This window comes from Lepisma saccharinum, chromosome 15, assembly GCF_977018435.1.
Source record: "Lepisma saccharinum chromosome 15, izLepSacc3.1, whole genome shotgun sequence".
NCBI classification, from domain to species: Eukaryota; Metazoa; Arthropoda; class Insecta; order Zygentoma; family Lepismatidae; genus Lepisma; species Lepisma saccharinum.
This window is the reverse complement of record NC_139243.1, coordinates 9,098,774-9,170,862: the sequence shown is the minus strand read 5'-3', so window position 1 is coordinate 9,170,862 and position 72,089 is coordinate 9,098,774.

The following is a 72,089-nucleotide window of genomic DNA, read 5'->3' as shown; positions in this document are numbered from 1 at the left end:
GATAAATTACAAATTCATTCCTTTCACTGGCAAACCATTCTGTAGTCCCTGATGGTATGGTATTTCTCAAAACACGGGATGACACAGAGTGGTGGAGCGGCGTGGAAATTCGTAAGTAGTATCAAGATACTGGGTGGTGAAAACTTCAGTTTGTTCTGCTGTGTGTTCAAATACTGAGCGGGGAAATATTTGATAAAACAAGAAAATGGTGTGCTAAATACTGTACTGTCACCAAGTAACTTAGCACTTGCCTGTGACGAACTTCCCACACCTAGATCAATGCTGCTTTGCACTCTGCTCCATGATGTTACGGACAGCGGTACAAATTCTTCATCAGACACTACACAATCACTGTCACCAATTGAAGTCTCATAAAAACTGTCGCTATTATCGTCACAATTTAAGTCACCTTCTGATTCAACAGTTGAGTAACATCATTATCAGACAAGTGTTGACGACTTGACGAAGCCATGTTGTTTACATTCGAACATGCATTTGAAACTGACATGTCAGAGCACTCAACGCTCCTATTCTAAACGGAGGCGTAATTAGAGACATCATACTGATATAAACAAAACTACAAGTTCAAATAGTTCCAAATAGTATCTACAGATGTCTGAAGGCTACTAAAAGCGACGTACTGCGGAAATGCGACACCCGCAGCGAGTGGAAGTATGAACTCGCAATAATGCGACTTCCGCAGAGCAAGGCACCTGGCGTGCTGTGCATAAATGCGACGACCGCAGCGAAAGAGTTAATATCGATTTTTGTTCAACAATGTACAAGATTGAAGTAATTTGTCTTCGTTATAAACTAAATCTTTATTTAATCATTTTTTATGTACAAGGGCAAGTATGAATTATTTGATAAAATCAGTTTAGTTATTTCTATATAGTTTAACATTGTAATATTATAGCAAAGTATTTCTCCCTTGTTTTCAATAAAACATCGTTTTCCTATTGGCTGTTTATGTTAGGAGTGGGGGAACCACGCTACGTGTTTTTGGCGATGTAGAAACTTCCACGTTGGCATTTTTAATTGTTGCCAACCTAAACTTTAGCTTACTATCGCTAATTAACATTGATCTGTTATACAAATTACACTGGGGAACAGTGAAATTGCGGCACATTGTTTGAGAGCTAATTTAGGGCGATTTCATGCTGCTGAATAATGATATAATAATATATTTCCTGAATTGGCTCTAATTTATGAAATAAATGCAACTAAACCAAAATGGCGGAAACATAAGACATACATATAAATGAACTTCCAACAACAATTTAATATTTCATTTTGTGATTACAATCATTATTATAAAAATAAATTTATATAGGCCTATGATCATAATAATTACGAAAATATGTACACAATGAAGTAACAAACTATGTGAAACGTTTTCTATACGATTTCCTGCTGTATTGCTTTTTAGGACAATCCCTCTGTAAGCTCCAACAGTAGTCGGCCACCGTCCATGGTACCTTTCTTCCATTATCCTTATACTTTGATGGAACCTTTCTCCCTGTTCTTCACTAAAATCACCAAGGTTCTCAGGGAATCTGTCAATGTGGCTATGTAGAAAATGTATCATCACACTCATATTACCTCCCAATTTCTCAAAAATTTTCAACATATTTCCAACTATATCGCGGTAGTTTTCTGCTCTGTGATTCCCCCAAAAGTTTTTGACGACGGACACAAAGCTCAGCCAGGCCTCAGATTCGATGTAAGACATGTAAGTTGTAAAATTGGCATCATTTATAAGTGTACGAATTTGTGGTGGTCCGTCAAAGATTCCTGCCTTCAATTTTTCTATACTTAGTCCTGGAAAAGTGTGGCATATATATTTTAAACAATCGCTACTTGTATCTAAGGCCTTAACAAACTGTTTTATCAACACAAGTTTAATATGCAGTGGCGGAAGGATGATTTTGTCCCTATCCATCAGCGGTTCATGAATGATATTAGCTTTTCCCACTGTAATATTTTCCCTTGGGAGCCAAACTTTTGTCGTCCACTTTTATCACTTTCGTTTTTATTGTCACTAGCACTTTCATCTGATATCTCAACGTCATCGTCGATATTTTGCAAAAAGGTACATACTGGTAAAGGTAAATTTTCACTGTGCTGTATTGGCGGCTTTGCTGACTCTACATTAGCGTACACCCAATTACGCTTTTTGAATCTATTCATGCCTTTAACATTCACAGCACAAAAATAGCAGTCATTAACATGATTTTTTGTTTCACTCCATGTCATGGGCACCCTAAATTTGAGTCCCTTTCGCCCGCCTTGGCCCCAATAACGAAGTGATTCCAAACAAGTTTTGCAAACTATGTGTGGGACCCATTTTATATTTTGTTGTCCCAGATTTTTGACAAAATAAGCCTGATACAAATATCTCACTATATCCGTGATATTTCTTCTCTGTGATGGTAGACAATATATTCCACATATATAGCAAAAAACATTTGGGTTATTGAAACACTTACTACGTGAGGAACTCATATTTCCAATGTATTCACATTAAACGCATTTCGCTTAGTTATACTGCAAAATTCAACATCAAGAGATATATTGCCTAGTAATGATTCATAAGTTGCCTAGCAACAATTTACAAATAAATAAATGAGTTTCTTAATGGGAATTTCATCCCATTATCAAATTTTGATATTACCGAGAAAAGCGTGGAGTAATTTTACCTCCTACATTTTCCATGGTGTGTTTATTTTTATAACTGGAGTCAATTCAACTGAAGTAATCATACAATTGGCAATCACAGCTGTTTCGTGTGCTGAAACTGTTATTAAACTTTATGCCACAAAATATATTTTTTTGTTCCCCAGTGTTATCAGTTTTTCTTGTGTTATTTTACTTGTATGTTATGAGTTTGTATTATTGTAAGATAGAACAATCTGTTATGCTGCGCCTCGCGCTTGAGGTAGGCAGTTGAGGTCTTGCTATTAACTGTGAAGGCGGTGCGCGGACTCTCGTGGTAAATAATTTGCTTATCACTGCCTACGAACGTGCATGACCCAACAAAATATAATTTTAATTTGTGCGAATCAGTATGTACGCGCGCGATTCGTGATTAAAGATTTTGGACATTTTAATTATAAAGCATTTGAATTTTATTTACTGTCACGTGTCGCAATTCGGTGGTTTCCTTCCTGGAGGAAGGGTGGATCGTCTTAATCCCGATCCCTGGGTGAGAACTGGTGCTTTCAACTGACCAGCCGGAGCAAGGAGCGGTGTGTTGCCAATTCGGATCTTCATACCCTGGAGTTACGAGTGGTGGCACGTTGCAGCCTATAGCCAATGAAATACTAAGGAAAGCTATTCTGATTTTCCCTCACCCCCGCCTCATTCCACATACTGCAGAATGGGGCCAATGGTAAAAGGTAAAGGTAAGGTGCTCCCCTGTGCTTTGCACCACGCCATGAAGGCGTGTAGGGGGTGTGGAGTTAGGGCCCCACAGTTTCTTGATCACGGCCGAAGGTGGGGGTGATGTGATCAACACCCGCCCCTGGCCGCCTTTACCCCCCATAGTTTCCTCCAGGTACCCACTTTATACGACGCTGAGTGGGCGCCGGAGCTGCTTGAACAGGTGTGAAAAATCCCGGTTTTCCCCTGCCGGGAATGGGTAACCGTTTCTTAAGATATATATAACGAACTCTCTAGCCTTCTTAAACCCGAAGGTTTATGGCTGCAGCAACACAAGCTTTCCATCTGCCCTACCCTGACGAAGATCAATCCAATATTTTCCATCCTTACTGATTTCCTTTAGGTTCATCTCAATCTCATCCCTCCATCTTCGTCTTGTCCTCCCTACAGGTCTCTTACCATTAGGTTTCCCAACAAGAATCCTGTAAACTTTTCTTTCCTCTCCCACTCGTGCCGCATGACCTGTCCACCTAACTTCTTTTTTATATATACATTTAAGAAAAATATATACACATGCTGAATTCTACAGGGTGGTCACAAAGTGGGCGTAACCCCTTCATTTTCGACACTACGATGGTAATAGTCGGATTACTTGATATGAACACATATTTGAGTCATTGATTAACCACCTCTGGGACTTCTTGGAGGCCCTTCAGAACGTCACCGCCCTGAAAAGGTCTTATCACACTTGCATCGCGAAGTGTGTCAAAATATGGCGCAGAGTTCGGCCGTGTCACGAAAAATACGGTCCCCATACCGATGTTCCGGACACTTAAACCATCAGATATGTGTTCATATTAAGCATTCAACCAGGCACGTATCCAGAGGGGGGCTCAGGGGGTTCTAGCCCCATCCGAAATTTTTTGATTCACACTAGATAAAATGAGGTTTTTGGCTTGTGTGTGTGAAATAAAATATTGTGATTATAATTTAAGGAGATATATAATTATCGAGGAAAGGCGGAGAATGTTCTAGAACTCTGAGGGATATCCCCGTTATTGATAATATTGTATATAAATTTCTCTTGCTCTTTCGGTGTTGTCGCAACGAACTTGAGCATTATTTAAATATTTGTCAGCATTTGGAAGTTGTACAACAAAGCACTGTTGAAGGTAGCGCCATGAGTCAGGCGATTAGTTGCATTAGTTGCTCGAAAGGGAACGTTCTTGAAAAGGATGTGGAGTCGAACTACTGGCAGTATTAACAAAACATTTTATGTGCGGAACATTCCAGAATATAATATGGATATAAATACGAGGATTCCATTTTAAAGTTGGTCTGTACAACATAATAATTCAATAAGACTTCAGGAGTACTAAGTGTGACAGTCGATTAGTGATCAGTCAGTGTCCATTGACAGTATTATAAGATGTAGAGATTCTTGGGGGGGGGGGAGGAGGGGGGGAAGAGGACTAGTAACACATTTTCCTGGAAAGTGCTGAATGTACAAGTTCGGGTCCAAAGCTTAAGACATTGCCGACAGTGTAGTGCTAGTTTCGGGTAATGAGCCGAAGAAATCGAAGGTCTCTAAAGTAAATATTTCAGCAGTAATGTGCATTGGAGCATCATTTTTTTTAAAAAAGGAAAAATACCATGCACAGATCGACTGAAAATCTAAGTTTTGAGTGACGATTTATTAGTGACCGGGCCAAGTTTGGTGTATTCAGTCCAAGAGTTTTGTGGGTTAAAAAGGACTTTTAAGTCAACTGTTTTAGAAAAACACTCGAACACTAACTTCCAACAAAAAGGTGGGCAGCCATGATGGCCGAAAATTTTATGAATGTCGAGAAGAGAAAGCAAGATGTTGCATATGTGGAAATTTTAGCGGAAAAAGCAAGCTCAACCATGACTCCAAAACCAGGGTCTCTGGCATATACCGTGCCATTCTTTGTTCTACCAAGTGAGCTACCGAGTCACCCTTGGCTTCGCTTGATCTTTTGCTGGCTCTGTAGAGCAATGGCATGCTATACCTGGTGGAGCCTGAATTTTCCGCCAAAATTTCTGCATAGCACATCTCTTGTGTATGCCCAACCGTAAGATGCTGCCTGTTTAATTAACAAGCACAGAAAAAGGAGATAGAATAAAACTAAGGGACATTCCCACCGGTTGATAAGATATTTTTCTTCTGTGGTCGACACGAGCTTGCCGTTTCAAGGTGACAATGAGATTGACCCACCAGGTTTCACACCGAAGCTACAAGCTATACGTTTCGCTTGAGGATTTCACAAATCGAACACAGGCTTGTGCAGCCTGTCGTGCCGCGACGGTGTGAAAAGTTTCTGTTGATTGGGTCATTCATTGCAAACGACGTTTGTGTGCCTTCGGTCTGAATTCTTCCTAAATCTTGAAGATTCAAGTCACAAGGATGGAAAATTAGGATTTTTGTTAAGGTTGCGTTTCGAAGGCAGGCGACAACACCATAAAGGATCATATCAAAACCTGGGAGAACACATTCGAATGGATTGTCCATTGCATAACAGCTTCGTGAAACGTACACACACATACACATACTGAGATCGTTTCGGCACAAACACAACGTTCGTACATTGCAACAGATGAGTCGAGTGATAAAAAATGTCCCGATATTACGTTCTGGAGAGAAAAAAGACCAGCAGCTTAAACAGTGGCAGATTTAGGAGACAGTTGCTCTCCATTTTTGACCCTGCACTATGGCTTTTTAATGCTAATCATTGTCTACCAAGAGAAAGTAAACTTTTCTTGCCCCCTCCCCCCACCTTTTTGGAACTGAATAGCCACCATCGACCTTAAACTTTGAGAGGTTATATCTATACCCCTGTAAAAAAAATGATGTTTAGCCCCCCCCGAAAATAATTTCTGGTTACGTGCCTGCATTCAACCATTGTAGTGTCGAAAATACAGCGAGGTACGCCCACTTTGTGACCACCCTGTATATTATTTTAAGGAAACCCCCCTCAAATTTTGATGGCGCGGATCACCCCCTTCTCTGAGTAGTGGTAACGTCGTTGCCTTGTAATTAAAGGGTCTTGGGATCGATACCCGGTAGAGCAACATAATGGTTCGGAACCCACTTTAATCTGTAGATCCAGTCCCGATTGGTCTATCTGTGCATAAAGTGGACTGTAATAAATCCCAAAACTCAGGCCAAGATCAACTTCATACGGTTTCATTACCGTTCTCCTCCAAAGCTAAGCACGACCAGAGACGGAAACAAACGACCAAGATCTTACTTTCAGAAGTCTCTACTGGGAAGCTTTTTCGAGGAAAGTCCTTCGTGTTTGTTTAGGTCCTAGCTTTATTGGGGAGTCCCTTGTACTCCTGTTTATCTTGTATTTGAGACTGCCTCTGTTTCTCCAGCACTTGCCCGGCATCTTCTGGCCTCCAATGAGATAATGACGGGGTAAGACAAACAGAAGCAGTAACAATTCTGTTAAGCGGGGGAGAGTTTGTGTAACGTTTCTTCCCTCTTTGACCTTTCACACGACACAGTGGAGCTGGAATTAGGAGGTGCTAAATAGGGCTAAGGATGAAGGAAAGTATGTTTAATAAAGGCACGTAATTGTTCTGTCTCTACGAGAGTTGCTTCAGGAGTTTCCTTGTTTTTTTGTTGTGCGCTTGTGCTCCGTCATGCTGAAGGATGCCTAATTAAGCGAAATTCAGTACAGTGGAGTTCCCTTGTAGATATCAGAGAAAGTGGGAAAAGGGAAGGACATTAGAGGGAAGGAGAGAGAAAGAGAGAAGGGAGAGAGGTATGGAGAAGGAGTGTTATAGGTATGGAAGGTAGAAGAGAGCGAGAAGAGGACAAAGAGATGGAAGGGGAGAGAATTAAACAGCAAGTGAAAGGGAGAGAGGGTAGAGAAAAATGGAAGCAGAGAAGAGCGAGAGATCAAAATTTTCTTAAAGAGAGAGAGAGAGAGAGGGGGAGGAGAGAGAGAGAAAGAGAAAATATATGAACTATATATTCTGTGGCAGTAGTCTGTGGAGCAAGCGAACGAAAGCAAGTGCTCTGCGCAAATGAAGACTCGAAAGGCCTATACTAATGAACGTGAGGGAAAAGGATTTCATGGATGGGGCTACCAGACGTTTGCAGCAACGCGCACTGCTTTGCTCCGCCTACTCACTTTCCCTATCGATATGTGAGACATTGCTCCACACACTCCCGGGACGGAGTTTAGAAGGAAGAATCACAGAAAAGAAAGGGAGATTTGAATGGAAGGAAAAGTGAAAAATAGAGGGAAGGAGGTGAAGGTGAGATAGAAAATGAGAGAACAAGAAATGGAGACAAGAGGAAAGGAAAAATGAACAATAGGATAGAGAAGACCGAGAGACAAGATTGAGAGAGATAGAGAGAGAGAGATATAAAGGGAGAGATGGAAGGAGAAGAGAAAGGAATACGAAGAAAGAAGTACATATCCAGGTGGAGAGGAGAGGAAGGAGGCAGACAATGTGGGATCATGAGTTGATGAAGAAGTGAGATTAAGAGATGGGAAGAGGAAAATGGTGAAACTTACAGGAATAGATATAGTGGAAGAGATAAAGAGAGTGAAAAAAATAGACAGAAATGGAAAGAGAAAAGAAGAAATGGGGATATGAAATAATATGAGTAAGTGAAGAGGACAAGGAGACTTAGAGCATGGTGAGGAGAGAGGGGAGAAGGATGGACATCGATATAAAGGGAGGAGAAGAAATTAGGGATATATAGGAATGTGAGACAAGGAATCAGACAAAGAGATTTGAGAAAGTTAGAGATAGAGATATGGAGAAGGATGAACAGAGATGGAAAGTGGGGAAAAGTGAGGTATTTGAAGGAAAATGAGGCAGGAAAGAAGACAAACAGGTGTACTATAACAGTGTGACAGAAATTAAGAGAGCAAGAGATTGAGGAGAGGGAGAGAGCGGAAGAAAGAAAGAAAGAAAGAGAGAGAGAACGCTGGAGGAGGGCAGTTGGTGAAAGGGTATTGTGCAGATAGAAAGATGTGAGAAGAAGTGAGGGATATGGTGGAAGATGAGGTACAGGAGAAGACAGAGAGATGTACTAGATCAAGGTGACAGAAAGTTAGAGAAGAGAGAGAGAGATATGGAGAAGGATGGACAGAGATAGAAGGAGGAGGAGAAATGAGGGATTGAAGGAAGATGACGCAGAAAACAAGACAAAGAGATATACTAGAAAAGGTGTCAAAGTGAAAGTGAAAAAGACTGAGAAGAGAGAGAAAGCGGAATGGAAATAAAGGATAGGAAGGAGAACGAGACAGTGATGAGAGAAAGAGTTGTAGAATAGGATGACAGAAAGTGAGCGAACGATAGATTGATAAGAGAGAGAGAGTGTGTTGGATAGAGATAGAGATGGATGAACAGAGAAATAAAGGATACGAAGGAAGGTGAGGTTGAGAAGAAAGTGAGAGAGCAATATATTAAAGAGAAGAAAAAAGAGAGAGAGGGAGAGATGAAGAAGGATGGACAGAGATACAAATAGGGATATGAAAGAAGATGAACAGAGATGGAAAGTGGGGAAAAATGAATGGATTTGAAGGAAAATGAGGCAGGAAAGAAGACAAACAGGTGTACTAGAACAGTGTGACAGAAAGTGAGAGAGCAAGAGATTGAGGAGAGTGAGAGAGCGGAAGAAAGAAAGAGAGAGAGAGAGAGAGAGAGAGAGAGAGAGATAATTGTAATGAACAGAAGAGATGGAGGAGTGCAGTTGGTGAAAGGGTATTGTTCTGTACTCTGAAACATCGCACATGACGAGCGAACCGCAGCAGGTCTTAAAAATAAATCAACAGCAAAGCTTTTTTATAGGTGGCAGCACCTGCTGGCCGTGTTTGTTTCGCTCGGCGTGGAACATGCAGCGTGCTGTGCGTTACGGAAGGGTTCGAGGGGGGGTGGCGGAGGCTGTAAAAATGAAAACGCAGCAGGGTAATTTCGCGTTTGGATTAATTGCTGTTTTTTCCCCCTTCTTTTCTTTTCGCAAAATGGTTTCTGGGAAACCTAGTTCCGGATAGGAAGCCTGGTGACGCTGTTTTGTCACAATACAAGGATTCTCTTTCTCTCTAAAGGCCAGTGACGGCGCTAGCCTGAAATAAGTGGGGGGCTACAGATTTCGGATCAAATTCTCGTTGGGGGCTAACTAAAATTGACTAAAATGTACTTACTTCATACTTTTAGAGTATAATTTTACCGCTACAATCAGAACTCAAGATAAATCAATGAGATGTTGCATTTTGTTCCATCATATACAAAAGTACTTTTAGGCACGAATCTTTTATGTCAAATAAAATGCAATAATTATATTGTTTCCTTTCCTAAGGCATTATTGAGTGAAATAATATCAGAGTCTTACTATTCTTGTAAAGAGTACAAAATACACCATATAAATTACACTCATTACATTATCAACTCGCTGGATATTCGTATGAATACTACACGTAACACTATTTCTATGTAAACAGTGTGACTAACTTGTTGCTATAATGAGAAAATGAGCCACAGCAAGAAATTACGATAAGATACGTCTGTTATGAGCAGGCACAACCTTTTTTAAATCCAAAGATTTTGCAAGCTCTCAAAGGACAGAACAGATAAGAGCACTTAACCTCTCGTCACCAATTAGATTTCAAAGGTTTGTCGCAAGCAGCCGTTGATGGGGATATGAACATTTCAATAACACAAAGCTTATAAGGTTCGTAAAAGGAAATTTTGAATGTTTCAATCATTGCAAGCAGCTGCTAAAGGTCTTTATTTTGGCTTCCATTCTGCCTCATAGTGTGCCATGACTCTAAACTTTCCAAATCACAACAGTAGGGAGCGTATAAAGATTGTAGCTTTTCATGCTTCAGAAAAGTGGCACGAACTTAATAAAGTAGGCATCAAATAAGCGAAAACACCCTTGAATAGAAACTGTATTAATGATACCATTTTCTCTTCCATGATGAAATATCTTACTTTTCTTGTTCAACGACTGGCATTCAGAACTTAGGACTAAAAATGGGGAGGACGTGCCACTCTCAAGGAACAAAAATATTTCACTACAAATCCACCTCCATTACGAGACAAATATATTGACATAAAATCAATGAATATATGTAGTTGCAACTCTTGCACTGGGTATTTTGGTTAGAGAAGTGACTGCTGAAGATTATAATTTTATTTCCGAATATATTATTATGCTCTGAATATTGATCAGAATTGGATCAATAGTTTTATGAGAGGTGCTTCAAAGATTGATTCTTCTGCACGGAATCAAATTTGGCCACTTTGACGGTACTGCAGAAATTATTTTCGAACATCACAAATAATAATTAATTAGCATGTAGGCCTAGGCCTGCGAAGAATGAAATTTGCCCAAACGTGCTGATTTTTGCATTGTGTGCAAAAATATTTACCTCATTGGATTTGTATTAAGATCCACTATATACACAGATTGGGACGAGATCTACAGCTTATAGTGGAATCCGAGCCCCTTAATGATATGTGCCTTTACCGGGGACACCTTAATTTCAAGGCAGCAACATTGCTGATAGATAACCAGGGCGGGGAGGTCCAATTTTAATATTTCCAATTCTTAACATTTAAGAATTACTTACTTTGTGCACTCTTTGATTTCTTAACGTCCTATTTCTCCCTCTTGAATATTTGAAACGATAAGGATAGATATAACGATGAAAACAATGAGAGAACATCGATAACGCTCATACCCATTGTCGGTACTCGAATGAGGAACTAACAAACAGAAAAGAACATTGACGGCTCGTTAGATGTTGAACATTGTCCTACTTAAAAAAAAAATCATTTTACACATCTGTTAGATTTGTTCAGAAATATAGCAATTCGATTTATGGAGCCTAATAATGTACACGTTTAACTGCATATGAGAACAATTAAAGAACAATCTCACAGCCACTGAATACGTTGGCACTCATGATTGGCCCATTAGGTAGTATCAAATGCGTATCTGCATATACCTCCCTCCCCTTGATTTTGGAACACAACGTATTAAAAGTAAGTTTGTGATCTAACTGAACTAGAAAATGTACTTGAACATTGTACTTGCCTCAATGGAATTTTAAAAATGTAAAATGTAAACTTAAACTTTATGAGGAGGGCTACAGGGGCTGAGGCCGGTTTTGGGGGCTTCAGCCCCCCTGTAGCGCCGTCCCTGTTCAAGGCCCTTTTTATGCTTGGAAATGATTTACGATTTACGCACAACTATACTTGGAATCTAACTAAAGCTCCTACTATGTGACCTAGTTGCGTTCTAATGAACAGTAATGATTTATTTATTTATTTATTTGCTTTATTTTACTTCGCCTTTTGTGCCACTTTTGGCTGATTTGCGAAAATGGGGATGATATGACGAAATTGGTGAATGGAAACTCACAAAGATTCATGCCCAGGTCGGGATTCGAACCCCCTGGCGTGGTAGCGCAATGTGCTAAATGACGGTACACTCTATCCTGAGGAGTGTAAGTGTTGCCCTTTATGAAGACATCCAAATGTGAACATCACTTCCACGTTGGACACCTTGGACCAGGTGCGATTCCTCCATGTAGGAAGTGAGGAACTTCCTACAGTTCATTTTTACTTATTTCCAGTTCTCTACTTTTTAGGAGTTTAATGCATGTTATAAAATGACGAGCGTAATGTACGTACAATTGCCTAGGTTAGCTACTGTCAAGAGTTGACTACTCTCGGTCGCTCCAGTAGCAGTCCAAAGATGACTGAGAGGCCAGCATAGTCTGCCTTTTACCTACCCGCTGCCCACTTGCACGCGAGGACAGGTATACCTGCTCGCCTGCCCACGGCAACGAGTCGACTTGCGTCTTTACCCGGGTTCTTGGTCTTCAAGGCGCTCTGCGCTTACAAGGTAACTGGGCATTCAACAAGACCCGGGCGCCTGCAAAACCTGCTGGAAGGAAACAGCCTTCCGGCAGCGTGTCGCTCCAGGTGTTTCATCACCACGTGGACGGCTGCAGCCAGTGTTGCCTACTTACGTAGCTACTAAATCCTACGAAGTCCTAGGAGGAGCTTCTCCTCCAAGGAGAATTTATATACTTAGCGATTTCAGTTCAGCGTAAGCAGTTTTTATCTTATTGCCAGGAAATGCACGCAATATTACAGCTTCATTTATCTAAATGAATGATCGAGCAAACAAAAATCTCCTCACTGAAAACGAATTGTTTCTCATTGCATGGTGCCTTAACCAGGCACGCAGTGGCGCAACCAGAGGGGGGCAGGGGGCATTGCTCACAACCTTAGACGGAAATTTAGTCTAGCCGAGGGGCCAGGGTGTGGGTCCAACATTAAAGTACAAGAAAGGGTACTCAAGATGGAATTAATTTTCATATTTTTCTTGCATTTTCCTTCCAGACGGCCAAGCGCACCTGCAGAGGGGGAATGGAGGGGTAATTGCAACCCCTTGATTTCAAATTTTATGAAAGTAGAAATATATTATAAAATATTATATAGTCTCGTCAAGTTCAATGCCGTAGCAAGGGGGTAGCGGGAGTCGGCCCTGGGCGCCGAACGATCTAAGTGAGAAAAGTTTTAAAACAGAGAATGCCATGGCGGCCCGTGATATTATTTGCTATTAATGTTGGTTTGTTACGAGTTATATGAATTGATTATGTAATGTATTTATATAATATATATGCTTTAATGAAATTTTGAATATGTACACAATTTAGTGTTAGCATATGTATTTCTTATTTTACGTCGCTCCATGTGAAAAGAAAATATTGTAGATGGAAATTTTACATGCTATATGTATGTACATTTGGAATGCACTTTCTTTCTTTCAAAAACAGTTTGTGTGCTTGTTTTCCATTATTAGCTAATGTGAAATTGACGTGCTGAAAAAAATATTTCTAATCCTCTGTTTCAACGCAAATGCGTGAGTACCGATTTCCACCCCCTTTTTGCATGATTTATGAGGATAATAATGCCTTTCATGCTACTTTTATTACTATTATTGTGATTGTTGTTGTTGGCACGTTTATCCAAGTACTTGCCCCCCCCCCCACCACCAAACGAGGGCAACGGCAATGCACCTGGCCCCTGGCTGGCTACGGCCCTGGTGTGGTGTTCGCAGTAGAACAGTGTGTTGTTCGACTCGCGACCTCAACGTCGAACGTGACATGTTTCAGTCCTGCCCTATATCACTATATATCTATACGTATATTGATTGTTTACGACATGTACTTATGGATCCTGTGCCACGGAAAACCTATTTCAATCTGTGTGTGTAAGGGGGGGGGGGAGTAGCAACATTCGTAAATCTCATTTCATTGGCGATGTGGCTTACGAAGCTTTGAGTTCCCTTTTGTAAGTAGTGAAATTATATTGCAGTTGGCAACACTGCAGACAGGTGTGCGCCCGGTGCAGTTTCTAGTCGAAGCAACTACGTCATGCAGAGGGAGGGGCTTGCAGTTGATTGAATGAACGCACTGAGACCTACTAGGTATCTTACGACTGCGGGTACCCGGCGGATTTTCGATACCTGCCAAGAACGATCGGGGCAGATGGTCAGTCAAGGTGCTCAAGCGAGTGTGTTGCGCAGGTTGCATGGCATTTCAGGAGCGATGTCTCGCGAACGGGTCTGCTCCAGGTCTTGTGCAGGCCTCTATGACTGACACGAAGTCTTCTGCCGCTCGCTGAGGAACCTCAGCGGTCATCCTACAGACAGATGGGCGAGGGTTGGAAGGGGCAGTGCAAGGGAGTGGGGGAAGGTTACGAAGATCGGTGAGGATTGAGGAACCAGCAAGACTTTCCTCAATCAGCGATGCCAACTCCGAGAAAATGTTACTAAACCAAGCACAATTTGATCTTTGTTGGCACTTACCACCATTTGTAGCGTAATCTGCAAACGCCAATCCCTGGTAGAGGGAAATCGAATTCAGAGGAATATGTTTTCAGAAAATAAAAATAAAATTATGTCCAAATCTTATTTCTACTTCACCAGCGGACATGTTTCAAACGAAAGGGAGTATGCCGATCCAGCGGAAAGTTTTTTTTTAACAACCATGCCACGATGGTTCTTCATCCTGCCCGATTTAGTTCGTCAGGAGATTTTATGGTAGGAAATCGGTAGAAAGTTTGGGGCAAACAATTTTCTCAAACCTTTTTAAGTTCGATGTTGAACCCATGTCGTTTGTTGCACCATTTTAAACAATTTTTTTGTGGGGGGAATTTACACTATTACCTAACTGTTGAAAATAAATAACGCAGGTTTAAAACTCTAGAAAAGCAGATGCAGAATTACAATTATCCGAAAAAAAGTAAATAATTAGTAATACAGCGTGTTTCAAAAAGAATATACGTATTTCGCATGCATATATTTATTAAACTTTAAGACATACGAAGATGAAACTTGACACACATACTTACGAACCTCTCAAGTTCAGATTACAGATGTTCAATATGTCCTCCAGCAGTGACACGAACAATATCACATCGATACTCAAATTCCTCCCATACTCGGGCAAGCATGTCCTTCGTCACTGATGTTACGGCAGTACGGATCCGGTTCTTCAACTCTTCCAGGTTCTGTGGGAGTGGTGGTACATAAACATTGTCTTTAATGAAACCCCACAGGAAGAAGTCACAGGGTGTCAAATCCGGTGACCGTGGAGCCCAGCTGATACATGCTAAGTCGCCAGCTCCTTGACGACCAATCCAACGGTTCGGTAGAGTTTCATTCAGATAATCACGCACTTGGCGACTCCAGTGAGGGGGTGCCCCGTCTTGTTGAAAAATGAAGTTGTCTTCGTGCAGCCTCGGAAACAACCAGTTTTGTAACATAGAGAGATACTGCTGACCGTTAACCGTGTTTCCATAAAAGAAGAATGGGCCGTAAACAGATGATCGGGATATCGCGCAATACACATTCACTTTGGGCGAATCTCGTACATGTTCAATGAATGCATGTGGGTTCTGTAGGCCCCAAATGCGAACACTATGTTTGTTTACCTGACCACTGACATGAAACGCAGCTTCATCACTAAACACGATGCGTTGTGCGAAAGTGTTGTCATTGTCAATAGCATCAAGAATCTCGTTACAAAATGCCACACGTTTGCGTTTGTCATCAGGACGCAGAGCTTGTAACAGCTGTACCTTGTACGGCTTCATAACCAGCCGACGTCTCTAAACACGCCAAATTGTTGTTGTAGGAAGTTGTAACTCCCGACTGGCACGACGAGTTGATTTTGAAGGGCTACGTTGGAAAGCAGTTTGAATTCGTGCAACATTTTCTTCAGGAACACGAGGGCGGCCAGGACTCTTTCCTTTACATACACATCCTGTATCTACAAACTGTCGATACCATCTGCGAATGTTCCACCCATTCGGAGGATCAATTTGGTACCTCAACCTGAAACGTCTTTGCACTGTAATCACGGAATTGCACTTTGCAAACTCGAGAACACAAAATGATTTCTGCTGCGGAGTAGCCTTTTCAAACAACTGACGGTTACCAAGCAAAACAGAACACAACTGACATCTAGCGGCTATTATATAAACTAGACTATGTATTCGTTTCTCTAATAGCCGAGCCGGGGCGCAGCGATCGATAGTTTGGACAAAATAATACTTTGTAATACGTATATTCTTTTTGAAACACGCTGTATATCCTACCACAATTTAGAAGTATTTAGCATAATTTCGAAGTTTTAGCAACACTTTTTATTATCGTCAATCCACACAACAGGGAGAGAGGGGAAGACAATATAAATTCTTGCAAAATCTGAAATGTCATCAATGTTATTTTCGTCAATATTTATAGGTTCGCATTTAAATATTTCGTAATTCAAAGGGCCCCTTGCTACACCTTGAGCATGGGCCTCCAGCTAACATTCTAAATGCAATGGCTAGCACAAGCAAGACGTGTGAATGTAATTGAACGCATTTTTCAAACCTTCCTCGGTTTACCTACACTCCGAAAAAGCCAGAGTCACCACTGCCTTCGACTGCATTTTTGCAGGCTAACAAGCCTGTGGCGCCTGGAATCACGGCCAGCATAATCCTTTGTGGATACCGTGACCAAAAAAGCTGCGTAAAATAAGACATATCAATATTTTTATCCAGGAAATATTTGGAGTAGTGACTCAAGAGGGGTCGACCAATGAACACGTGAGAGGGGAAGTGAATGCAACTACCAGTCGTTTGCAGCACTGCTTTGCTTCGGCCACTTGCTTTCTCCCCTCCTCTACCGCTATGCGAGGCATTGCTCTACATATTCCCGACACAAAATGTAGAAATACAGTTAGAATGGCACAAGATCCTCAAAGTTTGAAAGTCAACACAGAATATTCTATATTATGCGAATAATGATACACTTATTGCTTTACTAAGGTAGTCACTTCTGTTGGCGAAATTTTCCACATAAGCCACTTATGTGAAAGCGTCGCCCCCCCCCCCAGTCCCTTATTTTAATCCGGCCCTTTGGATTACTTCCTACTTTAATCCCTCAATCTCTCCTTTCACCTCACCCTGGGTGTCAAGTGAGCAGATTATATTTGCGCCGGAATTACGAAAGGGGGATTTCACATAACAATTTATATTTTTAGTGCCTGGTTCGTTTACACATGTACAGCATGTGAATAAACAACTGGTTTAAAATGGACAGTACCGTAGTTCTTGGAATCATAACATTTCTAGTAGGATATATTGGTTTATTATACGTTGTTATATATATATATATATATATATATATATATATATATATATATATATATATATATATATACATATTTGCATACTGCTTCAATGTGTGCATTTACATAATCAACCAATTTCCTTAATTCAACATAATTGCGCACCTATGGCTTACACCATCGGCTCTTCCTTTACCGCAGAGTTAGTATAACTATCTCTGCGGGCCTACCCTCAGCTTAAATGATATCCCGTTCCTTACAAATGCGTTTCCTTACGCCTTCATTCTTTCTTTTGGGCATCAATTATTCAATACGGAAATATCCACATATTCAAAGTTTTTTTCTGAAATGGGACTTGGGACAGCAACAGGGGTTGGCTTACACCAAATGCTACATTATTATATTAAGTCTAGCCACCAAAAGTGGACTAAACTTGAGGACACGTTCCTCTTCGTCGGTCAATGGGGAAACACTGCTTCTTTGCTAGAGCCCATTGGCCTTTTTATAGTCGGGGTAAACGTCCGTGGACGTGGATCCCGCAGCGTTGAAAATTCCACTGTAACGGTCTTTTGATAGACATCTCCCCCACTGGGGTGATAAAAAACAGAGGAATCTAATATCCAGTAAAGCACAATCCAATAAGCACATACACTTACATGCAATAATAACATAAAAGTACACTCATGGAAACGTATTACTTAACCCTACACCTTGTAGCTGGCCAGCAATTAATTATTACAATATACAAACACCAGTAATGGTCAATCCGACCATTACAGAGTCCTGCATTTTCGCTGCTTCGTAATCGTCCACCCTCTACCCTCGGGTGTACAGCACTCGTACTGAAATGGTTGGCAGGTGTTATCAACACACGCATGTATTTAGTACCCCTTTATTACAAGGCGATGATGTTACCACTACGCCATCGGGGAGGCTTTAAAGCATATAAAGGCCAAATAAAATACTATTTTTTTTTAAATATTTGCACGGATGAATTTTTCAGGTCATAGCTCTGCTATTGCATCATTAACAGACTTCACTAATTCGATTCCTGGGGTGTGTCCCCACATAAACTGGCTCTGGGGCTCACCCAGCCTCAAATCAAGGTGTACCTGGGGGGAAAAGGCGGCCGGAGCGTGGCGCTATCACTTCCGTGATCGAGAATGTGTAAGGCCCCTACGTCCATGTCCCCTAAACGTGCCTTCATGGTACGGTGCTATATGCACGGGGAACTTTACAGCCTTCACAACCTTAAAGCCATTTATAAGCAGGGTACAAACCTGGGACCTCTGACTTTGTAGCGTGTTACGCTGACCGCTCTGCCACGCAGTCCGGCAGAGGGATTGTTCCAAACGACATGCGATGCGGTTTTCTAAAAGATTATGAACTATAAATTGCCCAAAAAAGACCTATAAAAATACTTAAAAATGTCAAAAAAAAAGGATTAATAATAACTTCAGTTTTAATTACATATTTAATGAATATGCGCGGCACCTCCTTATTTGACTTGAGATCTTTTCAGGCGCGTGCTGTCTGGTCGTATACACCATGCTGAAAGCTTCGAAAGAAGAGAAAGTTGCCACTTACAGCGCGACCTTTCAGACAAGTTACGGTTAAAGGACCTTGTACCTTACCTGCTTCAGTCGTCCAAAAATGTTTTTCTCTCGTTTCAGGGATGGTTCAAATATATTTATTTATTTCCTTTGTTATTTCTTTACTACAGAAAGGATGTTTAAGAGGTGAAGAAGTGATGATGATTCGAATTGAGAATGGGCAGTAAACGTAGTCGAAAGAAGGTGAAGTTGCAATACAAAGCCGTTATGACCTGAAAAAGGCTAAAAAAAGGACCCATAAGCCAAAAAAACGCCGAAAAAGGCAAAAAAGGACAAATAAAACCCACCCTTTTCTGGCCTACAATGGCCCAAAATGAACATATATTATGTTGGGCCTCGTCTTCGGACACTAGGAAAGAAATGGATTTTTCCTCAACTTCCGAGTGCTAGTGATCACTGGCATGACCGTTTATCATTATCGAAAAAAAAAAGTTTATGAGTTGGAAGGTGAAAAAGGTTTGCTGTTTTTGCACGGCTTTCGTTTCAACTGTCGATGCACTTTGCAAACGGACGGATAATTTCATTACTCCGATCCCCACTTTATTGCATCTTTGGCATAGAGCGCGTGGATATTGAGTCAATTAAACGGCTGGAGCTTGTGTGCACATTCGCGACGTACAAAGGAACGCAAACAGGCCGAGCAAAGTTTCAATCGCGCTGTAATAAAGCGGCAAGAAATGCGATTATGGAACCCCGGCATGCAATGTCGATAATAATTTGTCACTTTCGTAACACTTTTTGAAAGAGAGAACGTGCGTTTGCAGCACCTAACGGCTCTAATTTGTCTACAAAATATATGATCCATAACCAACCTGCGCGTTCAGCGGTTGGTTGATTCGGTCTCAACTAGATTGAGGATTTGTATGTAAATGAGGCATTCCGTATGAAAGGGACCCTTGACCTCAATTTTTGAAATTAAATGCAGTGCTGCAACTTTATCCTATCTTGTGAGTGATAACCTAAAATTGTCATTTGCATAAAAATTCAAGCATTATACATAATTAACTTAGAAGCTAGTATATAGTTTACATATTGCTAATTTATTTCAACTGTTTTTATTTACTTCTGTTTTCTACAGGGTGTCTCATAAGTAGGGCTACGATTTTTATTTTACAAAATATGCACTATAATTCGAAAAATATGCCCTTATAACTGGACTGTTTCAAACATCAATATCTAAATGTCGACATATTTTCACATATGTACTATTTTTAGTTCACTTTATGAGCCCTGAGTTGCAATGCACAATGAATACCTTCTCTAAATTTTCAAATAAAAATTAAAAAGATTTTGCTACAGTGCAAAAAAACAAAAAAAACAACAACTCTAGAGTAAAAATGGGAGTAAGAACGAATCCACTTCGAAAATGACTGTATATTTCTTGAAAATGCAAAAAAATATGTTGACCGAAAATCCATCAAAATATGCTCTATCAAGTAGAAATGGCCAAATATGCCAAAATATGCCCTTAAAAAGCACCTTAATTTAATTAGTTTCTTAATAATATGAATTTCTACATGTTTAGGAAACACATCACCCTTAGCAAAAAGAAAATATGCTGTCATAAAAATCATATCCCTACTCATAAGTAATGGCGCGAACTGACACAGTTGAAAGTACACGATAATAGAAGCCAAAAAAAAAGTGTCAGTAAACATGGGTCTGCAAACGAGCCGTTTTCGAGATAATTGCGAATGTGTGGTTACAAGCCGCCACTGACTTCATTGTTTGTAAACGTCGTCCTATTTGGTAAATGCTAACAATGTGTGCGAATGTGTGGTTAGAAGCCGTCACTGATTGCATTTTGTAAACACCGAGTGCTTTACTCCTTGCGCGTTCCGAGGTTTGCTCTTTGTTTACAAAACAGGACATTTCCGAGAGGTGGTGTTGTAATGAAACAGGATGGGTACAATGAGTACACGGTCTAATCGTACTGTGGGAGTCACGTCAGTTGTGCTACAGCGCCTTGAATAACGTAATGTGGAAAACGACCGAAGAAACTGGTTCCCCAGACGGATGAGAAACATAGATGGCAGTGCGATCAATGTCGGTGCTAATTTTCTTATGAAAGTATTGCGGCTTTGTTAGTTTTTGGAATATATTATGTAGATTTGTTTGTCTTGAAAGGCGGTACGTGAATTGATGGAAACAGTTATATTTGTGGAGTGATTTGCAGTCACGAAATGACATTAATTTGGAAAGAAAAGTAAAATAAAATTAATAAATAAATAGCATGCGTAACACAAGAAGAAACATCGCAAAGTGATTCCGGACGTCAGATGTTGGATTGTGTACTAGAGTTTTATTTTTCTATGTTATTAGAATATAAATAGTATCCTGAGAGATATTTCATACCGAGGCGACAAACCACAAGTGTCGCTTGGAAGCGAGCAGTCCGTAATCAATGCAGCCTTTCGAACCGTAGGGACACAAGCTCTGACTGCACCGTTTCCGCAAGGAGATTTTACACCAAAGCGACACGCGACAAACGATACGAGGATTTCCCACCAAAGCGACACGGGTCCTTCGGTCCAAGGCAACTTTCACACCGAAGCGACACATGTTGCTTGGAAACGAGCCAATCAAGAGCAACATTTCACATCGTAGCGGCATGACGGGAAGCACAGGCCAGCGTTTGGTTGGTGAAATCCTCAAGCGATAAGTGTCGCGTGCCCCTTGTCGCTTTGGTGCGCAATCTCCCTAAAGCAAGACACTCATTGCATCGCGCATGCGCGAACAACAAACCACGGCAAGATGTTGCAAGCTATTGAGGAAATGGCCCAGTTTGAGCGACACGTGTGACTTATCGTGTCGCCTAGATCTGTTGTTCGCACAATTAGCAGCGAACGCTTGCCAATAGACTGAAGGCACCATGTCGCTTGTCACTTAGTTGGGAACTCCCCCTGTAGTGCGTAGCTTCGGTCTGAGCACCCTTCCTTTAAGGAGCTTTACGACCGAAGTAACAAGTAGCACGCGAATACGCCATATGAACATGTCGTTTGCTGTTTTGACCCTCATGTGCAATGAATGCTATTTTACAGTTTGGAAGTGTGTGTCACTAGTGTGACAGTGTGAACATCCCGTGTCGCTTGTCCCATTGGTTTGAAAGTTTCCTTACACTCATGTCGATGGCACTAAGAAAGATTCGTGGGGTTCCCCTTGTCGTTTCATGGAATCATCATTATCATCATCGCCGCGATTAGTTTAAAGCGGAAGAAAAGAGACAGTAAATATCCAAAATACAAATGCTTGAGTATAAGAGAAATGATGATGATGATAATAATAATGAACCTAATTCATACACAAAAATGTAGTTTCCAAGAGCATTCCACGCGTATTTTTTCTCCCGTATTATTAACGAAAGTATGACTATAACAGGACGTGGACGACTGTCTAGAATGTTCGTTAATATCTTCGCCACCACTGTACCAAATATCATAGCAATTATCACATTCATAGAAATGCTTCATGTAAAAGAATCAGACGTTGCATCGAAAACTCCATTTACTTCCATTATAAGCAGACGAATACCAAGCACCGGGTTCAACACCAGCGCCTCTAGCGGATCATTTTCGAGTGGAACCAGCCAGAGCGCGCAGAACTGTGCCGTTTTCCACACTATGTTATTCAAGGCGCTGTAGTTGTGTTGTACTGCATAATGAAAATGGAACCTTACAGCAACGAAGAGTACCTTTTACCAACTAAAACGAGTTTACAAACAATGAAGTCAGTGGCGGCTTGTAACCACACATTCGCAACTATCTTGAAAACGACTCGTTTGCAGACCCATGTTTACTCAGACTTTTTTGCTTCTATTATCGTGTACTTTCAACTGTGTCAGTTTGAGCTATTACTTACGAGGCCCGGGACTTTATGTCCTATAAAACTGCACAATATGTATGTAATTATGTCATAACAATTGAAAAATATGTCATGAAAAATTCAAAATATGTCAGAAAAAGGCAGAAATATTACCAGTAAAGCAAAAATATGCACAACAGTACTTTCGAATTTCTCGTCAGAATCTTCCAGGAAAGATCGACTATGGTGAGTTATTAAATGAAGTAAAAATTTCTTTAACAGAAGAAAGCAGTGGGAAAACTCTCAAAATATTTCATTTCTGGAAACTAAAGCACAATTGGCAGCTCACTACAGCTCTGGTAAATCTGACTGATTGTTGTGTAAAGCGAAAACAAGGTAAAGAAATGAGAACAATTGAAACTTGTTTATCTCCTGTCCGGTGATTCTCGTTCAAGCACAACAATGACAGAGAACATTTTTCCTCAATAATGTTTGCACGGCTATCAATTGTCAGCGGAATAAAAAAAGGGTATTATTAATTATTATTAAGGGTATCGTAATTTCCTTTCTTCTGCCATAGATAATATGAACTATGCGTTGCGCTGAAGGTACGAAGAATAAATTATAAAATAACCGATTACATGCAAGATAATTACGAAATTATACAGAAATATGTTTTATTTGGATAACAACTAAGAAATATGTTGTAAAAACGCGATATTGCTAAAATATGTCAAAATATGCCTTATCAAGTTCATCTATTTCGGCTCATATTCATCAGATATGTAAAGATCTGACGCCAATAATCGGTCCCATGCCAAATAAAAAATATGTTATAACATAAAGTCTCGGGCTCTACTTATGAGACACCCTGTATTGTGTCCCACCCGTGACACCAGAAAACAATTAATTTCCCCCCTTAACTCTACTAGAATATTCAAAGGTCAATTACTTTCTTTCTCTTAAATAATTTATTTTTCATCATTTCACAATTCACAGAAATTAAAATAAATTTATTGTTAATTGAAGAGGCAGTGTTTCGTCTGTCCCACCGTGACACAAAATTGTTCACTTGTAGCTACAAATGTGGGAAAGTACACTTTGTAAAGAAGAAATAGCATCATTTCATTATTTTTAGATTTCGGCATCTCGCTCTTGCATTCTCAACTGTTTTATTAATTGCATTCAACTTGGCATTTTATTTTCCTAGTATAGTATATCTCTTCGATACAGGCTGGAAATATACAGTATTATGCACATATAGAATTATTTAAGTCAAAAAACCTCTCTAGGAACACAAAATTAAGACTGTATAGGACACTTATTAGACCAGTTATAGCATATGGTGCAGAATCTTGGAAACTTACATCTAAAGCAGAAAGCAAGGTAATGTGTTTTGAAAGGCAGATATTACGTAAGATCTTTGGCCCCGTTAGGAATGAAGATGGATCCTATAGAATTAGGAATAATATGGAGTTAGAAGGATTGATTCAATATGAACATGTGGTGAGATATATAAAATCTCAACGCTTTAGATGGGCAGGACATCTGATGAGAATGGAAGAGGATAGGCTACCACGCCTGGTATTCAATCAGAAATTGTGGGGAACAAGGCCAAAAGGAAGACCGAGGGGAAGATGGATCGATGCGGTTGAGGAAGATTTGAGAAGGATGAATATACGCAATTGGAAAAATGTAGCTCAAGATAGAACGAGGTGGAGGAAGATTGTTTGGGATGCCAGAGCCCACCAAGGGCTGTAGAGCAAAGAAGAAGAAGAAGAAGAAGTATATCTCTTGAACATATATGTATTATTTAAGCCACGGTTAAGTATCTGGAGCTTTACGGAACTAAAAACAAATTTAAAGTAAGTAATGCTTGCGGAACGTAGATGAATAAAAGCAATTTTGAAGTACAACCTTAGTGACAATGAAGTTCGACCAGTCACAAATATAGGAGTGCGTTGTGAAAGAAGGAGAACACATGCATATGCTGAACATATTTTATTCAGCAGGCTACATGGAACAAAGGAAAACATAAATTTCCGCTGCAACGCAGCAATGTATGGTGTCCACACAAAATAAAACATTTTCGTCCATCTACACGTGACATTGAAGTTCGACCACTGTTAGAGGGGATCCTGTTTACCATTGTGTGACGCCGCCCCGTCGGCGAATAACTGTGGCAATGCGTCGGAGCATGCTGCAGACAAGTCGTTCAAGGTATTCCACATCGATGCGGTGCCATTCCTCCTGCAGGCAGGCGATAAGAGCAGCCACTGTCGTGGGCCCCCTCTGTTGCACACGTCGCTTAAGAACACGCCACACATTCTCAATGGGCGAGAGGTCGGGACTCGATGGTGGCCATGGCAGAGTTCGCACGTGATGGCGAGTCAACCATTCTCTTGTCAGCCGCGCTGTATGAGGCCTGTCATTGTCGTGTTGAAAGATGAGACGCCGCCTGAGGAACAGGTGCCTTCGCACTGTGGGAAGATGCCGCTCCAGTATGCGTGTGCATTCACAATGCCCTCACAGACGTGTAGTGGGCCAACCCCAGATGCCGTCATGCATCCCCATACCATCACTGACGCAGGTTTCTGTACCCGACGTGCATAACATTTTGCTTCATTCTGTTCCTCCTTCCGACAAATGACTGTTTTCCGTATTTTCCCGTACACAACATTGAAAATGGATTCGTCCATCCACAAAACCCTGTTCCACTGCCGAAATGTCCATCCCCAGTACATTCGTGCCCACCGTAGTCGATTGCCTTTGTTCAACATGGAAAGGAAGGGTTTACGTTTCGCCTTGTACACTCGGTAACCGCATCGCTGTAGGTAACGGCGAATGGTTCTGGTTGACACTTCAATGTGAAAGCGTTCTCGAGTCCACAGTCGTAATTCGGCCACAGAAACATGATTGTTGTTCTGGATATAGCGCCTAAATATCCGTAGGTCACGCACGCTCAGCAGGCGTTTTCGACCGGGGGCCTTACCTGGCTCTGTAGTACCCGTATTTTGGTGGTGTTTGATGATGCAGTGGACGGTTGACTTGGGTAAGTTCAGTTGGCGCCCTATTTCCCGTTCCCTGAGTCCATCCCTTTGCAACTCCACCACTCTTCTCCTCAAGGTGTTGTCAATAGGTTTGCCCCTGGCCATGGTGACGATGCACTGCGGTTCCTCGGTGCACAGCACGCGCTTATATACGGCGGACTCCCTTATCGTGTCCGTGACGTCATGCTTCCGTCGAATGCGCCACTATGTGGAATTTCCGTATGGGTCTGGTACCTGGTCGAAGTTCAATGTCACGCGTATAGTTCCCCGTTTTCGTTCTTTACGTGACCTTGGGTGCAACATGCTGGGATCACGATTCTTGCCTGCTCACACGCCTCCTCTTACACACATGCGTCACTTCTGCGGGTCACCCATTCCACCGCCTATGCCTCTGTGAATTTAATCACGTATTCCTTTCTGGTCGAACTTCATTGTCACCAAGGTTGTATATAGACTGATCAAAGATTTTTACATGTATCATGATATGCCAATTTGTAATTATAGTATGTAAATACGCAGACTAGTACTGAGTGTAGGTACCCCCTGGTCTTTCTAAATGCCTCCAACCTTTGATTCATGCTACAAATCACAATATGTGACGTAACTCTCATGAAACCAAACATACAATTGCTTCCACGAGATCTTGTTTTGACCTGTAGATCTGGTTATATAGTCTTTTGCACATAATAGCCCACCGGTTTTGTATGGGGTTCATGTCTGGAGAGCTGGGTAGCCACCGTTGTCTTTGAACATTCATATCTCGAAATCAGTTACTCACTAGCTGTGCACTGTGACAGGCCGCGTTATCATGTAAGAAAATAAAGTAATGCAAATTCTGCTCAGAAGAGTGATCTGCACGGTTTGTGGAACGTTCCGGTTCAGAATTTGCAGATATTCATCAGTGTTAAGAGTACTTGTACATCCTGCCAATGCCTTTCGCAGAAAAACATAACCATATCGTAACACTGTCACGACACTTTTGAGTCTCTGAAATGCAAGAGAGTTTTGAAGTTCTTCTCCATTCCGCATCCACAATTTCACTGAGCTTTCATTCCTCAGTAATTTAAATCGTTTTTCTTCTGAAAACAGCACATGTCCCTAATCCATAAACCTTACCGTCTGACAAATTAATGTCTACCTTTCTTACGTGCTTCAGATAGTCTGGGACTTTTACATGATACTTTTTTAAGAAACACCCTGTTCTTTTAGTCGGGACATTACATTAGTATGACTAAGGATAACTCCTACAATGTTTTAAAGTCTAATTGCAACTTGGTGTAATCCCATTCCCATTTTTCTTATGATCCACTTGAGATGTTGCAACGTCGCCCGGTTGTACACCAGTCGTCAGAAAGTTTGTCCGCTACTCCTTTAGTCGGGAACATGAGAATCTTTGCAAATCATCAGGGCTTGCTGGGTAGAAAAGAAACACAACACAGTATTCGAAGTTAAACGCAGTTTTATAATCACTTATATTTCCTATCGTGTGTGGACTTACAAGCAAGGTACAGATTTGCTTACGTTTCTGCCTGAAGAGGAACAATTCTAGAGCATATTAAATCACATCGCAATCACTAAACACACTTGCATATAGAATTAACGTTGGACAAGACAAACGTAAATACACGAAATTTTCTGTATTTAATTATTATTTCCGAGTATAGCGAGAATGAAACGAAAATAATTACCAATTACACTATTCGGGCATTCCATTAACCGTTACTACGTTTCTGTTGATTTCTCACCTGCACCTGTTTTCTAACTGCGTCTGTGGTCAGGTGAAAAACATTCAGGTGGGTTCACTTCCTCTGCTCAGATGAGAAAGTGACGTCAACACGAACAGATTATGACGTATTTCTAAACATATACTCAAGTTCCAACCACAACTGTATCAATCTAACTATAGTTGTCTGTGACAACTTGCACATTATTTGAAGTAACAAACATTTTAAAAACCTTAACTTCTTACAAATATAAAACCTTAAACTCTCAGGTTCGTTACAACGTATTTTTCTTTCTTCCGCAGTGATTCCTCAGTGATGATTTTCCATGTTAATGCTTTTCAGGCAACTGCTAACTGTGTGGATTTATACACATGAAGTTGCCCCTCAATTTAGGACATACCTCTGCTAATGACCATCCCTGTATAAAACAAGGAACATTCCTTGCTTACGTGGGGAAATGACACACTTCCTACCCATGTTTTTTCTAGAAAATCTGTGCTAAATGCACTACTAACCACCAACACTTTCAAGTAATGATAACGTAACCAAACTGACAATAATAAACGCAGTTTGCAAAATACAACACATCACAAGCTTCACTAGTAAAAAGTACATTTCGAACTCACGCCAATAGAGGTGCATCTATTGATTACAGAGCTCTCTAGCGGAAATTCCAATCACGAGACAAACAAAAGAATGACACTCCACAAAACACTAATACCAGACAAATGCCTCAATCAACCGATTTCAAGTTGTGCAGTAAAGATGAATAGAAGCGAATCGAAAACATTTCAACATTCGTAATAAGAATACAATGATGCTATTCTTTTCTTTACAGAGTGTATTTTAAGGGTAGTTATGTTTAATCAACAGTGTTAATTTTCATATATCATTGCACAGAAACTGGAAGAAAGATATTGCTTAACTATCAGTAGAATAGTTACTTTAATATAAAAAATGTAGTCCACGTGTCCCACCCGGGACAATGGAATGTTCCAAATTCATGTTTTTTTTGTTTTTTTTTAATTAAAGGGAATATTTAGAAATAATTCCTTTCTTATAACTTTTGACAATAGCGTAAATCAGTGGTTTTCAACCTTCGTAAAATCACGGCCGGATAAATTCATTTTTTAAAAGTCGATATCCAGATCCCAATAATTTTACTTTTAATATACATTTCAATTTTTTTACCTTATACAGCAATTAATATATACCATCGGAATTAAATATTAATAAATAAATTATAAAGACCGATTATATCTAGGCTTGCTGACATGGGATTCCATAATGGGCCCAAACCACTTCAATTGGTTTAGCAAACGTGTTGCACTAATTGTATAATTACCTAGGGTAAATAAACAACATTTCATTATTGGTCAAGACAATATTGGTTTTGAAATTTGAAATTGATATTTATATCAAGTAGGGGTTTTAAAAATGCGAGCTTAACTGTAATATAAATTAAATGTACTAAAATAATATTGTTAAGGTTAATACAATTCGTCGATGTTTTCACGAACTGGCGCATGTGTCAACTCCCCTGCATCACGAACCGGCGAATATGCAAAATATTGATTTTGAGAAAAACGAAGTTGAAAGTAGCCAATTTTGCGTTACTTGCGAATCATTGAAAAAAATATTCGAGCTAAACTATATTTTGAGGTAACAATAAATGCTGTGTGAGAAGGTAGTTCACATGAGAAAGAACACCGTAGAAAGAATTTTAATGAACAATAAATTAACAAAGGATTTCATTGAAAATCTATTCTTCAGTTCGTGAAAACAAAGAAAATAAATTTGGAATATTTTTAGCTTGATTCGTCATTGTAATTTTTACTAAATCTGCGAATTCTACAGTTCAAGGCTAAAACTTTCAACTTATTTATTGGATATTTATACAGAGTTAAATATTAGGCCAATCCTTAATACACTAATCATAACACACACCATAGCAGTTTAATACGTAACAGTGAGAAACAGAGAAATTCACACAACACTAGACGTACCCGCAAATAAATTTCAAGAATAATAAAATTCAGGAAATAAAATGTAAGGAACACAATAGTAATACATTGACCAACACTAGTCTGTTATCAAATGCAAAGTTAATAGACGCAAAATGGTTGTAAAATTAGTGAGGTAATCTGACATAGAAGTCTTTATAATCAGGATGAGAAATTACTGGTATTACTCATTGACATAATGACAGCAAGTCCTGGTATTTTTTCACAGGCAGTTTTGGCTTTGAAGTAAAGGCCCTTGGTGGCAAATTGTCCTCTTTAGCACTGCGTGGATTAGGAAGTGATATACTTGAGTGTGTGTTTAGGTTATGCGATGTTTTTATAAATATATTGGGACAACCCTTGCGCACTTGAATTTGCATAACTTTTGTCCAGTCCACGGGTTGGTCCTCATTTGTTGTTCTAACTTTTAGGATACGCAGGTACTGCGAATATTGTTTCCAATCTAAGACGTCTTTAGTATGTAACTCATGAACAGCATATGGTTGTTTCTTTCTTGCCACCCTGATTACAGGGATGAGTTGGGCAGGGATGAAGATATCTTCACTCCGTCGAAGTGCGTTTTCAATTGTACTGTGAACAGCATCATCTTCACTTTGTCCGTGAGAAGAAAACATGCATGGTTTGATGTTTTGTGCTTCATTGTTTAAAAAATAAACGAACATAGAAGGTAGGATACTGGTTTTGCTCTGAGATGCACATCTATCGGCGAAGAACGCTACCCGTTTTACACCTTGTTCATCTTTCATCAGCAGAAACTTCCTTAAGTTTGTTGCAACTTCATTCGGACCTCTTTTCGCTAATCCTTCGTGCCAAACGTAGCAATGATCGCTTTTACTAGCTAATTCATAAATTGTAAAATTGTAGGCTGATAATTTTCTTTTGTAATGCAGTTCAGTTCGTTTGCTCCATGTCAAAGCAAGCAGCAACGAACTCCTGTGGATTTTGTACAGCTGTATTTTTCATCGCACCTTTAATTTCCCTCACCTTCTGTTTTTCCTGTATGTGCCTGTTATATTTTTCAATCAAGTCAGAATGATTAGATAAACAATTAGCTGATTTCAATGAGTTGTACGTCTCACACAAACCACAAAGATCTTTTATTGGATAACGAAATTTTAACTTCATACATTTAAAAACTGATCTGTATAAGGAGTAACATGCCGAGCTGTTTGGAAATTCTTTTTTGAATAGTTCATACATCTTTGCAATACTTAAGTTGGACGACAAGTACTGTTGGCTAGAACGTCTGCGGCAAAAATGAGATTCCATCCTAGGGAACATATTTATGTGCTTTTTAATATCTGTACGCATTTTTTCGTCTCTTTCTTTTAACGTTGTCTGACGTCCACCTCTCTTCTCTTCTTCTACTATGCACTGGTTCTTTAACTTCATTAGCATTGTCCTTACTTGTCTCTCAGCAATTGCAAGTGTGTTAAGAAACATTTTCCGACATACTCTTTGTCTTACGTTATGGTCATCTGGTAAAAAATAATGAAGCGTTCTTTCCTTCCTCTTTTTGTCTTCTGACTTCGTTGACCTTACAGGAGCATTGGAAGGGATGAACTTACTCAACCATTTTCGTTGTCGGGAAACATTTCCTAAATTATAATACGCATTATTAACTTTCATTCTTGTGTTGTCATCAAAATCGTTGCACTTCAATCCTCTTGTTTGGCATGTCCGTGACTCACAACGTGGACGAAGCATTCCTCGGTGAGAAATGTACGGACGATTCATTATCACTGGAAGATATAAGAAAATCAGGATCCTTGTCCTCATCATCCGCTAACGTTTCTGAAGAACTGTCAACGTCACTAACTACTGCACTCGAGTCATTGATCATACCACCTGAGCTCTTCTTTGGCACTGACAGAGGAAGTTCATCACCTGTATCACCACTTTCAGAATCTTCTTCCATCCCGAACACAACACCTTCATAATAAATTTTCTCAGGATCTCACCCCATTTTTACTTTCACTCCATATTGCAACTTCTTCATTCCATGGGGGAGTGTAAGTTTTTGGCTTCTGACGATGTTAGTACAACCATCAGTCCACTTCCCAAGCACGTCCTTATTCATATCTTCTGAATAATTACACAACGAGCCACACCACTAGAAGGCTATTCTTCAAAATAATATGAAAGAAATATGGCATTTCTTTTATAAACCATTCGAAATAATTTAGTTGCAAGAAGTAAACCAGACGATTGCCAATTTCATTGAAAGTCTCAAAATATAGAAGTAGGGGCATTTAGAGAGTTCTGCGACCTCATTTGGGGCTTGAATCATCATGTGGGGCTCGTCGTAGCGTTTTATGATGTATATTTTGAGGGCAGAGTTGGCAACACTGTGGGCCCTTACTGTAGCCTTTTATGAGGGGGGTCCATTGCCCTCTGTTTACATCTGGCAACACTGCCGTAGATTTTCTGACAGTGTTGTCAACCTACTGGGTTTTTCACTGTAAACTTTCATTAAAGGGCCTGAGGGGTCCATGTACCTTTTATGTTTGGCAACACTGTTGGGGGCCTAGTGTTGGCAACACTGTGGGCCCTTACTGTAGCCTTTTATGAGGGGGACCCATTGTCCCCTTTTTATATTTGGCAACTCTATTAGATGCTTTTTTTTTGAGGCTTGGGGTTTTGCCAACCTATCCGAAGAAAATTCCACTATATGATCTTTCACTGGCTAAGCTAACCTACAAATAGGAATTGGCACCACTGACGAGGCTCGAATTATTATTTGAGACTCGAATCATCATTTGACGCTCGAATCATCATTTGAGGCTCGAAATCATTATTTGATGCTCGTCGGTATTGCCAACCCACTTCACAAAAATTCCACTATATGATCTTTCACAGGCTAAGCTAACCTACAAATAGGAGTTGGCAGCACTGACTTATAAACCCACTGGGTCCTCTTGGCATGTTTTTTCATGATGTGTTGCTGTACGAATACTGGGAGCTTGACAGTGCCAACCAACAGAGTAGGTAAACCTACATCCAGGAACTGGCAACACTAGTTTCTGACAGTGAATTTGAAATAAAATATTAAACAAAAATACATGAGTAAGTACTGTGGGTACAAATAGTACCAGTGTTGTGCCCCCAACTCCAACTGGGCAACTGGGGGAAATAATTGTACAACAATTTGTACCTAATTGTACAATACTTGTACCTAATTGTACAACATACATATACACAGACATAAAAGAGAGAGCCTTCTCGCAACTTACTTTATGTGCAATTTATATGATTTTACAACTGTGAAAAGAAAGCATATGTGTTCCGTATGCACACATCTATTCTTATTTTTCGAAGTTGAATGAAAGCACATGTTTTTACGTTCTCGTAATACTAACCTTGCTCCACTGATTTTAAATTGCTTCCATCCGCTTTTTTTTTCTGTGTTATTTCCGTATGCACGCAACATTCGCTTTCAATAGTATAATGAAACACAGAAGGAGTGTTAGTATAGCAGGCTTCGAGTTTACAATTTATTAAATTAAACAATAATTTATGTAAGAATATACTTGTACTTACCGAACACAAAATAATAAAAGCACATGTGAATGTTTGCGTGTGTTCATGTTATATGACGACTGAGTAAAAAAATAATGTTGACTCCCCGAAAGATAAAGTTCCTAGTTCGACATCAGATGCATGCAAATTTTATGTTTTGCTCTCCAAAATCTTGATTTTATGTTTGTGCTATTTGTCATACAGCAGAGGAGGAGGAGAAAAAGGGGGGAGAGGAGAAGAGGGGAGAGAGAGAGAGGAGGTACTATCAGCGCCATCTATTAGCAAACAATAGAAATAAAAAAGTAGGTCAAACTTTTTCAACACCCAAACATTTTAAACGTCCTCACGTAGTAATACGATCTAGCTGAAGACGTTTAAAAGAGTACTCTTAGTCGACGAAGCTAATTGCTAGGGCCCTTATATTACTAAAATATTCTTTAATTTGCATATTTCTCATACCGCCATATGTTGTTCTAGTTGACTTCTTCCAAAAAAATGCTAATTAGCGAGAGTTAATTAAGCAAGGCAAGTAAAAGAAGCAAAATAGAACAACATATGTGCCGGCGTGAGAATATGTAAAAATTCGATTCAGAGGTGGATCGAATTAAAATTGGGGGATATTTTGCATTTTTTCCCTATAATGTACAAAACATTTACCGTACATAATTCTTTCCATTTACAACAGTATAAAATAAGAGGAATGTGTGACAATATCCATATTAATTAGGAAGGTATGTTGTATGCTAGGTTAGCTAATTGTGTCTTCTACAGCTTCACTGTATAGAGGGAAGATGGAAAAATAAGAGCTCTACGGAAACTGACGCTCTTAACAATATTGTACGCCCGTGAAAATTACATATAAATAAGACTTAAGCGTATTATCTGCTTTCATGTCAGATTTTGCCAACCTGTGAGCTGTAGTGTTTAGGTGACAAGCGACCTGCTCAAATATGATACTGTTGACAATATTGTACGTCCGTGAAAATTATATATAAATAAGACTTAAGCGTATTATCTGCTTTCATGTGAGATTTTGCCAACCTGTGAGCTGTAGTGTTTAGGTGACAAGCGACCTGCTCAAATATGATACTGTTGACAATATTGTACGCCCGTGAAAATTACATATAAATAAGACTTAAGCGTATTATCTGCTTTCATGTCAAATTTTACCAACCTGTGAGCTGTAGTGTTTAGGTGACAAGCGACCTGCTCAAATATGATACTGTTGACAATATTGTACGCCCGTGAAAATTATATATAAATAAGACTTAAGCGTATTATCTGCTTTCATGTGAAATTTTACCAACCTGTGAGCTGTAGTGTTTAGGTGACAAGCGACCTGCTCAAATATGATACTGTTGACAATATTGTACGCCCGTGAAAATTATATATAAATAAGACTTAAGCGTATTATCTGCTTTCATGTCAGATTTTGCCAACCTGTGAGCTGTAGTGTTTAGGTGACAAGCGACCTGCTCAAATATGATACTGTTGACAATATTGTACGCCCGTGAAAATTATATATAAATAAGACTTAAGCGTATTATCTGCTTTCATGTGAAATTTTACCAACCTGTGAGCTGTAGTGTTTAGGTGACAAGCGACCTGCTCAAATATGATACTGTTGACAATATTGTACGCCCGTGAAAATTATATATAAATAAGACTTAAGCGTATTATCTGCTTTCATGTCAGATTTTGCCAACCTGTGAGCTGTAGTGTTTAGGTGACAAGCGACCTGCTCAAATATGATACTGTTGACAATATTGTACGTCCGTGAAAATTATATATAAATAAGACTTAAGCGTATTATCTGCTTTCATGTCAGATTTTGCCAACCTGTGAGCTGTAGTGTTTAGGTGACAAGCGACCTGCTCAAATATGATACTGTTGTCAATATTGTACGCCCGTGAAAATTACATATAAATAAGACTTAAGCGTATTATCTGCTTTCATGTGAAATTTTACCAACCTGTGAGCTGTAGTGTTTAGGTGACAAGCGACCTGCTCAAATATGATACTGTTGACAATATTGTACGCCCGTGAAAATTATATATAAATAAGACTTAAGCGTATTATCTGCTTTCATGTGAAATTTTACCAACCTGTGAGCTGTAGTGTTTAGGTGACAAGCGACCTGCTCAAATATGATACTGTTGACAATATTGTACGCCCGTGAAAATTATATATAAATAAGACTTAAGCGTATTATCTGCTTTCATGTCAGATTTTGCCAACCTGTGAGCTGTAGTGTTTAGGTGACAAGCGACCTGCTCAAATATGATACTGTTGACAATATTGTACGACCGTGAAAATTATATATAAATAAGACTTAAGCGTATTATCTGCTTTCATGTGAGATTTTGCCAACCTGTGAGCTGTAGTGTTTAGGTGACAAGCGACCTGCTCAAATATGATACTGTTGACAATATTGTACGCCCGTGAAAATTACATATAAATAAGACTTAAGCGTATTATCTGCTTTCATGTCAGATTTTGCCAACCTGTGAGCTGTAGTGTTTAGGTGACAAGCGACCTGCTCAAATATGATACTGTTGACAATATTGTACGTATATTGTATTGTATAGGAGACTAGAAGCATATAATTTGGCGAAAAAAAAACCCAAGTAAGGTCATAGAGAATAGTTAAAAAAAAGTGAACAATTATATTTTGCATTGCACAGCATTGGATATTAAATAACATACCCCCAAAAAATCTCTGCATTATGCGTTCTGTAAAAAATTGCCCTACGTGCCAAACTGCTGTGTCAAGTAAACATTTTCAAAGGCACTGTCGTACTTGTGTGCCGGGAAAACAAATATGTGCGACCAAACTGTGCTCTAAGTGTGGAAAAAATATTTCTATTGCCAACTTCAAGCGACACCAGCTTACTTGCAAGAGCACTGGAACATCTCTACCGCAACCTTCCAAGCGAAAGGTAGAAGTAACCTCCCTCGATGCATCGCCACCTGCCAAACGCGTCAAGCTGGCGAAGAAAGCAGACCGATTTGCGTTTGAGCATTTATTAGAAGACTTTAACATAACATCAGACAGCTTCTGCGATGTGCGTAGTTTTCTGGAGAGCGAGCGAGCTAAGATAATATCCATCCTCAACGATGCATTGGCTACACACTCCACTAAATTCTATGCTGTGCTATGCTGCAAGTATAAGAAACCGTCTGATGAAATATATAAATTCTTCCATGCCACAAAAGCAAAAACACTGCATCAGGCAGATGTCACTGACCTCGACAGCATCTACGACAAGTTTGTCGAGGAGCTTGTGGCAAAGCACGAGGAGCATCAGGCTGAAGGCTCGGGCGGTTCGCTGTGTGGCGACCCCCACAAACTTCGTCTGAAACTTAACAAATTCCTGCCACTGGCAGGGTCTAGCTATATTGCCCTGCCACCCGAGGTTGAAGCAAGAAAAGCTGTTCTCAATATTCAGAACAAAGACACCAAATGCTTCCTCTGGTCGGTGCTGGCAGCATTGCACCCTGTTCACTGGAAAAACCACTCGTACCGTGTTGCACACTACAAGCAGTATGAGTCGGAACTGGAGGATGCAATGGCCGAGATTGCCTACCCTGTAGAAGTCTCGCATATTCGCAAGTTTGAGGTTCGTGCTCGTGACTTGTTGGGCCTACAATTAGCCATCAATGTTTACGGTCTCACCGAGAACAAAAATGAGGTCCACCCCATCCGGGTGAGCAACGTGAGCAACAACAACGAGGTACGAGAAATCAACCTCCTGCTCATCAAGGACGAGACACAACACCACTACACCCTCATTCGCTCGCTCTCTCGGCTTGTTTCGACCCAACGGAGCAGTGATAGTCACCACGTCGAGGTGTGTCGCAGGTGCTTGTCTACATTTCATAATCGAGAACAGCAGGATTACCGGCGCATCAGAGGTCCCAACATTGCTGCTGAGAAGCTAGCTCGCCACATGTTCTACTGTGGTACCAACAAGCCTGCACGAACTATCCTGCCCGAACCTGGTGCAGTAGAGTGTTTTCGCATGCACAGTGCTATGGTGAAGCATCCTGCCTATATTGTAGCAGACTTCGAGGCCTTTCTTCAACCTCTGTCTAACTGCCATCCCAACCCCGAAACATCCTCTACTATTCCTTTCCAAATCCACGAGGCCTCGAGTTACTCCTATGTTGTGGTGTGGCGAGACCAACATATTGCCTCCGAGCCCTATGTGTACCGCGGTCCCGACCCGGTCAAACACTTCCTGGTGAGAATGCAACAGGAAGGCATCAAGATAGGGAAGGTGCTGTTGGCCCCCAAGCCCATGCTGCCTCTGTCTCCGGAAGACAAGCATCAGCACGAAATGGCTCTAAATTGTCCTGTTTGCAACTCAGTCTTCAATGATGATAACAAAAAGGTCCACCACCATGACCATTATGGGACCGGAAGCTACATTGGCCCGTGGTGCAACAGGTGTAACTTGAGAGCCAGGGACCCGCGCTTCATACCGGTCTTTTTTCACAATGGCTCGGGATATGATTTCCATCACTTGGTCACACATCTAGGGTACGACAATGCAAGAATCAATGTCCTGGCACAGAACGAGGAGCGTTATATTAGCATCAGCAAGTGGGTGCCGATCCCCGACTCAAGCAGCAGCATCGAGCTTCGGTTCCTCGACTCTCTGAGGTTCCTCCAGGCAAGCCTCGATGCTCTTGCTGGGAAGCTCAGAGACGACCAACTAGCCATTACCACATCAAGTTTCCCGAACTTAGATGTCACACTCATCAGACGTAAAGGGGTCTACCCCTACGAATACGTCACAGACCCTTCCAAGTTCGAAGAAGAGTTGCTGCCTCCCCAGGATAAGTTCTACAGCCAGCTGAGAGGTTCAGGTATTACCGACGAGGAGTACAAGCATGCTCAGTCTATGTGGGTCGAGTTGGGTTGCCGAACTTTCGGTGATTACCACGATGCATACCTGAAGCTTGATGTGACGCTTCTTGCCGATGTGTTCCAGGCGTTTCGGGCGACTGCGATAAACATTTACAACCTGGACCCTGTATATTTTTACAGCCTTCCTGGACTGGCATGGTCGGCCATGCTCCTGCTGACTAAAATTAAACTTTCACTTATCTCCGATATTGATATCATGCTTTTCATCGAGAGAGCTATCCGGGGCGGCATGGTCCAAGTGTCGCAACGCTTCGCACACGCCAACAATCACCACATGGCCACTGGTTACGACCCCTCCCAACCATCAAGCTACATCATGTACACTGACGTGAATAATCTTTACGGGCACTCCATGATGCAGCCACTCCCAACAGGACAGTTTGAGTGGGTTGATCCTTTATACCACGACATCGAAAAAGAGTGCGACGAGTTTGGGTTTTTTGCCGAGGTGGACCTTGACTTCCCCGAGAAGCTGCAGGATACATTCTGTGACCTTTCGCCTGCTCCGGAATTCAAGTGTCCACCTGGCTCGGATCAACCGAAGCTCGTCATGGACTTGGAGCCCAAAAAGCGTTATGTGCTACACTACCGGAATCTCCAGTGGTTAATACAGCAAGGGGTCTCGGTCAAAGCAGTTTACCGCGTGCTCTTGTTCAGGCAGTCTCCATGGTTGAAGCCGTACATCGAACTGAACACCAAACATCGCACTGATGTCACTTCGGAACTTGATCGCGATTTTTTCAAATTAATGAACAATGCGGTATTTGGGAAGACCATGGAGAATGTGCGAAATCGCGTTGATGTGAGGTTGGTGACGAAGAAAACACAGTGTCGTCGACTTGTTGCAAGCCCGCTGTTCAGGTCTCGAACAATTTACAACAAACAGATGTCTCTGGTTCACATGAACCGGGGCGAGGTGCTACTCAACAAGCCCATCTATGTGGGAGCTGCAGTTTTGGATCTGAGCAAGTTGTGCATGTTCGAGACATATTACGACATACTACGTGCACACTACAACCACAATATCTCGCTCCTCTACACAGACACAGACAGCTTGGTGTACCATGTTCGCACGGCCGATGCGTATGGTGATATAGCCAAAGTTCCAGCTCTTGTCAAGCTCTTCGACACATCGGGCTATCCCCAGCTAAACCGGTATGGAATTCTGCCCCGGAACAAAAAAATACCCGGCAAACTCAAGGACGAGAAAGACGGGGATGTGATTGTGGAGTTTGCTGGACTTCGTGCCAAAGCCTATGCGATCCGGGCTGAGGGTTCTGTAACAAAAAAGGCAAAGGGTGTAAGCAGGCAAGTGGTTCGGGAGCACCTCAAGTTTGAGGATTACCTCGAGTGCCTCAGAACAAAATCGCCCATTCTACAAAAAGAGCATCGTATCCAAAGCGTCGATCATGTGCTTACAACTAATATTGTCAGGAAAGTTGCTCTGGATGCACACGACGACAAGAGGTGTATTCTTGAATGTGGGGTCCATACACTTCCGTGGGGCCACTATCGCCTCCAAACTAGTAAGGCCTACCCAGAGTGTAACAAAAAGTAATAGGCAATGCAAAATGAAAAAAAAAATCAATTTTAATTTACTTCAACTTCCTCGATTACATGCATGGCACAGCAAAATTAAACTTCTGGGAAACTGCTTATTGTAGTTTGTACTTGTGTATATAAAATTCCACATTTCTTATTGTGTGCTATTTTTTAAATTTTTTTTTCTATCTAAAACTGTTCAGTTACTCTTTCATTCTTGACGTCATACACAAATGTTTTCTCTGCAATAAGAATGACGCTGCACAGAGTATCTGCAGGCAAGGCGTCGTGGAACTCGCATACGATCTTTATGTTGGTACGATCGTTGACAACTACCTGCTTCCTCTTAGATGTGTTGATGACGAACATGGGTCTGCGAGCTATGAACTCGTTGGGGTTGTAGTACACGTCCACATTGCTGGAGGTCACTCTCTTGTAAGCTGTGTACGCCTCGTAAAGTTTCAGGTAATCGTTGTTCGTAATGTTTAGATTGTAGTTCTCGCGTGGGAAAACTTCATTCCTGCCATTTTTGAGGTAAACATTCTTAATTTTGCAATTATCGAACTGGCTAGAATCTTTCTCTTGGTTATTATATTTTCCTGTCTGGAAGAGCACAACGGTAAACTCTGGCATATCGTACCGGATGCTGTTGAACTGCGTAGTAACATCAAATTCAAAATGGCTGCCGGAAGCAGGTTTCTGCACGCACTGGTAGCCGTAAAATTGGATGGGTACTTGGGGGTTCTTCAAGATGTCGGCTTTGTACTTGAGACCGTAATTAGATTCGTATTCTACCACAGGCATGCGCAGCTCCATGGACTGGATGACGCACTTGGCTGCGTCGGGTAGTGTGTTGGCAAGTGCTGCACCGTCTGCACCCAAGGTGCTGTAACGCATCAGCACATCGTTGTCGTTGGCGCTTCTGCGAAAAGTGACGCGTAAACCACCCTTCCACATAATCTCCGTGTAGTCGGAGAAGAAGCCTGGAAGCAAGCGCATGGGAAACAGTACTGTGTGGCTTCGAGTTTTGATTTTTGTATCTGCTTCGAATCCCCCTGCCTGGTAGTATGCTGCATCGGTCTTGGAGAGCTTCAGTGTTCCCACAGCTGTAGAAGTAATCCCGGGGTAGTCAACCCTATCGATGACGGTGCCATGCTTTCTAACTTCCACTTGCGAGAACAGATGCGGTACAAAATTGTCCACAAGTTTTAAATTTGCATTGGCGTTAAATGCTTCCCCGTTGTCTCTCTTCACCACATCAAACTTGATATACAAATCAGCTCTGTGAGGGTGAATGAACCCATCCCCGACGTCCACATCGTATTCAATCTCCCTGTTCGGTTCGTTCAAATTGGCGAACGTGCGACGATTGGGTGGGAAGGACTGCAACTCGTAACTTTCGATTTGCTCCATGATTGTTATTTATTATACGTTAATCTCCACGACGGCGGTGGTAGTAGCTCCGGCAAAATTCACCACCTCCCCCTTCTCGTTTGTCACTGCCAATTCTATGTTGTCTATGCGATTACGAGATATGGGGAAGTATATCGGTGGTGAGGGTGTGTATATAATCGGTTCCATGAATTCAGAGTTTGGTTTGAACGTAGCGATGATACCTGTCTGCTTGTGGCTGCCTGGGATGCCATCCGAGGATTTGGTGATCATGCCTTCTGCCACGTTGCAATGTATGTTCAGAGTCTCGATGGCTAGAAATTTAGGAATGTTGGCACCGATGTGCTTGATGCCAGGTTCGAGCTTTGTGTTGTTCTCGAATCCCAGAAGCTCTCCAACAGTGCCTAGGTCTACTGTTTCCGTAGCAGACACAATTTCAACTCTGTGAGTTACAGAATTTTGAGATAGCAGTATATTTCTTGGCAATTGGGCTTGCAAGGTAGACAGATTGTACTGTCCTGGCGTGATAACTATTTTTTCATTTCCAACAGTAATTTTGTTATTGTGCTCCGTGACATTGGGTATCAGGTACATGCTGTAGAATGCACGAAGAGCAATAGATTTAGGATAGATGATGTCGTCATGCAACGCGAGTTTCAAGACCGAAGTCTCGCTGGTGAGATGGAACACTCCCATGGTGTTTTAGGTACCACAATGCTTTCTGAAAATGCTCCACTGAGGGGTTATTTATTTTAGACATGTATGCTAGAACGGAAAGGCATAGGTGGCCGCAGTTAACATCGGTGAAACCCTGGATGCGTTCGTCATTGTAGTAGAGGTTGGCAACACTGAGATACTTCACCAACCTGGCAGGCGGTGTGCCACCGAACGAATCGAAAACAAATGCTTTGTCATCGTCAATTTTGAGGTAGCATATCCAATGTGTACCAGGATTTTTGTAACTGTCCAGGTTGACCACGCCATACTCCTTTTTCTTCACAGCAGAGGGTAGAGAATCGGACATGAAAACACCCCTAAAGTTCCTTATTCCCAACAGTTCGATCAGAGATTCAATATCGAAGTTGGACAGGGCTTCTTCTTTTTTTTATATTTCTTCAAAGCATCGAGGTTGTTTTTTCGCTTTTTAGTCACACCTTTCCCCTTCTTTTCCATAGCCAGGTTGTGACGTTTCTGTTCTTCCAGCTCGGCCTTGTTCTTTTTTGCATCGATGACGGTTTTGGCAATGGCAGCACTGCCTCCTGCCAAGCTGCCCACTGCACCCAAAGCTGCCAAGATGGCCGGAATGCTGAATATGAAACCTCCAATCTTCTGCTGCTTCCGCGAATGCTGCAACTTTTTCAATTGTGGAGTGCTGAGCAGCAATTTCATTCCGTGTCCTTTAGACAAGCATGAACGTTTCTTCTCGCGTTGTTTCTTGGTGAGTAACCCATCGAGGGCACCCAGCGTTTTCAGATTCGAATATGGTATCTGGTACACGACGCCCTTGGCCTTCATGATGTAATTTTTTTTTTTACGGTATGTTATTTTATATATGTTCAGAGATTTTTTGTTTTCCCTCCCGTGTAATTTTTTTTACGGTATGTTATTTATATATATTTTGCAGCTATTAAACAAATTCGATTATGTGCTTTGTTTTCTTACCAAGAAGTTCTTTTGTCCCCTTGTACACGATTCGAGTTGTGTTCTCGATTAAAATGGATAGCTTCTCGTCGGATAACATGCTAGCGTATCGATCTGGTAAAAATAGACTGTATTGTCCGTTGAGCAACAGACGTACTTTAGGACCAAACTGGGTTGCAACAATTGAACCAGAAGTTATTGCATAATTTTGTCCACTTCCAATTCCTGAATTTTTATATATTCGACTGACAAATTTAGCATTTGTTTTAATGCCTGGACGTCACTAATTTTTTCACTCATATCGAAGAAATATTTTTTTTGGTCTCGTAGATTTTTTACAGTTTGTTATTTATAGAAAAAAATTTCGGCATTGCCTAATGCGATCAAGTGATCGATGATCCTGCTGGTTTCAGCATTTGAAGCATACCAGTCGTCTGTATATCGTCTCCTCCCCTGTCTCCACTCGTGAAGTTCGTCCATTTTATCAGCCAATTTTTCATCAGCAGCCCGAAAAAAAGCATAGGGAGAAGAAGAAGATTTTACACCGCTTATTTTTCTCAGATGATCCAGAAGTAGCATTTCACAGGGCAAGCAAAATTGTGGTGTTATTTTAACTAAATCAATAAGCTTTTTAACATCCTCGTGACTATCGTCGAAAGTAAATGTAAATATTTTTGTATAACACTTCTGTTGGTAAGTCTGTTATATGCGTAGACATTTTTTTACTGTATGTTATTTAATTACAACCCCCACCCCAATTTTCGTTTTGTATTCATGGCAATGGTCGTGCCCAATGCTGCAACCCGTTCACCCAGCGAGGCGTCTCTGCTGACGAGTCTCCCGAACGCGGCATGCTCCAATTTTCTATCAGCATCGTGACGCGCATCTAAATTCGTATATGTGTTGTAAGCAATGTCGTGATCCTTGCATGCAGCATCCAGCAGATTTACCCCCTTGTCTCCTCTCTCCAGTCGCCGTTCCAGTTTAGTACCCGGTCCGCAGTATTGGTAACCTGGTAGGTGCATCTCGAAGGGTAGCTTGTTGATGATGTCGTTCACGAGACCTCGACCCTCGGCCACATTCCAGAATTTGGGAGGCAGGGTGTTGATGATTTTGATAAGGTAACCTATACCTTTGTTGTCGTTGACAATAAAGTTGCTAAGCTTGGTGCTAATCATGTCCATGATGCCCACATTCTCGTTGTGGAAGTTGCGATTGCCTGCATTTTCTTCGCCTGCGATAACCAGCAATCGATCTACAAGCTTCCTTACGTCGTCTACCCAAACAAACTCTTTAGGTAGGGTATTGTAGAGTTTGACACCGCTGCCAGTCTTGAGCTGGTTCCATATTGGCTTGATGAGGTTCCTGTATTTTTCTCCACTGCTTGATTTTACGCGATTCTGTGTTGCATCGTTGTTTTGGTACAGGGCATCCGTCATGATTAAAATTTCTGTGTAACTTTGGTAATCCTCGTCTGTGTAATCTTTAGGTTGCTTTTTGGTGATAAGTTCCCACAGGCCCACAGTGCCAGGATACCTAGTCCAGCTGTTCTTCTCGCCCAAATTAATTTTCACGTCGTCACCTTCGAACGTGACTTTCGATTTCCCAATTTTCCAAACCACACCCTCGTTAAGTTCCACAGAGGGGTACAATCCAAACACCTCGTCCTTTTCAAATTTCCCGGTGCTCAGGTAATCTCTCGCCAACGGACCTAATTCAACTACCTTGTCCGAAGAGGTACTGCCTAGAACCTGACGTCTCAGAGGTGCAGCTCCAAGTTCGAACGGGGTAGTGTGAATACTGGATATCGGTGTAGGCACAGCATAATTTCGAGCAGCAAGTGGCACGAGCTCGTTGATTAAATCTTTGTTTTGCTCGGTAACATCTTTGATGTCTTTACCTAGTCCACTTATAGCATCGATGATAGGTTGGTCCTGTCGCTTTTTCTCTTCGTAAATTCCGCGATTCTCTGATTTCCAACCCCTGAAGCGTTTGACCAGGTAGTCGCGCAGCTTCAAGTTGTCGTCTGCGAGTTTGCGTTTCATCATTTGTTATTTATAATACGTCAAGACGTTTCTTGTAACGTCGCAACGTTTAGAAAATTGTTAATTTTGTTTCTGTACTTTCCGTCATTGGGTTTCCTCGTCATGTCTATCGTGGCGAATCCGAAATCATCTTGATTCCAGCATGAAGAGCAAAATTTGGAAAACTGATTGTAGTTCATGTCTCCGCCTACATAATCATCGTAAGCATGTTTTAAATTGGTGTGGTCTTGACGAAACAAGCAAATAAAATTAGCGTTGTCTCGGAGAAGCTGCTTGGGAATTTTAGAAAAAGTCTGAGCAAGGTAGAAGCAGTCCATGCCTCTGTGCCGCCCCTGTGTAAAAAAATTGCGAATTTCGTTATGGTTCTCCAGGATGACATCGTCGAAGACCACCACCGAATTTTCATGGCAGCAGTCTAGTGGCATTACTTCGGAGGCAAAAGTAGCTATGCTCAGCCCTTCGTACAGTTTTGTCAGCTGTTGATATTTTGCTTGCTCCAAACTTTTGGAAAAAACATACAAGTGCCTGTTCTTCCAATCTAACCAGTCGGGAGCAAGAAGAAAATTATCAATAAGTAAAGTTGTTTTCCCACACCCTGAAGGTCCGACAATAAGGCAGCGAATGTTGTCCGGCAACAGTTCGCCGTTTTTCCTAGCCTGACGCTCCGGGGGAAAATCTGGCAGTCGCCTCACCACATCCCAAGCACCCGTTACACAATCACCTCGTTTGCGTCGATCCAACTTTTTTCCTCGAGTCCCAACCATTTCACCAACAGTTTGTCACCTTTTCTACGTAATACTTTTTCGATAAGATACGTATTGGGGTATTTTGTTTTAGAGAGTTCCTCCTCGTAGAATCGCCCTTTCAAAATTTCGTCGCGATTATCTTTTATTATATACGTGTGACGGTTACCGGGTAACAATCGAGCAACAGTGAAAAGTTCCGTACTCCAGTTTTTGGTAAAGCCTTTTTCAAACATGCGCTTAAATTTACTAATTCTTACTTGGTCTCCAATTTTGAATTTCGGTTTTTTGTTAGTGGGCCGGTACTTGGGGCAATAAACAGTAGAGATCAATTGTGCCTCATCAGACTTGCTGACATCGGCAGGCTTCATGCGTATCGTGCTATGCAAACTGTGATTATAGTCGTTTACGAGTTCCGGAAGCACATTGACCCACTTGTGGTTACCTTGAAGCGTGAATCGTTTCCACATGCGTGTTTTGAGAGTACGGTTAAAACGTTCCACTATGCTGGCTTTGATGTGACTGAAAGTCGAGTAATGTTGAATATTTTGCTTCTGAACAAACTGTTGAAATATCGAGTTGTAAAATTCCTTTCCGTTATCCGTTTGAAGAAATCGAGGTCGCCTGCCACTTTCATTGAAAATAGTTTTGAATGCTTCCATTACGCACATACCTGTTTTAGCCTTGAGGGGCAAAGCCCACGCAAATTTTGAAAATGTATCTATAACAGTAAGAAGATACTTGTATCCTTTGTTGATTTTATGTAAATTTTTTAGGTTGCCGCTACTCATTTCCACAAGGTCAGCCTGCCAAAGGTCATCCACGCCTTTGGTCACCACCGCCAGGTGTTTGTAGTTTCGTCGTGCAGGTTTATGCAGCTCGTTCACGATACCCTGCCTAGACATGGCGCGAAAATAAGAATATAGCCTGGATGGGATTTCTGGCTGCAGACAATGCTGGGTTTTCTATATACAGCTTGTCACCTATTTCTATGTCGATAATTTGAGTGGCATCTTCGGCATAGGCAGTCTCGCGACTTTCGGGGTGTGTGAAATCGACCAGCTCAACTCCTCTTACTTTAGGCTCATCGCCAATGTTCGTCACGGTCATGATTGGGTAGTGGGTTGCGTGAGGCAAAGACCAGTAGGAAACCTTGACGAACTGAAGTGTGCCAGCGAGGAAAAATTGATGATAGGCTTTTGCAGGAGTCAACATGTAGAGTTTGTAACCTGGATTGAAAGGGGAGGAGAACTCTCTGTTTGGTATGCTGTACAGTTCGATGACAATCGTAGACTTGAGATTGTCGATGCTGGCATTTAGAGTGTTTACGTTGGTTCGAACCTCAGTCTCCACATCCTCCAATCTGCCATTCACCGATTTCAGGTGTTCCTCGATAGCATGAACAACAGTGTCGTAGTTTGGTTTCATCTTTACATCGACAATAAGGCTCTTGAATTTTTCATTTAAGTCATGTAGTTGGGTGCTGAAATTAGCTATAGTCGATTCCTGACTTGCCTCGATACTCCCAATTTGCTCTTTCACGCTGGCAATAATCTGCTGCAGGCTTTCTACAAGCGTCAACTTGGAGCTCTGTATTACAAGGTCGTGGACCTGGGTTCTAATTTCCGCAAACAATTCATGCAGCTCGGTGATGTTCTGGTTGGTAGGTAAAGTCGCGACAGACCCCGTATCGATTCAATTTCGGATTGGATGTTTTTGATGTCGTCGGATTTGAGTATTCGGTTGAGAGTTCTCTTCACGCTTTTCAGTTCCTGAGAGGTAGGCAGGGTGGCCACCGTGTTTTGGAGCGATTCCAAAGCTTTTTTCACCGCGTCCAACTCGGAGGCATCGGCAGCAGCACGTATGCCTTTTTGCAGTTGTGTTATGTCATCCTGGGTGGGGGTAGATTGCTGCAGGGTTTCCAACTTAGTCTGTATGTCGTCGATCAAGTGATGGAAATGAGACAACTCGGATTCTGCATTCAGATTTTCCAGTTTGGCGATTTGCTGTTGGACGTTGGCCAGTGTACCCCTGATGCCCGGCAGTTTGGTTTCCAGCTCATCGTGAACGTTCGCCAGATCATTTCTAATGACAGCAAGAGCATCCTCAATATGGGTTATGGTGCCTTGCAGCTTCCCGAAATCCTCGTAGGTCTCAAGTTGGAGTTTGATGTTGGCCACGCTACGGGCAATGGCGTTCAGTTCGCTGGACGACGGTAGTTTAGTTTTTACTTCGTTGATGGCCGCATGCAAAGCATCCGTTTGAAGCTCAGCCTTGATGCTTTCCAACGTAGGGATTTCGAAAGATTGAAACTGTTCGCGCAATTTAGCAATACTAGCGTTCACGCGATCGTAGTCGCCTTGTGTTTTAATGCTTTGGATGATAGTTTGCAGTTCGGTCTGGATGTTGCTTGTTTGATCCTGCAAGCGTTGTTTCAGCTGTTCAACGTCTGAGGTTTGCGTTTGTTGCAGCTTCAGAAGTTTGTTCTGCAGATTGCCCACACTCAGTGCCAGCTTGTCGAGATTGTCTATCGACGCGAGGTCGGTGTATTTTTGCAGCAGCGATTTTAGCTCTGCATCAATCTTGAGTACAGGGTCCAAGCACTGAGACTGCAAGCTGGCTATCTCGGACTGGAGGCTGGAGTTGAGCGTGGACTGGAGGGTCTGCAGATCGCTTCGCAGCTTCTTGACCCTGACGTCGAGCATGAGAAGCTCGTCGCCATGGTCGTCGCGTTTCGTATGGCCAAAAATATCGTTAGGCATTATTGTTATTTATTATAGGATAGCTAATTTTCATTTCTATGAAAAGAGGGATGAGTTTGTCGTAGTCGTCCAAGAGCTCTATGTACAGGCGATCGCCAGCAGATACATCGTACGTGGTGGTACTCTTCATCCTATCGTGTTTGATGCGATAGATGTTCTTGCCGGAGGAAATTTTGGCCTCTCCTTTATTCTCGGGATTCATGTCAAACTGCACTTTGCCGGAGATGGGGAATTGGTAATAATTCAAGTTGTTGTTGAATATGTAGAAAGTCTTGCCCACATCCTCGTCGTACTGGGTCAGGATGCTATTCAAGTGTATAATCAACAAACCGTTGAGTTTAGATAATAGGGAGGGTAACAGGTCCCAGCTTGCAGGTGGCGATGGTGCGCTTTGGGCGAATACCTCCATAGCCTGCTTCCTGAAGCCAAACAGGTTCATAGGCATTGTTATTTTATTTTATATTTAGCAATTCGTTTCGAGCAAGCCAATTTCAGCAAGTTTAGTGTTTTGTAGAGCGAGTTGGCAACACTGCCAGTGAGGTTAACATACATTATCAAAGACACATCGTGAAAAGCTACGTTTTGTTCGGGCACACGTACACTCACACACACACAAAAAGCTAAAAATTATACACCGTGAAAGGCTACAACAAGTTGGAAACACTGCTGGTGGGGTTAACATACACCATAAAAGGCTACGCCTCGCCCCCGAGTTGGCAACACTGCTTGTGAGGTTAACATACACCGTGAAAAGCTTCAAAATATCATATAGTGGAATTTTTGTAGAGTGGGTTGGCAACACCGACGAGCATCAAATGATGATTCGAGCGTCAAATGATGATTCGAGCCTCAAATAATAATTCGAGCCTCGTCAGTGCTGCCAATTCCTATTTGTAGGTTAGCTTAGCCAGTGAAAGATCATATAGTGGAATTTTCTTCGAATAGGTTGGCAAAACCCAATCCTCAAAAAAAAAACATCCAATAGAGTTGCCAAATATAAAAAAACAATAAACCCCCTCATAAAAGGCTACAGTAAGGGCCCACAGGTCGCCAACACTAGGCCCCCAACAGTGTTGCCAAACATAAAAAGTACATGGGCCCCTCAGGCCCTTTAATGAAAATTTACAGTGAAAAACCCAGTAGGTTGACAACACTGTCAGAAAATCTACGGCAGTGTTGTCAGATGTAAACAGAGGGCAATGGACCCCCCTCATAAAAGGCTACAGTAAGGGCCCACAGTGTTGCCAACTCTGTCCTCAAAATATACATCATAAAAAAACTACGACAAGGGCCCACAGAGTTTGCAACACTGGGCACACATAGGCCCCTCATAAAAGGCTACAGTAAGGGCCCACAGTGTTGCCAACTCTGTCCTCAAAATATACATCATAAAAGGCTACGACGAGCCCCACATGATGATTCGAGCCCCAAATGAGGGCTTAGAACCGGGGCACTAGGTCTACTGTCTCACATACACAATAAATAACTAGCAAGGACAATGAATCTCTTTGGCTTCCGAAAGCAAATAATGGAAACTGTACACCGCACGACAGATCATGAAGTCTTACCTTCCGTGTTACCTAAACTCAACGGTCTGTTGATCATTCACCTCAACAGCATTTGGACGAAATTGGACGAGGATGTGGGCAAAAACTTTTACGTCTTCAACAACAATTTACATTTTTACGAAATTCCGATCGACGGGAAACTTCGGATCACCGTGAATCCCGAGAACGTAGGCGAAATCAAAATATCTACCGGCAAGAACATTTTTCGAATGAAGCACGACAAGGTACTTTCTAACATGGCGTACGATGTGTCTGCAGGAGATTGTCTTTACGTGGAACTCCTCGGAGATTACGACAAACTCGTTCCTCTCTTCGTAGAATTACGAATCGTCTATCCTATTATAAATAACCGTTAACAAAATGCCTAACGACATTTTCGGCAACACCAAGCGTGTAGACCACGCAGAAGAGATTCTCATGTTGGATGTCCGAATTAAAAAGTTGAGGAACGATTTGATCGCTTTGCAGGAGACCTTAACAAAAGTTTAGAGTCGGAGATCGCTACGCTCCAAACGCAATGTCTCGATCCCATTCTGAAAATCGATTCCGAACTGAAAACGCTCATAAAAAATTATGTTGACGTACCTTCTTACGACAACGTTCAAAATATACAGTTGAGCGTGGATTCGCTTCAAAATGATTTGGCCAAATTACAGCAATTTCAATCGAAAAATGAAGATTTGGAAAAATTGAAACTCGAAATCGAAGAACGAACTTCCGCAATCGAAAAGAATTTCTCTGAACTTCAAACCGTCGTGAACGATATCGATGTAGAACGCTTGCATGTCGTCGTTTCCAAATTACAAGAGGAATTCACCGACACGTTGGAAGAAATTAAATCCAAGTTACAGACTTTGGAAGATACCATGACGAACCTACCATCGTCAGACGAACTGCAGGTCATCGGTAAAAGCGTCGCGAACATAAAAATTCAATTGGAGGCTTATCAAGATTTCGAACACATTCAAACCACCATCGCTACGCTTCAGGCGTCCTTGGAGTTGATCAACGAAGAAATTAAAAATATTCACGTTCAAGCGAACGCGTTGACGAGCATTCAAGACACGTTAAGCACGGTTCAGCAGAAGATGGAATATTTAGAAAATTTGAACGTCGAAACGAACCTTGCTCATTTTCATCACGTACTGGACAACATACAGGGTGACTTGGAATCGTTACGGACGAGCGTACCTTCGAGCGAAGATTTGGAAAAATTGAAAACGGCGGTGACGGCATTATCCGAATCGAGCGACATCAAAAGTTCATTGAGCGATCTCGAGAGTAGGGTGGCCAATCTCCCCACCTCCAAAGAATTACACGCTTTGAAAAGGAACATATCTCGAATGCTGAAACGACTGGAAACGGAAACGGCAAACGTGGAACAGATTCGAGATGAAATTACTTCGCTGGTGTCGACGTTGCCCACTTCGCAGAGCGTCGCGGATCTTCACATGCAGTTTACCGAAATGCGAAGCATCGTGAACGATCTTACCGAGAAGAGCTCGAAATTGAATCAAGTCGAGAACCTTCAGAACATTGTCGTCAACATCAGAGATCAAGTTGGAGTGCTGGAATCCACGCAGGAATCGACGCTGGCCTCTTTCGGTGCCAAGTTGCAAGAACTGAACGAAAACTACAAGCAGTTGAACGTGGAAGTGAAAATCAAACCGTCGTTTTCTGCCGTAACGGATACCATAGTCGAGCATTTGTTGCCCATCGAAAATAAACTTGGACACCTTCACAGTAATCTCGTCACCTTCGACACTAAATTCGCCAAATTGTTCACCTTGCAAGCCATCGAAATCAACAGCGTACCCAATCAACAGAGAATCTCCACGTTCGTCGAAGGTAACAAACTGTACATGTTACATCCTTATCATCCGTACTACAAGTTTCTCCTCGATGGCACGATTCAGATAAACGAATTTTCGTACTGGTCTCACGGCAGAAAAGCTAGCGTCCCCACCATGACTTTGATATCGAATCGTGGTGTCCAGAAAGCAGGAAACATTCCTCTGGCACGTTGGAACGAAACGCACAACATATATGAAATACACGAAGACGAAGATCTTACCGTTTTCGACGTGAGTGCCGGCGATAAGCTGATCATTCAAAACACGAGCGAGGTGCCACCCTCTTTGAATCCCATCACGCTGGTGCTTCTCTTCAAACGTAATCTTTAAAAAAAAAAATGTCTAGGCAAGCCATCGTCGAAGAATTGCATAAACCTGCACGCCGCAACTACGAACGTTTAGCGGTGGTAACCAAGGGCATCGATGACCTCTGGCAAAGTGACCTCGTGGAGATGAGCAGCGGCAAGTTAAAAAATGTACATAAATTGAACAAGGGCAACAAGTACCTCCTCACCGTCATAGACACATTTTCGAAATTCGCATGGGCTCTACCTTTGAAAGCCAAAACGGGAACATGCGTCACGGAAGCATTCAAATTAATTTTTCGCGAAAGCAACAGACGACCTCGGTTTTTGCAAACAGACAACGGTAAAGAATTTTACAACGCCGCATTCCAAAAGTTTATTCAAAAACATGACATTCGACATTATTCGACTTTCAGTCACATCAAAGCCAGCATCGTGGAAAGATTTAATCGAACCTTGAAAACACACATGTGGAAACGATTCACGCTTCGGGGAAATTACAAATGGGTCGACATCCTGCCGGAACTCGTCGACACCTATAATGATACGGTGCACAGAACGATAGGCATGAAGCCAGCTGACGTTACGAAATCTGACGAGCAGCGTTTAATTTCTACAGTTTACTGTCCAAAGTACACTCCGACTACCAAAAAATCAAAATTCAAAATTGGAGACCAGGTGAGAATCAGCAAATTCAAACGCACCTTCGAGAAGGGATTCACAAAAAATTGGAGCACGGAACTTTTTACGGTGGTTCGAGTTTTACGCCGAGACACGTATATAATAAAAGATAGTAGCGACGAGATTTTGAAAGGAAGATTTTACGAAGAGGAACTCTCTAAAACGAAACACCCCGACACGTACCTCATCGAGAAAGTATTGCGTAGGAAAGGTGACAAACTGTTTGTCAAATGGCTGGGACTTCCGGAAAAGAGTTGGATCGACGCGAACGAAGTGATCTTGTGAGTACGTGGAACGTGGTGAAGCGTCTACCGGATTCGGAAAATCAAACGAAAAAAAAGAACGGCGAGTTGCTTCCCGACAGCATCCGCTGTCTAATCGTAGGTCCTTCGGGGTGTGGGAAAACGACACTGCTCGTGGACAATTTTCTCCTCGCACCTAATTGGTTAGATTGGAAGAACAGGCACCTGTACGTGTTCTCGAAAAGTTTGGAGCAATCCAAATACCAGCAACTGATGAAACTGTACGATGGTCTGGACATTGCAACGTTCGCTTCGGAAATAAAACCACTCGACGATTGTCGTGAAAATTCAGTCGTTGTGTTCGACGACGTCATCCTGGAAAATCAAAATGAAATTCGCAACTTTTTCACGCAAGGTCGTCACAAAGGAATGGATTGCTTCTACCTAGCTCAAACGTTTTCCAAAATTCCAAAACAGTTACTACGCGACAACGCTAATTTCTTATGTTTGTTTCGTCAAGATCACACCAACCTCAAGCACGCGTACGATGACTACGTAGGCGGAGACATGAACTACAATCAATTTTCGGAACGCTGCTCTTCTTGCTGGAACAGTGACGATTTCGGATTCGCGACGATCGACATGACGAGGAAACCCAACGACGGAAAATACAGAAAGAAAATCAACGACTTTCTAAACGTTGCAACGTTGTGAGAAACGACGTGTATAAATAACGTTATGACGAAACGAAAAATCGAAGACGAAAATCTTAAGCTTCGCGATTACCTCGCGAAACGCTTCAAAGGTTGGAAATCCGAGAATCGCGGATTCTACGAAGAGAAGAAACGTCAAGATCAACCTGTGATCGATGCCATAAGCGATCTAGGTAAAGAAATTAAAGGTGTCACGGAACAAAATAAAAATTTGATCAACGAACTCGTACCACTTGCAGCTAAAAGTTACACTGTACCCACGCCCATTTCGAGCATTCCTTCGACGCCGTTCGAACTGAAGGACGTACCACGACGTCAAGCCATAAGCAGTACCTCTTCGTCTTCGGATAAAATCGAGTTGGGACCTTTGGCAAGAGACTACCTGAGCACGGGGAAGTTCGACAAGGATGAAGTGTTCGGATTGTATCCGAGCATGGAAACCAACGAGGGTGTCGTGTGGAAGATTGGGAAATCGAAAGTCACCTTCGAAGGCAACGACATTAAAGTTAATTTAGGCGATAAGAACAGTTGGACCAGGTATCCGGGTACGGTGGGACTGTGGGAACTCGTTGCCAAAAAGCAGCCGAAGGATTACACCGACGAAGATTACCAGAGTTACAGGGAAATTCTGATCATGACGGATGCCATGTACCAGAACAACGACGCCTCGCAGAATAGGGTGAAATCGAGTAGCGGTGAGAAGTACAGGAATCTCATCAAACCTATTTGGAACGAGGTGAAGAGTGGAAGCGGCGTCAAACGCTACAACACGTTACCCAAAGAATTCGTTTGGGTGGACGACGTGAGGAAGCTCGTGGACCGATTGTTGGTGATAACCGGCGAAGAGAATGCAGGCAATCGTAATTTCTACAACGAGAAGGTTGGCATCGTGGACATGATCAGCACGAAACTTTCCAACTTCATCGTGAACGACGACAAGGGCATAGGTTACCTCATTAAAATCATCAACACGCTGCCTCCGAGATTCTGGAACGTGACCGAAGGAAAGGGACTCGTGAACGACATCATCAACAAGTTACCTTTCGAGATGCATTTACCTGGCTATCAGTACTGCGGACCGGGTACCAAACTCGAGAAAAGATTGGAGAGAGGAGACAAGGGTGTGAATCCGTTGGACGCCGCATGCAAAGATCACGACATCGCCTACAACACCACGCAGACGGATCTGGATGCACGTCACGAAGCAGACAAGAAATTGGAGCATGCAGCTTTCGAAAGGTTCGTCAGCAGAGACGCTTCGCTGGGTGAAAGAGTTGCAGCACTGGGCACCACCATCGCCATGAACACGAAACAAAAATTTGGGTGGGGTGTATAAATAAATAACATACAGTAAAAAAAACAACATGTCTCGTATAACCGACTTACCGCCCGAACTGCTATGTAAAATTTTCAAACAGGTAGTAAACGGAGATGTTAATAAACTTTTAATCGTAGCGAGATCAACGCCGTATTTTCGCATCCCTTGTGAAATGGCTGTCAAGGACCGTCTTCGGGAGATCAGTGGCATGAGGTGCGGTGATCTCGACACTCTTCTTTCGGCTGCAGGGAAAAAATTAAACGATAGGTTGGATGAACTTCACGAGGCGAGGCAGGGAAGAAGACGATACACGGATGATTGGCGCAAGTCTAAACAGGAGACCGAAGAAATCATCACGCACATCATCGCGTTTTCCGAAGCACGGACTTTCTTCCTCTAACACACACAAAAAAAATCTTCGATACGAATCGTGAAAAAAATATACATGTCAAAAAAAAAATGTACGTGTCAAAAAAAATATGAGACAAAAAAATATCGTGAAAAAAATTTGTCTCGTCAAAAAAAGTTGACGTGGACATCGTCAGAAAAAAAGTTGCCTTATCGTAAAAATTTTTTATCGTAAAAAAAATTTGTCTCGCCAAAAAAAAGTTGACGTGGGAAAATTATCACCGTCAGAAAAAAAGTTGCCTTATCGTAAAATTTTTTTATCGTCAAAAAAATTTGTCTTGTCAAAAAAAAAGTTGACGGAAAAATTATCATCGTCAGAAAAAAAAGTTGCCTTATCGTAAAAATTTTTTATCGTCAAAAAATGTGTCTCGTCAAAAAAAAGTTGACGTGGAAAAATTATCATCGTCAGAAAAAAAAGTTGCCTTATCGTAAAAAATTTTTATCGTCAAAAAAATTTCTCTCATCAAAAAAAAAGTTGTCAAAAAATGTGCAAGAAAAAAAAAGTACGTGTCAAAAAAATGTACCTGTCAAAAAAAATGTGAAAAAAAATGTAGGTGTAAAAAAATATACGTGTCAAAAAAAAGTACGTGTCAAAAAAAATGACAAAAAAAAGTTGTCAAAAAAATGTGCAACAAAAAAATGTACGTGTCCAAAAAAATGTACGTCAAAAAAAAATATACGAGAAAAAATATACGTGTCAAAAAAATATACAAGACAAAAAAAATGTACGTGCCAAAAAAAAATTTACAAGTAAAAAAAAAACTTCATATATAAATAACACCGTGAAAAAAAATCTACGAGATCAAAAAAAATTTTTCGGTATATAAATAACACACATTGTGAAAAATTAAAATTCTCTAACACACACACCCTGAAATTTCTCTTCGATATGACTGAAAAAAAATGAGTGAAATCCAAGCATTAAAACAAATGCTAAATTTGTCAGTCGAGTATGTAAAAATTCAGGAATTGGAAGTCGACAAACCTTACACGATAACTTCCGGTTCAATCGTTTCTACCCAGTATGGTCCCAAGGTGCGTCTGTTGCTCGACGGACAATACAGTCTATTTTTACCAGATCGATACGCTAACATGTTATCCGACGAGAAGCTATCTATTTTAATCGAGAACAAAACTCGAATCGTGTACAAGGGGACAAAGGAACTTCTTGGTAAGAAAACAAAGCACGTAATAGAATTTGTGTAACGGCTGCGCGGAGTGTATCCTTGAAAAAAAAATACACGAAACAAAAAAAAATCTTGGAACATATATATATAAATAACATACCTTGAAAAAAAAATACGAGAGAGGGAAACAAAAAAATCTCAGAATATTTATATATATAAATAACATACCGTGAAAAAACAACAACATGAAGCCCAAGGGTGTCGTGTACCAGATACCATATTCGAATCTGAAAACGCTGGGTGCTCTCGATGGGTTACTCACCAAGAAACAACGCGAGAAGAAACGTTCTTGCTTGACGAAAGGACATGGAATGAAATTTCTTCTCAGCACTCCACAATTGAGACGCTTGCAGCGTTCGCGGAAACAGCAAAAGATCGGAGGTTTCATATTCAGCATCCCGGCCATCCTGGCAGCATTGGGGGCCGTTGGAAGTTTGGCCGGCGGAAGCGCCGCCATCGCGAAAACCGTCATCGACTCGAAGAAGAACAAGGCGGAATTGGAAGAACAGAAACGTCACAACCTGGCCATGGAGAAGAAAGGGGGGAAGGGCGTGATGACGAAGTTTAAAAAAAAGAAACAGCACTCACCAACCGAGACATTGAATCTCTGATCAAACCATTACGAATCAAAAACTTCAGAGGAGTTTTCATGTCCGACTCGTTACCTTCAACCGTTAAAAAAGAGAATGTGGAGTAGTCAACTTGGACAGTCAAGAAAATCCAGGCACGCATTGGATATGTTACCACAAAAACGATGACAATAACAAAGCATTCGTTTTCGATTCTTTCGGAGGTGTTCCACCTACAAATTTAGTTCATTATCTGAAAACGAACAAAACCTCTATATACTACAACGACGAACGCATTCAAAATTTCAGAGACGTGAACTGCGGTCATCTCTGTCTCTCCATGCTCGCGTTTCTCTCAAAAAAAAATAAGCCTACGATCAAAGATTTCCAGAAAGCATTGTGGAATCTTAAACAGCATCACCACGATGGGCGTGTTCCATCTCACGAGCGAATCTTCGATCTTGAAACTCACGCTGCACGACGACATCGTCTATCCTAAATCCGTAGCTCTGCGTGCATTCTACAGCATGTACCTCATACCTAACGTCACGCAACACAACAACAAAATTAGCGTCGGAAGCGAACATATCGTCGTCACGCCAGGCCAATACAATCTTTCCACTTTGCAAGCTCAGTTACCCAAAGGCACGTACCTTTCTCAAAATTCGGTCACGCACAGAGTGGAAATCGTGTCCGCGACGGAGACCGTGGACCTGGGCACCATGGGAGAACTTTTAGGTTTCGAGAACGACAGAAAACTCGAAGCTGGCATCAAGCACGTAGCAACCAACATTCCTAAATTTTTGGCCATAGAGACTCTGAACGTACACTGCAACGTGGCGGAAGGCATGATCACGAAATCTTCGGACGGGGGGGTTTGCTGGGAAGTCACAAGCAGACGGGAATCATCGCCACGTTCAAACCCAGTTCCGAATTCATGGAACCGATCATCTACACACCCTCTTCGCCGATCTATTTTCCAGTATGTCGCAACCGCATAGACGACATAGAGTTGGTGGTGACGAACGAGAAAGAAGAGGTGGTGGATTTCGCAGGTGCAACGACCACGGCCGTCCTGGAGATCAACGTATAATAAATAACCATACATAGTGGAAAAAAAATGGAGCAAATCGAAAGTTACGAATTGCAATCTTTTCCTCCCAACCGTCGCACGTTCGCCAATCTCAACGAAGCGAACAGGGAGATCGAATACGACGTGGACGTAGGCGACGGGTTCGTTCATCCTCACAGAGCGGACCTCTACCTTCAATTCGACGTGGTGAAGAAGGAAAGCGGAGAAGCCTTTCCGCCCAATGCCAATTTGAAACTCGTGGACAACTTCGTGCCTCACCTGTTCTCGCAGGTGGAGGTGAGGAAACACGGTACCGTCATCGACAGAATCGATTATCCAGGCATCACGTCGACGGCAGTGGGAACGTTGAAATTATCCAAAACGGACGCGGCGTACTATCAAGCGGGAGGTTTCGAAGCGGGGACCAAAATATCGAGGAGAAGTCACACGGTGCTCTTTCCCATGCGTCTGCTTCCGGGATTCTTCTCGGACTACATGGAGATCGTGTGGAAGGGAGGACTGCGCGTCACGTTTCGAAGAGCGGCCAACGACAACGACGCGCTGATGCGATACACCAACTTGAACGCCGACGGCACGCCGATAGCCAACACTTTACCCGAAGCAGCCAAGTGCGTCATCCGGAGCATGGAGTTGAGAATGCCGATCGTGGAATACGAAACGAACTACGCCCTCAAGTACAAAGCGGAGATCTTGAAAAGTCCGCAGGTGCCCATTCACTTTCACGGTTACCAGTGCGTGCAGAAGATGGCGTCGGGAAGTCACATGGAATTCGACGTGACGACGCAATTCAACAACATACAGTTCGACATGCCAGATTTCGTCGTAGTGCTCTTTCAGACCGGACGCCATAACAATCAGGAAAAAGATTCCAGCAAATTCGACGACTGCAAGATCAAGAACGTTTACCTGAAGAACGGTAGGAACGAAGTGTTCCCGCGCGAAAATTACAACCTCGACATGACCAAAGATGATTACCTCAAACTTTACGAAGCTTACACCGCTTACAAGCGCGTGACCGAGGGAAACGTCGACGTGTACTACACGCCCAGCGAATTCAAAATCCGCAGACCCATGTTCGTCATCAACACCACGAAGAGGAAGCAGGTGGTGGTCAACGATCGAACCAACATCAAGATCGTTTGCGAGTTCAACAGTCCGTTGCCCGAGGATACCGTGTGCAGCGTCATCCTGATCGCAGAGAAGTCCTTCGCGTACGACGTGAAGAACGAGAGGGTCACAGAGCAGTTTTAAAATTCGTAAAAAAAAATTGCCACATACTAAAAAAAAAATCAACACATTTTAGGTTATATAAAATATGTGAAAACTTTAAAATACTGAAATATTAAAACAAACGGAGTAAGTTAGTTCGGTGCGCAAATAAAAAAAATGATAGGTTAAGTTATATCACTGAAGATCGTAAAAAAAATCGTAAGAAAAAAGGATAGGTTATGTTATATCACGTAAGATCGTGGCATTCGTACCAAGTATGAGTGGGAAAAAAATTAGATGCGGTGAAAATTGCACTGAAAAGTCGTCAAACGCTATAAAATCAACGAAAAAATCGTCAAAATATGCTACCACTGAGGTTAAATCCATAAAAAAAAACTCGTACCAAGTATTATTTTGAAACAACTAATTCACACTACTTCCGACCATTGCAGAGTCCTGCATTTTCGCTGCTTCGTAATCGTCCGATCCCCTACCCTCCACTGTACAGCACTCTTACTGAAATGGTTGGCAGGTGTCATCAACACACGCATGTATTTAGTAGCCCTTTATTACAAGGCGACGACGTTACCACTACGCCATCGGGGAGGCTTTTAAAACATATAAACGCCAAATAAAATACTAAAAAAATAATTTTAAATATTTGGACGGACGGATTTTTCAGGTCATAGCTTTGCTATTGCATCATTAACAGACTTCACTAATTCGATTCCTAGGGTGGGAGATGTAAGGTCGGAATTCTTCCGACCTTGTCCCCACATAAAGTGGCTCTGGGGCTCACCCAGCCTCAAATCAAGGTGTACCTGGGGGGAAAAGGCGGTCGGAGCGTGGCGCTATCACTTCCGTGATCGAGAATGTGTAAGGCCCCAACTACCATGTCCCCTAAATGTGCCTTCATGGTACGGTGCTATATGCACGGGGAACTTTACAGACTTCACAACCGTAAAGCCATTTATAAGCAGGGTTCAAACCTGGGACCTCTGACTTTGTAGCGTGTTACGCTGACCGCTCTGCCACGCAGTCCGGCAGAGGGATTGTTCCAAACGACATGCAATGCGGTTTTCTAAAAGATTATGACTAGGACCCGGAAGTTGAAGACCTATAAATTTCCAAAAAAAAAAAACCTATAAAAAGATCTAAAAAGGACCTAAAAACGGAAAAAAGGACGTATAAATGTGATCCGAATTAATTAATAACTTCAGTTTTAATTACATATTTAATGAATAAAAAAAATCAAAATTCTGGTGGTATGGAACACACAGTGCGAAAAAACTATATGAATGAAATGCATCTTCTTTCACATATTATATATATATTTTTAGATTAACATAATTTGAAAAATCATATTTGAAGAATCATATTTGGCCTAACCACACTAGGGTTACAGAAATAGGACTTCGGATCCTATTTCAGTCGTCCAAAAATGTTTTTCTCTCGTTTCAGGGATGGTTCAAATATATTTATTTATTTCCTTTGTTATTTCTTTACAGTGGCGTAGCATGGGCATTTCGGGTGGGAACGCCAAGTCCGAAGGAAAGGTCGGCCCTTTTTGGTTAATAATTTACTTATGGAATTAGTCGCCACAGGTGTTGTTTATTTGCCTGAAGTCAGCTGGGTTTGCATTAAAGCATCATCATCCATGCAGTTTTTAGGTAGAAAATGAGATGCCTCACTATGCAACAAATGTTTTGAACTCTGGTGTTTTATACCTTTCGGCATGACACAAATCATTATAAAACCTACTTGAATCACAAGCCTCTGGACAACAGTAGACGTCATTGTTGTGAATGATCCAACTAATGATTGATTTGGTTTATTTTACTTCGCTTTTCCACCACTTTTGGTTAATCGCGAATATGAATATGAGTGATGATGATATTGATGAAGGGACACTCACAAAGAACACCCGTGCTCACCCCGGGATTTGAATCAGGGGCCTCTGTCGTCTTGGCGCGCTGTGCCAAACACTCTGACACGGAGGTGGGCGGATGATCCAACTATCGTACACTCTACTAACGTAACAGTGCCGATTAGTAATTCAGACCACTGTTTATTACGTCATGAGAATGTTGATAAACATTTTAAAATAATTTTGTCCACAGACCATTCGATGTTAAGAGTTTTCAAATGAATGCTAAACATTTCCATTGACACAATATTAAGCAGTTACATAATAACGAAAAAATAATAACCCGCAAAACTATTATTTTTTTTTTGAAGTGGTAGAGCAGCTACAGGCTGAACTTCTACCACGAGGACTTCAGCAACTTATTTGACAAAAACTGTGTTGATCTTTTAGTTTTTAATGCACATCGCTGTTCGTGCGATAAATTATACAATGCAGTGGCCATTAAGAAGTGCTATATTTCAGTTTGGTAAAGTTACGTCAGTCAATATTGCGTATTGTAGCAACACATAGCACGAGTGGCACGAGCGCGAAGAACCGGACGCTGTCGTCTGCTTCAGAAGGCAGGAAGGGTCAAGTGAACCAATCACGTAGCCCTCTGCTCCATACGCTGGAGTAAGAGAGAGCATTTGGGCGCTTGCTTTAGAGATCCAAGCTTTCCCTCCAGAAAGGCAGCAAGGAATATAGGGTTCTGTACGCCGAAAATGCTCGGCGTACGGCCAGGAAAGGCATTTAAAAAAAATGCTAGAACGAGTGTTGTTAGTGGAGCGTTGCAAGCGGATCGCGAGAAATAGCTATTATAATGCCATGAAGGTCAGACATGTATGAAATTAGTCAAGATTTACTTTATATTTACAGCATTTACGCATTTTTGAAATTTTAAATCTGGGAACGAAGGGCGTACGGGCGTAGTATAACGCTACGCCACTGTTCTTTACTACAGAAAGGATGTTTAAGAGTTGATGTGCTGATGATGATTCGAATTGAGAATGGGCAGTAAAAACGTAGTCGAAAGAAGGTGAAGTTGCAGAAAAGCCGTTAAGACCTGAAAAAGGCTAAAAAAGGACCAATAAGCCAAAAAACGCCGAAAAAGGCAAAAAAGGACAAATAAAACCCATCTCTTTCTGGCCTACAATGACCCAAAATGAACATATATTATGTTGGGCCTCGTCTTCGGACACTAGGAAAGAAAAGGATTTTTCCTCAACTTCCGACCATAATTATGACTGACATGACCGTTTACCATTCATTCATTCATTGTTTTCTGCCTAATTGGCAGGTTTTTCACTGCAATCTCCAGCTTTCCCTATTCTCTGCCTTACGCTTCGTAATAGCATACGACCCAGTTAATTTAATATCATCCTTAAGCTGATATCTCTTTCTTCCACGGACTTTTCCTCCTTCAACCATTCCCTCCAAGGCTTCCCTTAGCAGGCAGTTCCTTCTTAGACAGTGTCCTAACCAGTTTCTTTTCCTCTTCTTGATGGTCTCCAGTATAGATCTTTTTTCACCAACTCTTTTCAGTACGGCTTCGTTTCTTACCTTGTCCGTTCATTTTACACGCTCCATTTTTCGCCATGTCCACATTTCAAAAGCTTCGAGTCGTTTTTCATTTCTTCTCTACGTCCAGGTTTCTGCACCATATAGTGCTACACTCCACACAAAACATCTCTTCCTTAGACCTATGTCCATGGGTCCACAAAAAAGATTTTTTCTTCTATTGACAGCTTCTTTTGCTATTGCGATTCTCATTTTCACTTCTTGTTTGCAGCTCATGTCACTGCTTATAGTGCATCCGAGGTACTTGAAGCTATCCACTTGCTGGATTTTTTCACTGTTTGTTCTCACATTAATATTCCTTGGTTTCCGTCCTAAAACCTTGCCTTTGTCTTGTTTACATTAATCTTCATCCCATACTGCTCACAGCTGCTGTTTAACTCTTCTAACATACTATTTATGGTTATTTCATCCTCAGCGAATAATGCCATGTCATCAGCAAATCTTATGCAGTTTATTCTTCTTCCTCCCAATTTGACACCTCCTGTACCCTGGAAGCAATTGTTCACTATATCTTCTAAATAGATATTAAAGAAAGTAGGCGATAGGCAGCATCCTTGTCGTACTCCTCTTCCAATTTCACAGCCATTATCGGAAGAAAAAAAGTTTATGAGTTGGAAGGTGAAAAAGGTTTGCTTTTTTGCACCGCTTTCGTTTCAACTGTCGATGCACTTTGCAAACGGACGGATAATTTCATTACTCCGATCCCCACTTTATTGCAGCTTTGGCATAGAGTGCGTGGATATTGAGGCAATTAAACGGCTGGAGCTTGTATGCACATTCGCGACGTACAAAGGAACGCAAACAGGCCGAGCAAAGTTTCAATCGCGCTGTAATAAAGCGGCAAGAAATGCGATTATGTAACCCCGGCATGCAATGTCGATAATAATTTGTCACTTTCGTAACACTTTTTGAAAGAGAGGACGTGCGTTTGCAGCACCTAACGGCTCTAATTTGTCTACAGAATATATGATCCATAACCCAGTGGCGCGTTCAGCGGTTGGTTGATTCGGTCTCTACTATATTGAGGATTTGTATGTAAATGAGGCATTCCATATGAAAGGGCCCCTTGACCTAAATTTTTTAAATTAAATGCAGTGCTGCAACTTTATCCTATCTTGTGAGTGAGCAATCTAAAATTGTCATTTGCATATAATAATTCAAGCATTATACATAATTAACTTAGAAGCTAGAGTAGATACTTTTTCATTTACTTTTGTTTTCTACAGGGTGTCTCATAAATAGAGCTAGGATGTTTATGACCAAAAAATCACCAAAATATGCAGAATAAAATATGCTCTTTTTACCTAAAAATTTTACAAAATATGCACTATAATTCGAAAAATATGCCCTTATAACTGGACTGTTTCAAAGATCAATATCTAAATGCTGAGATATTTATGAGCCCTGAGTTGCAATGCACAATGAATACTTTCTCTAAATTTTCAAATAAAAATGAACAAGATTTTGCTAGAGTGCAAAAAAACAACAACAACAACTCTAGAGTAAGAATGGGAGTAAGAACGAATCTACTTCGAAAATGACTGTATATTTCTTGAAAATGCAAAAAAAAATTGTTGAATATGACCGAAAATGATAGAAGTTAAGAAAAAGATAAAAGATTGTAGAAGAGATACTGTGAACAAGTCGAGTTTGAGAGAGATTGTCTTTTGTCTTTGTTGAATGTTTTTCATGTAGTTTTTTATAACATGAAGTTATAAGTTAAATAAATGTTGTTTTGTTCGTTAACGTTTTGCCTAATTGAAGATTATTACAATTGGCGACGAGGATGGGATGGAATGAAGGTAACAAGAATAATGTGTATAAGAAGATTAGTCTTATTATGAATAAGAAGCTATGAATAATGGAGGTTAGTAATCATGTACAATTTTTTTGAACAGTTCGATGTGGAACGTGGCAATATTCAAACATACATTGAAAGATTTGACCAATTCTGTTTGGCAAATAATATTGCAGCAGATAAAAGAGTTTATACATTAATTTTCGTAGCTGGCGGAAGAGTGTACGATATACTAAGTGATTTAGTAGCACCAGCAAAAGTGCCACACAAGACATATGAAGAATTATGTACTTTGTTACTAACTCATTTTAAGCCTAAAAGAAATGTCATAGCTGAAAGGTATAAGTTTCATCTGTTGCGACAAGAGGAAGGGCAAACGTTATCTGAATTTGTAATATGTTTGAGCATCAAGCATCTAATTGTTCATTTGGTACTTTTCTTAATGAAATGACGAGAGACCAATTAGTTTTTGGCATACGTAGTGAAGTAACAAGAAAGAAATTATTAGCTGAACCAGAGCTTGATTTTGAAAAAGCTGTATCTTTATCATCAACCATGGAAATGGTAGAGCAAGATGTGAGGTTGTTTTATCAAAAAGATAAGACTGTATTCAGTAATGTACATCATGTACAAAAAGATAGAACATTTAGTCAGCAAAGTAATAAAGATGCTTTTAAATGTTCAAGGTGTAATAATGTACACGAAAAGTATAAATGTCCGGCTTGGAATGTACATTGTTTTAAATGTGGATTAAAAGGTCATTTTCAGCAGTGCTGTAAGAAGAAAAATAGCAATGTTATTAGGAACGAAGCTTCAACTAAGGTGAGACATGATGTTGATACATCTATGAAGCCTTTGTTTTTAAACGGCGTACATGTGGAAGTTAAACAACCTGTGTACGGTAATAAGAAAAGTAGGTTAGACTTAATGAGTCTTAATGAGAATTCAAGTGAACCTTCACATGAGAATAATGTACATAAGAATCAATTATATGTACAAAAATCGGATGTTGAAATGAGTAGCTCTGGAAGTGAAGCTGATAATTGTTTAGTTAGGTTGATGTGCAATGGCAAACAGGTCCAATTCGAAGTGGATACGGGTGCAGCAGTATCTGTTTGGGATGAGGAATTCCATACAACGAATTTTAGGAACATTCCAGTTATAAAGAGTGTTCTCACTTTACGGAATGCAGATGGGAGACCACTACCAATAGTAGGGAGAGTTATGCTGGATGTGCAGTTAGAAAATGGAGGATTAAAAATGCCCTTGTACATTTCCCGAAATAAATTGAAAACACCTATTTTAGGAAGGACCTGGTTGGATAAATTATGGCCAGATTGGAAATCTTGGTTTCAGTTAACGATTTCTAGGGACAGTTGTTTGTTAACAGTATCTAAGCAACCAAGTTTTACTAATCAGAAAGTTGAATACTTAATAAATAAGTACAAAGAAGTTTTTTCTGGTAATATTTGTGAGCCTATTAAGTAATTTAAAGCTACAATACCAATCAAGGAGGGAGCAGTTCCAATATTCAAGAAAGCATACGAAGTTCCATACAGTTTACAACCGAAAGTAAAGGCTGAATTGGATAATTTAGTTCAATTGGGAGTTTTGTCACCTATTCAGTATTCTGATTGGGGTACACCTTTAGTGGTAGTAAAGAAAAATAATGGTGATCTACGGCTGTCTTCTGATTTTAAGGTAACCGTCAATAAAGTGGTAGAAAAAGTAACTTATCCTTTGCCACGAGTGGATGATTTACTTAATTCTTTAGTGAATGCAGACACATATGTAGTGTTGGACCTGACCAAAGCATATCTTCAACTATTACTCGATGATAGTGCTAAAAAGTTATTGGTTCTCAATACTAAATGGGGATTGTTCACTTATTATAACAGGTTACCAATGGGTTTAAGCTGCAGTGCACAGATTTTCCAAAGAACAATGGATCAAGTACTGTTAGATTATACATTTGCCAAATGCTACCTGGATGATTTAATTATAACAGGCCGTGGAGAAGAAGAATGTTTCAATAACACAAAACTAGTTTTGGACAGATTGACATATTACAATATAAAAGTTAATCTCGATAAATGTCAGTTCATCAAAAAAGAGGTAGACTATTTAGGTTACAGGATATCTAGTAATGGTTTTCAACCTTTAATCAAGAATAAGACAGCAATATTGAATTGTCCAGAGCCAACAAACGTTAAAGAATTGAAGTCATATTTAGGAATGATATCATTTTATCATAGGAGCATGCCAAAGTTCGCTATGAAGATAACACATCTTTATGAATTGCTAAAAAAAGGAGCAGTGTGGTCGTGGACAGATCGACATAAAGCGGAATTTCTTGAATCCAAAGAAGCATTGCGAAAAGCTGAGATATTAACTCTATACAATCCAGATCAAGATATTGTATTGATTGTAGATGGAAGTGGTGTAAAAGTTGGGGCTCAGTTGTGTAATAAGGTCGAGGGTGAATTGAAAACAATTGCCTGCACTTCGGCGACACTAGCGCCTTCAGAGAGAAATTACAGCCAATTTGAAAGGGAAGCTTTAGCTTTAGTGACGGACATTAAGAAATTTCATAAGTATCTTTATGGAAAGCATTTCATAGTCTATAGTGATTCTTTACCTGTAAAATATATTTTTGGCGAGGCAGCAGCAATTCCATCGTTAGCATGTTCACATTTACAGAGATGGGCCTTGTTATTATCACAATACGCATACACAATTGTTTACACAAAACGTGTAGATGTAGCAGATTTTTTATCTAGATTGCCAATAGAGGAAGACACAGGGGATGCTGAGGAATCTTTAAATTATATTGACACCTTTGAAATAGAACCTCTACTGTTAGATAACATAGTAAAGAAAACAAAAGAAGATGACATTTTACAAAGAATTGTACAATGGGTTGATGTTGGGTGGCCTAATTCACAACAAAAGAGTGTCAAAATACTGTGGTCTTACATTATTACAGAAGGAAGAATGAAATAACAATGAATAAAGGATGTCTTATGTGGGGAAGACGTATAATAATTCCTAAAGAATGCAGGGAAACAGTGTTGAAGCTGTTACATGCAGAACATGTAGGTACACCTAAAATGAAGATGATGGCTAGAGAATTCTACTGGTGGCCTTTAATAGACGAGGATCTTGAAAGGTTGGGAAATCAATGTGTAGAATGCAATAGTTTCAAAGAAGTACATCCAAAAACAAATATGTCGGATGGAAACAAACAGATATTCCTTTTGAAAGAATATATGTTGATTTTTTTGAATACGGAGGAAGGGAATTTTTATTATTCATTGATAGTTGCTCTAGATGGACAGAAATATGGCAGGTGCGATCGACAAATGGAGAAGAAACTATAGAATGTTTAAACAGAAATTTCCAGATATTTGGTTATCCTTCTGTTATTGTGTCAGATAATGGACCGCCTTTCAGGAGTAATCAATTTGAGAAATTTTGTGAAAAGCATAGAATAAGATTGGTACATTCACCGCCTTGGAATCCGGAAAGTAATGGTTTAGCGGAAAGGTGGGTGCAGACTGTTAAAGGCTTATTAAGAAAGAAATATTTTCAAAGTAGAAACGAGGGACGTAGAATTGACTGGAAAAAATTATAGATAGTATCTTATACTATCTAAGATTTTCGAAGTGGCAACGATTAGGAATGTCTCCAGCAGAAAGAATTATGAGTTATCAGCCGAGAAGTATATTCAACTTACCAAATTGCCAAATAGATGAAAAGGTAGAAAATAATAAATATGAGGCAGAATCTTGGATGCCAAGATCAGGAGAGATAGTTTGGGTAAAAAATTTTCCATCCTTAGTGCCTAAGTTTATAAAAGCTCAGGTGATTAAGATCAAAATATGCTCTATCAAGTAGAAATGGCCAAATAAGCCGAGATATGCCGCCCTTAAAAAGCATCTTAATTTAACTAGTTTCTTCATAATATGAATTTCTACATGTTTAGGAAACATATCACCCTTACCCAAAAAAAATATGCTAAGTCATGAATATCCTAGCCCTACTCATAAGTAATGGCGCAAACTGACACAGTTGAAAGTACACGATAAGAGAAGCCAAAAAAAAAAAGTGTCAGTAAACATGGGCCTGCAAACGAGCCGTTTTCGAGATAATTGCGAATGTGTGGTTAGAAGCCGTCACTGATTGCATTTTGTAAACACCGAGTGTTTTACTCCTTGCGCGTTCCGAGGTTTGCTCTTTGTTTACAAAACAGGACATTTCCGAGAGGTGGTGTTGTAATGAAACAGGATGGGTACAATGAGTACACGGTCTAATCGTACTGTGGGAGTCACGTCAGTTGTGTTGTACTGCATAGTGAAAATGGAATCTTACAGCAACGAAGAGTACCTTTTACGAACTAAAACGACGTTTACAAACAATGAAGTCATTGGCGGCTTGTAACCACACATTCGCAATTATCTCGAAAACGTCTCATTTGCAGACCCATGTTTACCCAGACTTTTTTGCTTCTATTATCGCGTACTTTCACCTGCGTCAGTTTGCACTATTACTTATGAGTAGGACCTGGGACTTTATGTCCTATAAAACTGCACAATATGTATGTAATTATGTCATAAAAATTGAAAAATATGTCATGAAAAATTCAAAATATGTCAGAAAAAGGCAGAAATATTTCCAGTAAAGCAAAAATATGCACAACAGTACTTTCGAATTTCTCATTAAATGGGATGTCAGAATCTTCCAGGAAAGATCGACTGGGGCGAGTTATTAAATGAAGTAAAAATTTCTTTAACAGAAGAAAGCAGTGGGAAAACTCTCAAAATATTTCATTTCTGGAAACTAAAGCACAATTGGCAGCTCACTACAGCTCTGGTAAATCTGACTGATTGTTGTGTAAAGCGAAAACAAGGTAAAGAAATGAGAACAATTGAAACTTGTTTATCTCCTGTCCGGTGATTCTCGTTCAAGCGCAACGATGACAGAGAACATTTTTCTCAATAATGTTCGCACGGCTATCAATTGTCAGCGGAATAAAAAAAGGGTATTATTAATTATTATTAAGGGTATCGTAATTTCCTTTCTTCTGCCATAGATAATATGAACTATGCGTTGCGCTGAAGGTACGAAGAATAAATTATAAAATAACCGATTACATACAGAAATATGTTTTATTTGGATAACAACGAAGAAATATGTTGTAAAAACGCGATATTGCTAAAATATGTCAAAATATGCCTTATCAAGTTCATCTATTTCGGCTCATATTCATCAGATATGTAAAGATATGACGCCAATAATCGGTCCCATGCCAAATAAAAATATGTTATAATATAATGTCCCGGGCTCTACTTATGAGACACCCTGTATTGTGTCCCACCCGTGACACCAGAAAACAATTAATTTCCCCCCTTACCTCTACTAGAATATTCAAAGGTCAATTACTTTCTTTCTCTTAAATAATTTATTTTTCATCATTTCACAATTCACAGAAATTAAAATAAATTTATTGTTAATTGAAGAGGCAGTGTTTCGTCTGTCCCACCCATGACACAAAATTATTCACTTGTAGCTACAAATGTGGGAAAGTACACTTTGTAAAGAAGAAATAGCATCACTTCATTATTTTTAGATTTCGGCATCTCGCTCTTGCATTCTCAGCTGTTTTATTAATTGCATTCAACTTGGCATTTTATTTTCCTAGTATAGTATATCTCTTCGATACAGGCTGGAAATATACAGTATTATGCACATATAGAATTATTTAAGTCAAAAAACCTCTCTAGGAACACAAAATTAAGACTGTATAGGACACTTATTAGACCAGTTATAGCATATGGTGCAGAATCTTGGAAACTTACATCTAAAGCAGAAAGCAAGGTAATGTGTTTTGAAAGGAAGATATTACGTAAGATCTTTGGCCCCGTTAGGAATGAAGATGGATCCTATAGAATTAGGAATAATATGGAGTTAGAAGGATTGATTCAATATGAACATGTGGGGAGATATATAAAATCTCAACGCTTAAGATGGGCAGGACATCTGATGAGAATGGAAGGGGATAGGCTACCTCGCCTGGTATTCAATCAGAAATTGTGAGGAACAAGGCCAAAAGGAAGACCGAGGGGAAGATGGATCGATGCGGTTGAAGAAGATTTGAGAAGGATGAATATACGCAATTGGAAAAATGTAGCTCAAGATAGAACGAGATGGAGGAAGATTGTTTGGGATGCCAGAGCCCACCAAGGGCTGTAGAGCAAAGAAGAAGAAGAAGAAGAAGTATATATCTTGAACATATATGTATTATTTAAGCCACGGTTAAGTATCTGGAGCACTTTAAAGTAAGTAATGCTTGCGGAACGTAGATGAATAAAAGCAATTTTGAAGTATATAGACTGATCAAAGATTTTTACATGTATCATGATATGCCAATTTGTAATTATAGTATGTAAATACGCAGACTAGTACTAAGTGTAGGTACCCCCTGGTCTTTCTAAATGCCTCCAACCTTTGATTCATGCTACAAATCACAATATGTGACGTAACTTTCATGAAACCAAACATACAATTGCTTCCACGAGATCTTGTTTTGACCTGTAGATCTGGTTACATAGTCTTTTGCACATAATAGCCCACCGGTTTTGTATGGGGTTCATGTCTGGAGAGCTGGGTAGCCACCGTTGTCTTTGAATATTCATATCTCGAAATCAGTTACTCACTAGCTGTGCACTGTGACAGGCCGCGTTATCATGTAAAAAAGTAAAGTAATGCAAATTCTGCTCAGAAGAGTGATCTTGCACGGTTTGTGGAACGTTCCGGTTCAGAATTTGCAGAATCAGTGTTAAGAGTACTTGTACATCCTGCCAATGCCTTTCGCAGAAAAACATAACCATATCGTAACACTGTCACAACACTTTTGAGTCTCTGAAATGCAAGAGTTTTGAAGTTCTTCTCCATTCCGCATCCACAATTTCATTGAGCTCTCATTCCTCAGTAATTTAAATCGTTTTTCTTCTGAAAACAGCACATGTCCCTAATCCATAAACCTTAACGTCTGACAAATTAATGTCTACCTTTCTTACGTGCTTTAGATAGTCTGGGACTTTTACATGATACTTTTTTAAGAAACACCCTGTTCTTTTAGTCGGGACATTACATTAGTATGACTAAGGATAACTCCTACAATGTTTTAAAGTCTAATTGCAACTTGGTGTAATCCCATTCCCATTTTTCTTATTATCCACTTGAGATGTTGCAACGTCGCCCGGTTGTACACCAGTCGTCAGAAAGTTAGTCCGCTACTCCTTTAGTCGGGAACATGAGAATATTTGCAAATCATCAGGGCTTGCTGGGTAGAAAAGAAACACAACACAGTATTAGAAGTTAAACGCAGTTTTATAATCACTTATATTTCCTATCGTAAGTGGACTTACAAGCAAGGTACAGATTTGCTCACGTTTCTGCCTGAAGAGGAACAATTCTATAGCATATTAAATCACATCACAATCACTAAACACACTTGCATATAGAATTAACGTTGGACAAGACAAACGTAAATACACGAAATTTTCTGTATTTAATTATTATTTCCGAGTATAGCCAGAATGAAACGAAAATAATTACCAATTACACTATTCGGGCATTCCATTAAGCGTTACTACGTTTCTGTTGATTTCTCACCTGCACCTGTTTTCTAACTGCGTCTGTCGTCAGGTGAAAAACATTCAGGTGGGTTCACTTTCTCTGCTCAGATGAGAAAGTGACGTCAACACGAACAGATTATGACGTATTTCTAAACATATACACAAG